Below are 72,089 nucleotides of genomic sequence, written 5' to 3' on the forward strand. Positions count from 1 at the left end.
GCCAAGCATCTGCTAAAACATCTGTCGGACGCACAAATACATCCTATCGGCCGTCTGATAACCGTTGAGTATCTTCGGACGCGCAAAGAACCTATCCTCGGACGTCCGAAACTGATAAGTCAGCACTTCTAAAATCTCTAACTCCGATCGGACGAGCAATACCTGAGCATCGGACGTCCGACAATCGTTGCAACACTTCGGACGACAAGCATTAGAAGCACCGGATGTCCGAAAGAATTAATGAAGGATTCCAAGTTTTACATCATATGGTCGGACGCATATTCTGATGCTGCCAGACGTCCTAAAGATTTCAAGAAAATTTCTTGAACTCACTACCTGTGTTCGGACGCATAAAACCAGCCTACCGGACGTCCGACACTACTAACGGCTAGTTGACTTTTCAGCTGCCTTGTGTCCGTTAGTGGAATTAATTGAAGATGTTTTTGGTCTATTATAAATAGGATAAAAGTCAACCACCAAAATCATTGATACACATTAAGTCTACATCAGATCTTGAGTGTGTCAAGCATAAGGATACTCCAAAAAGAAGATTTGTACTCTTAGTTGTGTGATCTTATTTTAGTTTTTCAAGTGTGATTCAATTTCTTCAATAGTGTAGGTTTGTGAGGGTTATTCGAATGATTGTAAAACTTCCTTGCTTGATCAAGTGTATCTTGAGGCAAGGAGGAAGTGATCCTTCCCGTGTACACAAGAGATTGGTTGTATGTTGAATCAACTTGAAGGAGCCTACAATATAAAGGGATATTCAAACTCTAGTCGAGTTTGAGATTCGGTTTGCTATTCCATCTTCTTATTCACTGTTTTGCAACATTAACTGTTTATCTCTTTTACTCTAAATTACTTCCGCTTTAACATAAATTGTTCCTTGGTCTGGTTCTTTAGAAAAAGAGGGCTAGTTCAAAAAAAAAAAGGTGATTTATATTTTGGCTAGCTTTTAAACCACCTAATTCATCCCCCTCTTAGATTGTTTTCGATCCTTACAAAACCACTGGATGGATACCTATTTCATTTTTTTGTCTAATGTCAATATGCATATATATAGCATTTAAATATAAAATTGACAATCAATTTACTTGCACAAAATAATATGCAGACTTAACTAAATTAGGTTAGAATGCTCTCACACATAGATTAGAAGACAAATTATACCTAGTGGTTAATTATGTCAAATTTAGATAACTAACATAATCAACGTATAAAACTCGTAGCAAATAAGCATAAAAGATTTTCTACCATATATTGTGTGACGACTGGAAAATATGAAAAATTCGCTCATATTTTCTTAAAATTTCCTCTTATTTTGATTAAATTATTTTATAATATCTTTACTACTCAATTACTCCCTCAATAGTTGCAATAAATCATAGAATTAAGAGTTTTACCATTAGTTTATAGTTCGCATAAGTTAGGGTTTTCGCGTATTTTGGCAGTGTGATTAATTGGTGAGGTGTGTGTACTAAATTTGGTGGTTAAGAGTGAGTTTTAGATAAGAGAAAGTGTGTGATTAGAAGTGCTAATAATAAGTTAGTAAATCATAAGTGAAAACACTAGTACGTGCGAGTTAAGAAAAATCAACTTGAACCGACGTGCACCGTTTGCTACCGATTGAATACATCATTTGAACACTACTTATTACCTTAATTTTCTTGTTTTTAATTGATCTAATTAGCCCTTAATTAACCCTTAAGTCAGCCACCATTATTGACTAAGGAAAAGGAAGAAAACAAAACAAAACAAAGAAAAGATCTTAAAGTGACAAGTGTTGGAAATCCATGGAAGGTTGACCAAGACATTTTCCTTTCTTCTTATCTTTCCTTTTGGCCAAAATCCTCTTCATTTTGCTTCCTTCTTGGCCAAACTAGAGAGAGAGAAAAGAGAGGAGAAACTTCAAACTCCATCTTGGGTTTTACTTGATTTGGAGAAAAATCAACAAGAACCACAAATCTAATCCAAACAAAGGTGCAACAAGGTGACAAGGAAGCTTGAGGTGGAGTGATTTTGCATAGACAGCTCTTGTTTTTGTATTTTCCTTGGAGGTTTGAAGGTATGAAGTTGAGGAACTTCCTTCTCTTTCTATTCTTGCAATTTATTAGGAAAATGAATTGAAATTGGAAGTTTTATGGAAGATAACCTAGATTTGTGAAGATTGGTGAAATTTCCAGTTTAGGGTTTCATTTTCCAGCCATAAGATGATAAATTTCAGTTTGATTGATATTTTCCATATTTGATATAAGTCATTTCATCTTTGATTTGGCATGTATATGATTAGTAGAAGCTAGTGTAGTGTGAAGGTGGAATTTCTAGCTTTTAATCGCAATTAGTGATGGTTATATGCAAATTTTAGCTTAAGAAGTGTAATTTCAGTTCTGCCCTGTTTTGGAACCGATCTAACCTGTATATTCGTACGTGATAAAGGGCGAATCAGTTCTTGCTCGAAACACAAAAATTGTAGGGAATGGAGTTAGCTATCTACCTACAAAATTTCAGCTCAATCGAAGCACTGTATCTTATGAAATGACTAAAATACCCCTGACTGCCAAATGCCCTATTTCGCGGGTAGCTTTCTGTTTTCTTTAAAATTTCACATTTTGACCTTGAGAATGCACGAACTGGATGTCAATGTCTTCATAGGAAATGTAGGTCTCTGTTTTATCTTTGAAACGCCATAAAGTTTACCCCAATCCGATAAGCATAACTTCAGTTGTGACCAAAACGCCAAAAGACGTCAAACCTGCTATTTTGCTATTCGTCTTTAAAACTGGTTTCCGGTTTCATTGCTAGACTTGCCTTGTATTTGGATGACATTAAACCTAGTTGAAGGGCTATTGTGTTAATATTGTTTATGTGTAACTTTGGGCTAAGTTGTGACTTTGGGCTGAGTTGAGGAAAATAATGAAGCCATAAATGGCTGGAAAATAGCGAAATACAAAGGGCATGCTGCCTAAATTTCTATTACTTGCTCTTATGAATATTAGTAAGATGTAAGGTTTGATTTTAAGATTATTTGGATCCTTGAATGCACTTCAATAGTAGTATATGAGTTGTTTTTTACTAAGATTTGGTATCAACTAAGATGAAAAGTGTTAATTTTATCTCTAAAACTTTGAATTACATTTGCTTACTTCAATTTGGGATTGGTTGTTCTTTCAACTACTGATTCCCGAAATTTTCTTTTATTATGTTTGAATTTGAGAAATGACTCAAGATGTTTCGTGATTTGGAAGTTCAAATGTTATTATTCTCTCTAAAACTGTATTTTCATATTTGCACTAGTAATTTCTAGATTTTTGAAGATTCATTGAGATTTTGATTAGTTGAACCATAATACCTTATTTTGAGTAATCTAGGTTTCTTTGGTAATCCGGAGTACAACTCGGAAGGAAACTTTTGACATATCTCTTGCTCATATTGGTGATTGTTCCATGTGTGTTTATACAACAAGTGACTATGTAACTGTTTGTGAATGTTTGCTTGAATGTTAAATGCTTTCCAAGGATTGTTAAATGGATTTTCGATAGGCGAGTGTGTACTTTATCGCACTCGATCCAAGCCAAAGTGAACTTCCAATTATTGAATGCTATTTGTGCATGACTGTAAGCCTTTTGGCTGAATTGGACCCTTGTCGTTCGTTACCAGTCGACTCGAGTCAGAAGCGGATTCAGTTCAGCGGCTGGTGACCCTGGGACAGTGTTTTGGTATACTCGAGTATGACCACGAAGGTTGGTGGAGAACTGGCCAGTGAATTGGCTAGTGACGGGAAATGAAATCAATGAATGAATGTCAAGAACACTGGAGGAGTTTTCACTTGCAAATGTTTTTTTAATAATTGAAGGAATAAAGAAAATGGTTGGCGAGTGAATGAATGAATGGCTCCAAGTGAGCATGTATCCTTTAATGAGTGTGTTCTTATTGCTTTTATATTGTAAATATTTTTCTGATTGGTTGTTCTTAAATGACTAATGTTCTTGATTATGTGTATGGGAACCTTACTGGGTTTTTAGTTCATTCCTTTAGTTTTTGTTTTCCTTACGGGAGTACAAGCGAGGCGTGAGACTGGTACAGGCTAGCGTAGTCTAGTTTTTGAAAATTTTGTAATTGTACTCATGCTAGTGCTCAACTAGGGTTGAATGTATTTGGAATTCAACACTTTTGTCATATTTGGGATAGTATGAATGTTTGAGATAGAAATAAATATAAGTATACGTCCCAAGTTTGGGAACTGTTATTTCACTTAGTTTCAAGGTTATACCTTATTTTATTTGAAGAGAATAAATGAGTCCTGGTAAGAGTTGGGCAAACGGTCCGCCAAACCCTGGGGTACGCCCTAGGGAGAGGTGGGATCGTCACATATTGCTCTTGGTGTAGCTCCCCCTTTCTTTTGCAAGCAATGAATATAATTGAGAAAAATTTTGAGGGTTACTATAATCATTTATATGCCCAAATACAACATTTTGAAAAACAAATTTACACATAGGACATATATGAATAGAACTAAAATAATTATGCATTCCAATTTTATGTGTTCTATTCTCACAAAAGTGCAAAATAGAATATAAGACAGTCAAGCATTCAAATGTCACCTATTTTTGTCGTTCAAACTTTGAGGCAAATATCATAGTTTAGCTTTTGAAAACATACCTCATCATAGACATAGTTTTGTAACTATTTGAAAAAATTGTTACTTCTATAGCCTTCCTTTTTTCAAACTTTTAAATTCCTTGCTCTTTTCACTCCAAGTGACATTTTGCATCATCTTTCTAACTTGATTTGGATCAATTTTTTATTGGGTACCTACACAAAAGGACTCACTTTTGGTACCCCCTTTCTCTTAGGTCCATGAGGTTAGTTTCTGCCCTTCACTACTCAAATAGTTTTCATTCCTAATTTCATATTTCTTTTCATGGAAAAATCATTCTTCATATGATAAGATTGACAATAATAATTACATATAATATCATGGTTTCTAACATGAGTAGATTTTATAAGATAAAGACCATTCTTTCTAAAAAGAGTAAAATGTTTATTAACACTTGAACATCTTCCATTTTTTTTAAAAAATATTTTGCTTCTTAGTTTGAAGAAAAATATTTAGGTCATTCATTCTTTATTTCAACAAAACTTGTTCCTCCTTAATCTTTTTATAAAGCTTTATTTTCTCATCCAACTTTCATTTCAAATCATCATTTTCTTTTCTCGATCTCATATATTTTTGAAAAAATTTGGAGTTTTCATTCAACAAATATTTATTTTAATTTTCAATTCCTTATTTTTAGCATAAGACTCTTTCAAACTTTCATACAATTTTATAACAAATGCCTCAACATCATCATCAATGTTATCATCATTTTCATCATGAGAGGAATAACTAGAAAGTACCTCATCATCTCCAATGACCATAAGTGCCATTTGAGACCTTTCATATTCTTCTTCAATTTCACCATTTTAATTGCAATCATTCCATGTGATTTAAAAGCTGTTGATATTTTATCTTTTATGTCCTCTTGGTTTGGTAGAATTTGATAAATGATTATTGTTTGGTCCATCTCTTCTAAATGCTTTCTTATTATTGAAGAGTTTTTTCAATGATCTTGGTTATAAGAGCTACATTACTTTCATCAAATTTCACATTTTTATCATCAAATGAGAATAGATTCTTTTCCTCTTGAGAGACCTTAAGTGCAATATCTCTCTTGGCTCTAGCTTCCTCTTTATCTTGCACTTTTGATTCTAGTTTCAACTCATATGAGATTAAAGAATGGATAAGAGATTCAATATAAATAAAATTCAAAATTTTTAGCTTCTTCAATGGCCATGGCCTTAGTTTTCCATTCTTTACCCAAAGAGTATTCTTTACCAAACAATTCAAGATTTTTAATAATATCACTAAATCTATAATACATCTTATCAACATTCTCATGAGGTTTCATTTTGAAAAATTCATATTTAGCAATAAGTAAAGATTATTTTTATTCTCTAATATCTTGGCTAGCATAACGTATTTTACATAATTTATTCCAAATTTTCTTAGCTGGCGTACAACCTTTAATCCTACTAGATTCATAAACATTTAAATCATTATATAACATATTCATGACCTTTGCATTCAAAGAAAGATATTTTATCATTTTCATCTAATTCTTACCTAATTTTTAATCTACTCAAATTTGTTGTAGCATCAATTATTCTAACATAAGGACCATCAATAATAACATATTAAAATTCAATGTTAATAGATTACAAGAAAACTTTCATTATTAGTTTTCAACTACTAAAATGTGAACCACTAAACATAGGAGGTCTAACAATATATTGGTCCTCTAAAAATAAAATATTAACTTAATTTCTAGAAGATCAAATTTTGATACAAGTTGTAAGATTCAAAACACCCTAAGAGGGGAGTGAATTAGGTTGAGGTTGTTTACAAATCAAACAAATAATAGCAAATATTCACGTAATTTTCTAACCAAAATAACTTAAGTAAATAAGCACTCAAACAAACACAATAAGAGATGTTAGCAAATTAATCAAACCATACAAGCAACAAAAAGAGAACAGTAAGGTAAAAGTATTGCAAACCAAGCATATTCCCAAACTTCTTCCATATTTGGAATTGAATTCACTAGTAAGTTCTTCAATAGTTGGTGAAGTTAACTAACTTATATAAGTGAAATCTCACTCTTTGTTCTCCCTAAAACTCCTTAGTTGAGTCAAAGAGTTTTACAACTCACTCAAGTTAACCCTCAACTAACTATAATTGAAAGCTCACTCAACTAATTAAGAACTACTTATAAGTGAACCTCACCTTATTCAAGATTTTACTACTCCTCAATGAGAAACCTCACAAATCCAAGAACTTTTCCCACCTTTATACAATATTCAAAATATTTTTCAACCCAAAAATCAGAGTTCCTTTCTCAATTGTGTCAGACAGCCAATATGAAAGATGAGTGTTCGATCAATGTGTCTAATATTTTGCTCTATTTTTCAAACATCCTACAGTTTTATTCTTTGTCCAAGAGGTTACATCTAGTAAGTACTCGCTGATTATCAGACATTTGATACTGTGCCATGTGTCTAATCCTTCCATTCGACAGTCATTATTGTCTGCAGGCATTTCTTGATTTATTTACCTTCTCTTTTCATTTGACAAGATGCCTGTCATAAATTATTTCTTATGTAAAAACATTAGTCCAAATCAGTTTGTTAATCATCAAATCCAAGAATTGATCAATCTAAATCTTTCAAATAGTGAAGAGTAGAAAACTTCTAATGGAAAACAAGATGAAGTAAAAGTAGAAGCTGCTAAGGAACATGTTGAAGAGGGGCCACTACCACTTGAAGACTAGAATGAGGTTGAATTGACTTATTAGATAGAAGATTAGGTGATGATACAGATACTTCATGACCAGGGATTTTGATCTCAAAATTGAGTTCAAGAAACCTCATTTTAAACTCAGGGTTAGTGACAAGTTTAGAAATTTGTGAACATACAAGTTAGATCTAGTTGAATGGAACATTAAGGAAGAGTACACGTTTGGTTATATAAAAAATGACACAATAATAAGGTCAATGTGAAATGCAAAAAGGGCTGCTCATATAGGTTTCATGCTAGTACTATTTAGAAGACAAACATCTTTCAAATCAAGAAAGTAAGGGTTCTTACTCATGTGGTAGAGATTACAGCAACAAACATGTAAATTCAAGGTATTTAAGAAATTTCAACACAAATAAGAGATGATCTAGACTATGATTTTGAAGGACTGGTCAAGATAACAACGAGAGAGGTCATGGAGGACATAACCCAAAGATACGCTTATAGATTGAAGAGAAATGCAAATGAAGACATCTAGGGGACTAACATTGTACAATATTACGAGTTTATGCAGAGATTATTGAAAGTTATGTCATACTCCATGTAGAAAGAGTTGAGAAGAAGGCATTCATCATATTCTAGAGGATATTCTAGAGTTTGAGTGTCATGAAGCATGGCTTTCTTGTGGGTTATAGGCCAGCTGTAGGGCTACATGGATGTTTCCTCTGAAACTTTTGGTGGTTAGCTATCAACAACAATGGAGAACAGTCGCAATTACAATATGTTCCCTATTGCCCTGGCAGTGGTTGAGTCAAGGAGATTCGACAGTTGTCAATTATTATTGCTAGAGCTAAAAATAGTGATTGGTAATTATTGTGAATCTCCTTGGACCTTTATTTTTGACAGATAGTAGGGGTTGGTTGTTGTACTTGATAATGTTTTTCCAAATTCTGCACATTGGTATTATTTGAGACATCTATATTAGAATTTTAAATTGAGATTCAAAGGGGTGGAGTTGAGAGATCATTTATGGACAGCAACATTTGCAGGTAATATACATGACTACAAGAGAGCCATGGCTTCATTGGAGAATTTTGATCCTAAATAGAAAATGTATTGAATGCAATAGCATGGCTAATAAAGGTACATGCTCACTTAGGGTCAAGGGCTTAATTTACTGACTCATGCAAGAGTGACTTCTAGTGAATAATTTAAATAAGTCTTTTAACAACTACGTACTTCCAACAAGGTCATTGGTTATTATCATCATGTTTGAGTAAATATGAACGAAACTAATGAAGAGAATTCATATTAAGAAATCTAGAATGGAATGCTTTGGAGGTGGTATTTACCCAAAGAATAAGATTCTTGGTAGGGATGTATTACTGAATATTCTAACTCAAGAGAATATGAGGTAGGCTGTGGGATTGATAGGGTCTTTTTAATTGACTTGGAAAAGAGATCTTGTACATGTAGACAATTCTAATTGATAAGCATTCCATACTCTAGTGGAGTTGCAGTTATTCAATCAAAATCTTACCTTCTAAACAATTTGTTGATAGGTGCTATGGCAAAGCCACTTATTTGGGTGTGTATAATTACCACATTGCTCTAATGACATAAATGCGCTATTAGGATGATTATTCATAAGTTGAACAAATACTCCCACCATTTTTGAGAAAGATGGCTTGGAAGCCTAAGAAAATGAGAAGACAATTTGATGAAACCTAAGCTTAGCCACATCTATAAAAAAAGGGTTGACTGTTGGCGTGCATAGGTATACATATATAATTTGCTCATCCATAATCAAGTTTTATATTTATAAATCCTAAATACCCCACATGCGATTTATTGCAAGTATACGAATCATGAGCGAATATAAGGTATTAAGGGTCGATCCTGCAAGGAAGATTGTAATTATCGGTGTTTTTCGAACTCCTTTATTATCTAGACTACCATAAATATAAAAGTAATGAAAATTAGCACTAGAAAGCTCCTAGAGATATGGAATTCCTTCTTACTCTTGCAAATGAGATATGGCGTAATTTCCTAATGTATGTGAAACCTACTCTCGTAGTGAACCAACTATACTTGTAACTAAACCATACATACTCTCGTGGTTATGAAATTAACTACAAGCTCATTTCTTCTATGAAATTACATGAACAACTCACTAAAGCCACATAGGTGCACCTCTACTCTCGTGAGTGTACTCCCTAAGTTTATCACTTCCTTGAACTAGTGTTAAATTCCAATTCTCATTGCAAACTTAACACCTTTAGATAATTACAACTGATGGCCAGTTAATCATGATTAAAAAAGCAAAAGTGACAAATAACTTAATCAAAATAATATCATCAAATAACCAAGTAAACATCACAAACAAGATATAGAAAGTTCATCCATACTCTAGGCATAAACTTTAACAGAACATGAAAATAAGATCCAAATTTGTATTATAGTTAAACATGAATTCAAATACAAAAGAGAAAGTGATAAGAGAGATGTCACCCTCGTCACATGAGTTTCAAACTCTCCATTTTTGCTCCTCAATCTTCATTCAAATCTAAATACAAATACAAGAACAAAAAACTACACTACCTATACTATACTACTCTAACTAATGAACTAAGGAAATTCTAATGAAAGTTACATTTTTGGTCAGTTTTTCTAGCCTTCCAAAGTTGCTAAAATGTTCTCCAAAAGCCTCTATTTATAGAGGAATTCAAGGTCAAGAAGAGTTGTTAAAGTTGTCATTTTTTAACTCTTGAACTTCTATGAGTTGTCTCTCCAACTTTCTACCCTTTTCGTGGTTAGATACAACCCAAATTGCTAGCTGGAATTGAGTTAAAAAAGTTGTGTGAAAGCAAGGCAAGTTGATGAGCAAGTTGCAGAAATCAGGTGAAAAACACGACTTCAGGAATACACGACTTCTTCTCGTGTATTGAATAGTCATGTATTGAGTTTTGCACATTTCAACTGCTATTTTGTTAATGATGGAAGCCGAACTAACTCTTGTGCAAAACATGAAAGTTGTAGCCCTTTGAGTTAGCTTTTCAATGCCTTAAGAACCATCCAATTTAGAGCTTTTTAGACTGAGATATGATCAAAATACCATCAAATGGTCAGAGCTCTATTTCAGCTTTCAACCATAAAGTTGCACTTTTGTATTTCGACATTTTGACAAGGCAAACAACTGAACTGGATTTCTATGTCTTCATACCAAATGTAGATCTATCTCTTATCTTCAAAATGGTTCAAGAACCACCTCAATCTGATCATTATAGCTTAAGATATAACCGAAATACCACAAGGTATCAAAGCTGTGAAACTTGTTTCCTTTTATCCTTGATTGCATTTCCTCTTTTGCACTTCATATTCTCTTTTTATCATTTCAAACCATCATCAATCATCCAAATATCTTCTCAAATTACTCCATTTGATGATTGAATCATTAAACCTATAAAAACATGAAGTTTTCACCATTAAAATCCATAGAAATGCAATTTTTACCACATAAACCATAAAATGCATATTTTCACTAGAAACTTAGTTAATTAGCTATAAAAGTAGTTAAAACACACCAAAACTAACTAAAAACACGTAAAATATATACTTATCAACTGTTCATTGCAAGAGGTATGTAAGGTTAGGACACAATTTCTGGACTTGCAAGCTCCCAATTCATCCAAATAGCAAATTCTATGGACTATATACTGATTCTACAATGAGTTTTGTTATTAAGTATTACATTAACGTTCTGATTTTGTGCACATGTGTAGGCCCTAGAAAGATCTACTATACCTACAACTATTGCTGAACATGAATCTGCTGCTACTGAGTGTGGAGTTCAAACTAGTTCGATGTGAGAACTAAGTTTCAATTTTCATACTTTTAGCTACAACTACTGCCATATCTATAATTGCAACTAGTTCTGTTGATAAGACTACAAGTGCTGCTCGTGTAATTGGTTATCTAGGCAAAAAAAGTAAGACTAGACATAGTGGATCATCATGTTAGCCACTACTTGAGAAGAGTTGTGGTACAAACATAGTTGTGCCTCCATTTCTCAAGTGCATAGGGTGACTTTTTGTATTAATCCACGACCAAAAATTTCAAGAACCTAATAATAGTTTGTCTAATTTTTGGTAGTGTAGCCTTTTGGAAGTGAAATTTATCAAAGTAGTAATTATTGTGCTACATCAGTTGGAAATTTATAGTTTGAGTCTAATAGGATAGCAAGAATACCAAAGTCTATCCCAACTAGGGGTGCAAGAGAATCAAGTTGCTCGACTTAAACTCGCAAGCAGCTTGATCAACTACTCAACTCGAGTTTGAGCTGAGTTCGAATGGCTTATTTATATATTCGAGTCAAGCTCGAGTAGGAAAATAGAGAGCGTGATTGCTCGACAAGCTCAATCGATCATTGGTTTCTAACATATATAATAAGCATTAGATTTGTTGAGAATTACATGAAAACCTCGTTCATAATGAGCTAATAACTATGGGTAATAAGTTTATTTAGTCCCCAAAAAATTAATAACACAACAAAAACACGCTCTTCTCTCCAATATTTTGGCCGATGCTACTACCTCTCATCTCATTAGAAACCCTCTTTTCTCCCTCTACAATTTTCAGATCATCTTCTCACAGAAGCTGCTGTTGATTCAATCATATTTTCAAGTCATTTTGTGGATTTAGACGATTGGGCTTAATAATTAGGGGAATCAAAGATTGCAGGTTTGATTACATGAATTAGATACTTCAACCATTGATTTTCTAGAATGAAACTTTGTAATTTTTGTGAAATTTTGCTGTTTTGATAGTTGCTTTGGCCAAATAATTGCAATCTTGAAAACCTATTGCTTTGGCCAACTGATGGTAACCTTGATTTAGCTTCAGTAGCTTTAGTGGTTGAATCGAAGTTTAGATAGCTTCCATTTTATTGTTCTAGGGATTGAAAATTATTGGTATTTGGTGTTTGTTTGAGCTTGGAAATCTCTTGTATTTGTTGATTGTTTGATCAGAAATTTGGTAATGGTAATCGAGCTTGAACCTCTATTTTATTTTTTGTTGGAATTTGGACTGCAAGCTACTAGAAAATGGTTGTGGCATGGAGTGCTCGATTGAACTCGAGATTGAGCTCAACTATACCTTGAGTTGAGCTCGAGTTAAAGAAAATGCATACTCGACAAGCTCATGCTTGAGCTCGAGTATGCCTATTGAGGACAGAGTTTGAGCTCGAGTATGGTGATACTCGAGCTGGAATTGACTCGATTACCCCTAATCTCAACTGTGTCAACCGTATTGGTTAAGGTATGACCTAACAATACCAAGAGAACTAGAAAAGTGTGAATTTGGACTATATCATGCTACTACATAGACAATTATGTATAGTCTTTCATTAAAATGTCCTATTGACTGTGTTTTGTTAGAAGTGTTCTATTGACTATTATTACATTGGAAGTGTTTTATTGATCGTTATTCGATTGTCTTTTTTGGACCCATGATTGATTTGATGCTCTTATTTTGGTTGCTATAAATGCTATTCCTAAATGTATTATTTAGTTTGCTTGTTTTTAGTCTTGAATTTTAGGTTGCATGGTACTATTATTTTACTACTATAAATGTTGTTTCCAAAATTCTTTATCATTCATTAACAAGGTAGCTAATTTTTGGATAAAATAGCATAATGAAAGTGTGATGCATCTATGGTAAACTACTTGCATTTGCATTCACCATAGGCCAAAATATACAATATGTTCAACAGCTAAGTCAGGTTACATTCTACTACCAACTAACTAATAAAAAAAAACAATTTCCTACCCATAATAATAGAAGCCCGCTTCACATCATAGCTAAAATTGACAACAAAACCATTACAATTAAAATACAAATAGCCATAAACATCTGCTAAATTCATATTTGCTTCCAAAACTTGCATTTGTGCCATATAAGAAGCATTTTCATTTTTTATCTCTCTAGAATTGGACTCTCTATGGAAATATCTCTGCTCACTATTTGCCAACTTGTGGGATTGCTTCTACTATTTTGCTATATCCTCTCCCTTTTCTATTAATCAGATGACACTATGAAAATAATCCATATTGATTGCTTTCACAAAAAATTAACAATACTATAGAGGTCTTGTCAAATCAACTATTTTCAACACAACCCATTGCCACATTCATACGTTCAATATTGGTACCTTAAAACTTTATTACCTCTATTGCCGGTGCTGGAGGATGCCATCTCTTTATAGGCATTTGATAAATATCTAACAAAATGTAATAGACAATGAAAATTGATAAAATGGAAGAAAGACTTTGTTATTGTCTACCTCTTGTTGATGGCAATTGATCACAAGCTCAGGTGAAAACTTTTGTAGAACTGGGAAAAAATTAGAATTTAGTTTCTCTTATACCAATAATAGTAGGAGGTGAGGGTAATTCAGGAAAAAAAAGTAGTCTTGTAGGTATATTCCCTCTCTAATTCTTATGACATTTTTTGTGCACGTGTCATATTTTTTGTGCACATATTAGTCACTCGATGTCATGGTAGTTTGTTTTTTGTCAATTTTCCACATTCTATAAAACCACATAGAGATTATGTGGTTGTATTGAAACGATAAAAGGGTTATTTGGTCCAAAGTGACACCATAGGGGGGCTATATGTAATTTACCCTTGATAAACCTAGAAACTAAGTTTGAAACTTAATTGTTGAACAATCAATAGTAAAAGGATCAAGTAGCTGAAATTCATGGCAGCCTATGCATCATCCTTGCCTACTTGCTTTCTCAGGCTTCCCAAATTTTGATGGGTAAAATACACTATACCCCCTGTGATTTACGAAAAGAACATAGAACCCCCTTATCATTAAAAAACTCTCAAATAAATTCCTTGTGCTTTGGACTGATCTGAACTTTGGATAGAAATCATCCGAATTGACGGAAGGATGAAAAATTCCTATACTATCCCTAATTGCAAATTGTACCATTAGTTTATTCAAGGCTCAATTGAAATTTTAAAAACTTTCTTATTTTATTCTAGTAAAAAAGTAAATTGAGGGGACAAATTGAATTTTTAAAAAAAGGACATCGTCTTCTCCAACCTACTCCACTCTTTCCTATTTTTGTCCATTTCTTTTTGTTTTTCTTTTCTCCTTCATTTTCCTTCTCTTTTCTTTCTTTCTTCAATCCAGCCAATACCAACCACTGCCACTTACATCATTGCCTTCAACGTGGTCCCCATTTTCATCGCCAAGGTAACGAAGAAAAAAACTTAAATTGAATTATTCTTTTGTGATGGATTGGGGATTAGATTAGTTTGCAGATCTACACAAAATTGTTCATCAAATAGTCTTGAGATTTTCTTGTTTCTGCTTATCAAATGCTCATCAAGTACTTTTATATATCTGTACTATTACCTTTGTACTCTCTCTCTCTCTCTCTTTGGTGCTTCGTTCCATTCCAGTAAATCATCATCAAGGATAATTTTCTTGAATGGGGCTGGTTTGTTTGCTAGCTATATGTTTTAATGGAGTTCAGTGGTATAAATAATTGATGGTGTTGAACCTAAATTGGGTCTAAATTTTGAGCTATGCTTGACTATTATGGAGAATGAGAAAAAAGAGAAGAACGAGGAGAGGAAAGGAGTATTGGTGGTGGTGAGAGGGGATGGAGACTGGTGGTGTGGTGTAAGCCATGGAAGCAAAAGGAAGGAACAATAAATTTTTGTAAAAATCTCGTCACTTTCATGGCCAATTTTGTTACTCTCTGATTCTTTTTTGCTAGATCCAATATTAAAATTGTGATCTCTGGAAAAAATGAAGTTTGGTATGTGAATTTCACTAGATTCTGCTAATGACAGTGCTTATCAATGGGGATGGTGTCCAGTGATGGAGGTGGTGGCAATGGCAGGTGGTGTTAGTGGTTCTGGTTTGCTACACCAGGTGAAGAAGAAGGAAAATAAACATAAAAAAAGAAAAAAGAAAAAGGGAAACAAATGGCTTCTGGGTTGATAACTTGCTGTGTGGGAGTTGGGAGAAGAAGAAAAAAATTGAAAAAAAATGGAAAAAGGAAAACATAGTAAAAAGATTAAAACGAAAGAAAAGTTAAAAAAAAAAAGAGGAAAGAAACTAAGAAGAGAAGTACAATTACCAAAAATACCTTCCTACACTACCATTTACACTCATTTGCCAAGCGCTTGTAATCCATGCTCTATCAATTTGGATGATTTTCATCCAAAGTCCACATTAGCCCAAAGTACAAGGAGTTTATTGGGTGTTTTTGAATAATGTGGGGGTTCCATGTCCTTTTCGTAAACCACAAGGGGGTTTAGTGTATTTGCATGCGAGACTAGGGATGGCAATGGAGGCGGGTGACCGCGGGGGGCTAATGGGGAGGGGGTTTCCCCCCCCCCTCGCTTAGAAACGGGGCGAGGGGCGGGGGAGTGTACCCCCGCCCCGCCACCCGCTTTAAAAAAATAAATATATAAAATATATTTGTATATAATTATATATATAATATATATAATTTAATTAGTTACAAACTTATGATAATGATATTATTAGTTATATGTATTATATGATGTCTATTAGTATATATAATATAATTGATATTATTAATTATACTAATAATTATATATATGTACTAATACAAATTATTAATTGATTATACTAAATTTACTAATACATTTATACTAAATCCGTAATTACACTTAATACAATAATATTTTTTTTTAAAAAGCACAAGCACAATAATGAATTAGTGATTGTATTTGTTCTAAAAGTGAAAACTTGACTACTTTAGTTATATTTATTTCATCATGTTGGATTGTATTCAAATAATTTTTGTTTGATTGTTTTTATAAGTTTCAATTATAAAATTACAATGAATAATAATTTGATGATGTGTTGATATTTTAGTACTTGATTATTTGCTAAAATTTAACCATAATAAAATTATATAACAAATTTTTATTAGTCCTGCGGGAGCACCCACGGGGGAAGCGGGGGGAGCGGGGGACGGGGGTTGGGGCAGGGGCGGGGGAAGTTTGTAGGCAACAGGGCGGGGGATGGGGAAGGGGTCCCCCGCTCCAACCCCACCCGTTGCCATCCCTATGCGAGACTTGTTACTAGTAGTAGAAAAAAATACCCATTACAAGGTTTCTTCTTCAATACAGAAACGATGTGGCTTCTACTAATGGCAAAAGCATTGATTGGATAAGGAAAATGAGATGTGAATATGATGGGCTGGAATGGTTTTAGCAAATAAAGGGATAATTCAGAAACCTCCTTTGAGGTATGTAACAATTGCAGCCACCTCCTATAAGGTTTGAAAAATTATAGAAACCGCCCTTAGAAAATATGTTTTGGTGACAAATGATTATGCAAGCATAAAATTCTAATGAATATTGTATATTGCCCCTATTCAATTTACAAAATAAATTAAATGATAAAAGAAATCAAATATTGGCATTACTTGTTAAGTAAAAAGTTTTTAAGTAGTTCTTTATAGCAAAATTTAGGCCATAATTCAAGACATCATTTTTTAATGTTTGGAGTTCCTTTTTTTTTTTTCCTTTGCTAAGTAAGTTGTAAAGAAATTATTTTTAACAAATGCATCCCTACTAGTATTAGGTTATCACTTAAATCACCTAGGAATTGAATATAATGTATTAAATGAGATGAGGTTGGAGCTACTGGGTAAAGAAATATTTGCAAAATGCAGATTTCTTTTTCCTTTATATCCACTTTCTATTTAGGATTTGTAGAGTTGTCAAAACTGTTATAGTCTTTCATAATACCAAGGAGGATAAGTGTAATTTTTCAAGCCTCAAGGGCAATAGCTACAATTGTTAGAAACCCCAAGGGAGGTTTATGAAATTATCCTGCAAATAAATTATTACCAATTAACAGCTTGCACTATTGAAAAAGTTTTGTGGATCCCAAAACATAAAAGACAAATAGATCGAATACAAATGAAGATGGAAACCATTGCAAAAGCCTTTTATATTTGTTTGAGAAAATCAAAATAACAATTTATTACAAATTCTATATATTCATAACATTCAACTCCAATAAATTATCATCATTTCTTTTTAGGATTTATATTATAAAGGTTTTATTTCACATATGAATTATCAAACAAATAAATTACAAAGAATTCTTTTTTAATAACATATTAAACAAATAAAGTACAATTATCAAATTTTGCCTTTGTTATAATTTAATTTAATCTATGAATATATAACCAACAATATAGCTTTCTTATTAGCAAAGGAGTTGTATAAACCTACTGACCGTTTTATTGAGATCAATAATATTGTGGTTAATATTGAGTATTGAGGACTAGTACCCACAATTCTTCTTTAAAACTTACAAAAGTATTATAGTGATTAATATTTAGTTATAAATTTAAACAGTAATGCATCCATGTGTTGGAAAAATATGGTTTTACTTGAAAACATACACGCTTAAGCTTGTTTATTTAGAAATGGTAGATGAGCACATTAATTTCTTGAGAATGGTCTATGCCATCGAAATCTAATTAATATTATGTAAACTATTACTTCTAATTTATGGAAAATTTCCCCTTTAATAAACATCTTTCTACTATCTATATATTTTTTTAACTACGCAGGTAAGATATCTTTAAAGTTTTTAATCCATTAACTTTTATATGTAATTGTACTTTCTATATATATTATGATCTCTACATAATAAAAATGTATAAGCCAATGACCAAATCCAAATTGGCACAACCTTATATGCATAATATATGTTTGACAATAAAATTATATGCATAATATAGAGGTTATTTTATGTTATATAAAATAAAATGACTTAAATTAACACATCCTCAAAGGATGGGTTAATCTGAACTAAAAATGAATTGAAATGACACATGTTCTTTTATTTATACTAGTAAAAAAATAAATTTCAATTATCACTTTGCACCAATTTTTATTGGCTTTATTCATGTGTAAACATGTTATCATCAATATAACTTTTTTATTCGCAAAAGAATTGCACAAACCTGTGGGCGGTTGATAGGAACACAATTATCATAATTAATCCTATCATGATCCATATTAAGCCAACGACTATATCCAAATGACTTCTATATAATAAATATTTTATAAGCCAATGATCATATCCAAATACCACATATTGTCTTTTCATTTTCCATCTATATTTTGGTCTCTGCATGATGTCTTAACACATATTTTTAATACAACGAGTGTACTTTTAGCGTATTCTACATGCCCCAAGATTTATCGGTGCCTGAATATGTCAAGTGTATGGACTAATGGCAATAGAGCTTGGACCTTGAGATTGGGGCATGCAACTACTTTGATGGCAGTCAAAATGAGAAGTTCTTTATACAATAAATGAAAGACGAATTCAAAATGGAATATGAAAATTTTTTGTTTCTAAGTTACATTTATTTTTAATTCTGAACATGCATTTAGTTTTGATTATATGATTTAAAGACTTGAATTTTTAGCCAAGCAATGCATAGAGAAAAAGACAATCTATAATTTTGAAGGCGTTCAATTATAGGATAAAACTAAAGTTTCTAAATATTTAGCCAGCCTATTCTCTAATTTGTAAAAGTTAATGTTGGTCATTGTCGAACCTCAAATATACATAGCTTCGACTTAAGTATTTCAATATTGTTACATTCATACTTCTAATTATTTTAAGCGTACCACAATTTTTTAATTAAAGGACTCAATTAAGTGCTAAATTGTTTTATGTGCAAAATTTTCAAATCATTGATCCAAATAATGGTATTGTTTTCAAAGTAGATGGATAAATATGTTTATTTTTGTCCTACAACCATTAATAAAGCAATTTAGTGCCCTTCTAGTTAATTTCACATTTTTTTGGTCAACCTTACTCCTCTGGATTTTTTTTAAAAAAAATTTGTATTAATTTTAAGAAAATGAAAATCTATTTATACCAAATTATATAAATCTATGTAATTATTAAGCCTTAATTGAGGTAATTATGAACATTTTAGAGTCCAAGGATGAAACAATGAAATATATATATATATATATATATATCAATTGCTGACCAAGTCAACGGGCTAATTCCTTAGAATATTATCCAAAAAAAAAAAAAATCTGGCAAATGCGGTGCTGGCAAAATCTGTCTCTAAAACTATGCCTGTACTGTTGAAATAGCACGATGACAAGTGAGACTGCTTTAATTTTTTCGGCTGACCGTGCTAAGTCAGCACGACAACCCTTTGTATTTTTGCCAAAAGTTACAGACCTTTCTTTTGCAAATGGACGAGGATTTGATGGTGTTGGTCTCCGCTGGTAGGTCCAATGTACACAAAAGTCACGTAACTTTAGTCATGGACTCGAGGCGTACTTTTTCTGGATGAATTCTCTGAAATTTTCTATACTTTATTATTTCCAAAAGAAAACCAGTCCCAATGCCATGCTAATTCTTTAAGTCAAAGAAAAAAGAATGTAGACAAGATTCATGCTGTAATTTATCTAATCTAATTTGTCATAGTTAATGTTTATTTTTAAATAAGAAAAAGAAGAAATAGATGTTCTTGAAACATGCTTGAATATTCGGTGAATTTCATCTTGATTTCTACATTCTTGAAATTTGTGTATCCTTGTTATCAGTTTTTTTTTCTCATTTTCTTGGTCTAATTCTTCACTAGGGAGGTTTTGACTCCAATTTTAAGTAAAACCAAGATTTTCAATGTGTAAAATTTTCATTATCAAGATTAAAATGTAATTTTCCCTTATTTCTCATGTCCTTTTTTTTTTCTATCAATTGCCAATTTCATTATTTAAAAATCTTACCCTTCGTATTGAATAATTAAAGCCCATTAATTGGTAAACATGTTCAACAGATTAAAGGTCAATAAAAGTCAAGTATGACTGAAAACAATTATGCTTCTCCGTTTGGATCGTGGTTTTTCACAGAAAATTTTTTATGTTTTCCATGAATATATTTTCCAATCATCTTTTTAATTTTATCTCACATATATCAAATCGCTATAGTATATTTTTCTACAAAAACTTTCAAAAATAGCAATATAAACGGGAGTACTTAATATTGGAATATTTTCAAGTTGTATTTAGTTAAAAGTTGAATTGACTCAATAAAAAAGTGCTCAAATTCATCAAGCAATTCAAGTCGGCTATCAATTATGAAAAGTATTATTAGATTGAAATAATTAATGTAGTAACTTTTGTGATGTAATGAATATGAAATAAAAAAGTGATTGGCAATATAAAAGAATTGATTGATAAATATGTTTATGATACAAGTGAATAATTATTTGAAAAAATTTGACTATCCAAACAGTTTATTTGGATATATTATTTTTTCAAATAATATTTTGCTTATATCATGAACATATTTCTTATCCATTTTTTATATTTTCAATCACTTTTTTTCTTACATATAATATATCATAAAAAATATTATAATAATTATTTTAAATAATACATGTCCAAACAAACTAGCGGTCAAAGTCTTTTTCTTGATCTTTTCTGTCTTTGAAACAGATGGGATGGCGGCTGTTTTGCATTTGGGTTTTACGGCACCATTAATTCTATTCTTTCTTGCCAGCGGGGAGTCCGGGGACAACACCATCAAATCCTCATCAGTTTGCAAATGAAAGGTTTCTAACTTAAGATAGCCGGCAGTCTCAGAAATTTTCTTTTGAAAAGAAGAGCCGCGTGTTGACTTAGCATAGAAGCCCTTGAACTTTTTTTTTTTTTTTTTTTGAAAAAAAGTGGCTGCCCCAGGAATTTAAAAAATAAAAAATTATTGCTTATTGTACTGTATCATCATGGCGGGCATAGTTTTAAAAATAAATTTTATCAGCGCCACGTCTGTCAGAATTTTTTATTTTTGGGTAATATTCTAGGGAATTAGCCAGTCAACGGAGGGCATCCAGCCATTAACGGTTGTTTCTTCAAACGAGTCAGCGGGCGGCTCGGGTTTTAACTTCTGCTGTGTGGTAGATTACATTGCTGCTCTGTCTTAAGAGTCAAGAAAGAGAGAGAACACAATATTCACAAGTCCCGGAGGAATCGGCAAAATGACGAAAAAGCCCCTAATCGCGCTAGTATTCACACTGCTCCTACTACTGTCATCGGCTTCTCCATCACCGCCACCGGCCAGTGTTTGCATAATCGGCAGCGGCATCGGCGGATCGTCGGTAGCTCACTTCCTCCGGCACTACTCCAATTCGAACCCCTACGATGCTCAGATTGGTCAAATCAGAATCTTCGAGCGACACGGGGTGGTTGGTGGCCGCATGGCCACTGTCTCCGTCGCCGGCGAGACCTTTGAGGCCGGAGCCTCCATTCTCCATCCCAAAAACTACCACGCCTTGGAGTTCACTAGATTGCTTAATCTCACCGTAAGAAAACCATCCACTTCCATGTCTTGTTTCTCTTTGGGAATTTGGGATGGCCATAAATTCATATTCAAGACTTTTACCTCGGATTCCGAAAGTGTGATCGTCCAAAGCTTTGTTTCACTTGCCAATTCGATTAAGATGTTCCTTCGCTATGGCCGCTCTCTCTTTCGCATGACTAATTTCGTCGAGGTACATTAATTTCTTCCATTCTTTAATTATAATTCGTTGAGAGTACAAATATTACAGCATGAGGTGCAATTATCTGTCGAATTATGAGTCAAGCAATTAAGCGGAATGTACAACTTCTTTCCAGGTGTGTTCATAGATTTCTGATGTATTATAGTGCAGTTGAGACTGTAGTCGAGAGTATAAAGATTACAGCACGTGGTGCAAATATTTTTCTAACTGAGAGTATAAGCACTTAAGCATAATGTACAACTTTCTCTTCTTATGATGTTTACATGGGACTGTTGATAGATTTTGAAGTATTACAGTGCTTTTGAGACTTATTTGAGAGTAAAAATGTTACAGTGTGTGGTGCAATTGTTTTTCAAACTAAAAGTACAACTGTACATGCATTTTAGCAGAATGTACAACTTATTGTTCGTATGATGTTTACAGAGGATGCTTGGTAAATTTTTGAAGTATTATAAACCATTTGACAGTCGGCCAGTGTTTGAGAGTGTGGAGGAGATGCTGAAGTGGGCGGGCCTCTATGATTTAACAACTCAGACTCTTGAGGAGGAATTGGTTGATGCTGGGTTGTCTCCTCTACTCATTCAAGAGCTTGTCACGGTTCGAAAGTTCCCTATCCTTCCATTTTCCCTTTGCTTTTGTGGTTCTTTTAATCCATTGATTTTCCAAGTGCTAATGCATGTTGATTGTAATGTGAGAATAGTTAAAATGAAACCAAAGCCGAGTGGTCTTGTTAATGCAATCCACTATGGGAAAATTCATTTCTGAAACTGGGAGCAACACTAGATTGATTTTTTTAATTGCTTATTATTTTAACTACTCTATTGTTATCATGAGAAAAGTGAATCCTGTTTTCAAGTGCTTGTCTCCTGAAAATTGTTACCAATTTAAGGAAGCAAAAGTGAAAGAGAAGCTTAGGCTATGGAATTTTTGTTAATTGTTTTCTCCTTGATATCTGTTCATCTCATGGATTTGATTGTTGTTAGAATGTCTGGAAGTCGTGGTGAGACATTAGTAAAAGAATGTCTGGAAGTCATGATGAGACAAAAGTAAAAGATTCACATAAAAGTGTATGCTTATAGTCATTTTATGTTGGAAAATTTCTCTGTGGACCAAGGTGCACAAGCGCACCCCATAAACCTTGTGGTTTTAAGAGAAACCACATGATAATGTGACATCTTGTGATATCGGTGAGCATGATTTTGCTGATATCACCCTATTTCACTTCTACTCTGGAGCACTTGGTCAACGGCCCATTGCAGTCTGTTCTTCAAGTAAACATTTGCCACATCCTCAACTATTTGGCACAGAATAAAAGAAATGAGGGAGCACTTAATCAAATTTAAAACAGACAAATCCTATTTTTATTCATTTATTCTCTAGATCCTTGAGTTATGTAATTGCATGTTTTCTAAACTGGCACTGCTAGTTCTGATATTTTTAAGGCATTATGTAAAAACATCTACTATTTGCAATTGTAGTCCGATACTCTCCTAAAGAATTGAACAATGAAATACAAAATCTGAGAATCTCAAATTACTCTTGTCCTGTGACTAGGAGTAACATGAACAGGATCCATCAAAATTAGCAGAAAATGGCTAAATCTTGTGCTGAGTGAGTGAGGATTGTTTCACTTTGTATATTCACTTTTAGAATATGCAGCCATGAATGATACAACATTGCTGCTCTGAAGATGTTTCATAGACCACTACGAACTTGTAAGTTTGAATTACAGAAATGTTTAAAAAATTTAAAACTTCATAAACTTCTCCTTTGACAGCATATCTAAGCACTAACTTCTTGTATTTTACTCAACACTTGAACCCCAGTGGAGTGATGCAAAAGCATACAACTTGTTGTGATAGTCAGCATTGAAACAGATGTGCATTCTTGTGTGCGTTAGTGGTGTACATGGCCCAAGGAGTCCTAGTTTTTGATGCCATAGCTTCTGATGCTGAGAGCTGAAACTTGCTGAGGATTATAAAGTGTGAGACATAAAGGGAGCAGTTTGGTATAAGAAGCTTCTAGAAAATGCTTGAATAGGTGGTGTAATTTATGATGTGCTTGGGGTTGTAGCAAGTTATCAGCGAAAAACCTGAGCCTTTCTTTGGGCCCTTTAGGTAGCTTTCGGACATGTAAAAGCTACTTGTTAACCTTAGAGACTTAATCTAGTAGTGTTTTTCTTGGTTTTTTCAATTTGATTACATTATTTTTCCTTCTGGGTTCTATTGACATGTTGGAATAATATTCATGAGGCTTTGGAGTTTATATTAAGCCAAAAAACGTGCAATTTGACTTCATTTGATGTAGGTAGGCTTTAGCCTTCAGAACTTATGGTGGTTTTAGGCTTTTTGCTTAGCATTTTGGTGATTTTGACTGCAAAAGTTGAATCTGCATGAAAGGATGGAATTTATGGTGTCTTGTTGAGGAAAGCTGTCAATTGTTGTCAAGCTGTATCCAGAATTTGGCTGCTGTGTCTGCAACAATAACAGAAATATGTTAGGATGAAGAATAAAAATTGGAAAGGAAAGCAAACTGAAACAGATAGAGGGAAAATGAAATGAAGTAATAAAAAGATATGCCCAGCTACTGCATTTGTTCTTTTCCTTGCCTATGATTTCTTTGGGAGACATCTTGTTGCATACCTTATCTGAACTTTTTTTGTTAACTTGGGTTGGATGTCAAAGAACATGAAAAAATCATTTTCAATCAATGGTATTCCAGGGGATATCTTTTAAGTGTTGCATCTGTGTTCAACTCCTTTACTTTTTTTCTTTAATTTGTGATTTTGAATACGTTCCTTTCCTTTTTTCTTTAATTTGTGATTTTTAATGCGTTCTGTTCCTATTTCAGTACAATACCTATTGACATTCACTTGGCAAGTTAAAAACATGAAGTTGCAGTATCATCTAACCCTCAGACCAATAGGCAAGTTTGGTGTTCTACCAGCTTAGTAATCTGAAGCTCTGTATCTTATAGCTTTTTAACAGGACTGATTGAAGGAACAGTTTCTCTTTAACTATAAAAAGGATCATACACCCTGTTCATTTTTTTCTTGAGATTTTTTTATTCCATTTGAATTAAGTCCTACCTTAAGAGAGTGAGCAATCTATAAGCATTATAGTTTTCAATGCTACATGGAAATGTGAACTTTTGTCCTGATGCTGCACATAGGAGCTTTGAGGGGGGTGAATCCAAGTAGAGGCTTTGTTATTTGGGACTTTGAAAGTTGGTCTTTGGGTTAAGCTTGTTTTGCTTCCTTAACGATAAAAATCAAGGATTAACTCCAAGCGAAGCTAATTCTTTTTATTTATTTATAAAATTTCGGTAGTTGACATATGAGCTTTCTAATTTCTTTATGGATCCAGAGATGCAGCATTTTATGTACATCTTTTTCCATAGTTCTATTTGCACATATGTTCCAGTAGCAGTTGCCTTTCTTCATTTCCAAGAGTAGTTGGAGGAGTGTAGAAAGAATCTAAATTTGCATATTTTATCCCTTTATTGTATTTATGGATAAACAAATGCAGTCATTTGATTACAGTGTACCAGAATTTGGTTTTGGAAGCTATGAATTCATGTTTTTGTGAGGTAGTGCTTGTGAAAGATATCCATTCTTTTGGTCATAAGTTTGGTAGGTACTGATGAGAGAAGGTTGTTTTTTTATTAGTTTCCTCTTGGCCTGAAGAAACATTCAAGTGTCCATTGTGTCCTGAAGAAAGATTGTGTCCATCTTGTCCCTGAAATGAATAGATGGTATTTCCAATCTTAGAACATGCATTTGTTCACTGAAGTTGAAATTATTAGATCCACAATTTAGGTTATTTATGAGACTATGATAATACAGAAGTGGAGTTTGTTACATGATTGCACTTTTGGCGTGTAAACATTCTAGACCATGGATTGTTTTTAGAAACAGGAAATAGGGTGTAATTTGAAGTACTTACATTGCAATTATGATTTTGAATTCCTTAGAATATGTTAATTTTCTATTCAAATACGACAGAGCCAATTGGAAGTTCACAGAAAATTATGTTGGATAAGTTTGGAACTGAGCAGAATCTTTAGGCAACTTAAATTTGGAAATCTCATGGGCATGAGGTCAAATTTACATTTGAATTACAATATTGTGAGGGTATATAATAGATAAACATATTAGAACACTTAAGTTCATCAAAAGTGAGAACGGTCATGTTGAAGCTTAATGGTCATGCAGGACATCCCCTTCTGAAGTCTTCCTAACTGGAAAGTGCAAAATGAAGAAAGATGAAATAATTCATTGATTGTGGATAAATAAATGTAAATCCTTTGCTGTATTAATGTAAATCCTTTCCTAAATCTGTCTATTTATGTAATATTCTAGAAATACCATTTTATAGGGTGTTTCTAAAGTTACTTGCTTGTGTTTTTATAGTAATTCTCCCATGATGCATAACTGAATAATTCATTCCCTTTATGTCCTTGGAAAAAAAGGTTGGGCATTTAGAAAGCTTTTTTTTTGCATTTTTTTGTGCAAATTTTCTAGAGGCATAAATTATATAATTTATATTTTCTATTTGATATTTTTGGAAACAAATCACAGACACAATTGCATGAACTTTATGGGAATTAGATTAGGATATTGCTGACTAGTCCTTGACATGTACGTGTTTCTCCTTTTCAAAATTATTTACGCTTCTAAATCAAGGATTTATTACTTTTTAGAATTTATTATTTGATTTTCAGAGTCAGAGCCTAGATAGAGACACTCGACCTTTTTGCTTACAAACTTATGCAACTCTGGATATCAAAGATCACTTTCATTGCAAGAATTCTCATACAATATCAAATTTTGACATATGACATTTAAGAAGCAGATAATAATGTCACTGACATGGGAATCATCATTTCCATATCGTAATGTTTCTATGCGTATGGCTTCCTTCGTTTCTGCATGTACCTAGAGGGGATGAACAAGCACCTCTCTGCATGGTTTTATTGAAGAATAGCCGTAATTGCATGTAACGGTATGTTCTCTGTCTATTGTTTTCCATTTTCCCATATTCATGATTAATAAATATAAGTTTTTGACCAGGATAACTAAAGACCCTTAGTCTGGAGATATGACTGTATAAAGATGCATATTCTTTTGCTAATTTGCACATTTATATCCTTATCTCATATGGGGCTAGTGTTTTATGTCTGTGGGTCTTTTCATAGTCTATAAGTCTAGTGCAGACTGAAGTATCATTCATAGTGAGGTTAAGTAGTTGATTTCTGTATTTTTGGTTCTTAGGGAGCTGCATTGCAATGAATTTTCCGTGCTAGAAGAAATGATATGATGTTACCAAATTAAGGATCTTACATTATGTTTTGCTTCTGCAGGTGATCACAAGAATCAACTATGGGCAAAGTGTCCGCATCAGTGGACTAGCTGGTGCAGTATCTCTGGCAGGGTCTGGGGGTGGCTTGTGGTCAATTGAAGGAGGGAATTGGCAAATGGCGGCCGGACTGATCAATCAGTCTCATGTTGTTTTGCACCCTCACACAGAAATAGAATCTTTATCTTATGTTTCAGGTCTGTATGAGCTGAATTCCACAGAAGGAGAGAGCTATACATGCGAGGTAGCAGTCATTGCTACACCCTTGGATGAGCTGAATATTCGTTTTACACCAGGCATTTCAATTCCTGAGAGACAATTGCAGCACACCTTCACAACATTTGTTAGGGGTTGCTTAAATCCTGTGAGTATTATGTTCTAGTTGATAGTGTTTTGGACTGATTACAATTGAATTGTTATTTTCATCATAATAACTGTTGTGAAAAGACATCCATATTAAAAGTTAGGTTTTGAACAGATTATTTGTAGAGCTAAAATGGACCACACCTAATATTGGGGCAAGTTATATTTGTTCAAGTTGAGTTTGTAGTAATAAAATTACCTATTTGCTTAAAATGTATTTTTCTTATTTGGATTTCTTTAAATTGCGCCTGATTTGGGGGTTTATTTGGCAAGAAATATTTTGGTTTCGACATGGTATCAGACATCCCAGAATTGGTTGGCACCACAGAGACCCCAGGTGTGCCATTCTCAAGCATCTCTGTTCTGAACAAGCATGGGGAGAAAGATATGACTTACAAGATTTTCTCCCGACAACTTATGCCTGAAGAATTATTGAATCACATATTTAGGTATGGTTAAATTTGGTACCTTCTAGGATGTCATGAATATCTGGAAGTACAATGCACTTATCTTGAGCTGTAGTTGTCTAAGAAAATTTCACTACATTCCGACTGTTTGTTGGCAAGACTTTGTAGTCATCTTTACCATCTTGAAAATTCAAGTCACTGATGCTTTATTGGCATTTCTTGACTGTAAGTATAGATTGAAGTTGTAATTAGGATGATGAATATGTTGCTTCCTGAGAAAGAAAAACTTTAATAGGTGGTGATTTATAATTTAAGTTTTGACTCTAGCTTGTTTTCTTCTCTCAACTATGGATTGATTGTGCATTCAAAATTTTTGATCATGTTATCATATGTTTTCATTAGTATTCAGCCACCTGTTGCATTTGTAATATTGTTTCTTGCATTGCTATAACTAATCTGTGCTCACTGAAAATTGATTCCTATGTTTGCAATGGATGAGGATGCATTATTCTTTTTCTTCAACTCAATGAGGATTCACATAAAGGCTCATGCAGCAACTGCTAACCCAAGATATCCAAGTTCTCCACACAATCATCCCAAGAGATCTCAAAAACATACATTTGTGCTATCTCTATACTAATTTATTTAAATATTTTGTCAATATGTTTCTTTTGCACCGTTTTTACCATACATGCAAGTGTTTTTATGTTGTTCTTTTCTTCTTCTTGTCTTTTTTTTGTTATGTATTTACTATTCAATGTAATCTTCCTTGTATCTAATGTTTTCTTATCCTGCTTTTCATAGTGTGAGAAATGAGACCATCAAAATAAACTGGGCTGCATATCCTCATTATCACGCTCCTGAGGTGTTTGCACCATTGATATTGGATTCCAAAAATCTCTACTATGTAAACGCATTCGAGAATGCTGCTAGCACCATGGAAACGAGTGCTGTTTCAGCAGAGAATATAGCTCGTCTTATCCTCTCAAGACTCTCCAGTCAAAACTGTTCAGGTACATCGGGCCTGAAAAACTTTTGCTCTGAATACCAAATGCATTCAGACCTGTAAGGGTAAGCATTGCAGCTATACGGTGTTGCAGAGATGTATACACTTAAGTAGATTATAGCTCGAAAAGATGCAATTAAATGCATTTTAAACCTTTATGACTTAATTAGAGCAGCTGCTGTATGTTTGGCAGAGATATATATGTATGTGTGTATGTATACCTTGTAAGATATCTAATCAATCTTGATGTCTAAGAATAAGTTCAGTGTAATGCCTGATCAGTTGAGGGTAACCCATGTGTTTCATTTTCGTTTTCGTTCTTGATTAATTCTCATTTTGGAAGTCAAATAGCAGACTTGATGTTTAATACTATGTATTGTTGTTTATAGGTGATGTGGTACTCTTCTTACGTGTTTTTATAAAATCTTATGTTGAGGAGATAAAAATTCTCATCTAAAGGGTCACAAAATAACAAATTTGTAGACAATAGCTCTTGGGAAATTTAGCTTTGAGGCCTTTAAATTCACTCAAGTAATTACCACTTTTAGATCTATAATGTATTTATATGCTCTTGTGAAATGAATTTTTTTTTATACTTCGTTAGAAGTACTATTATTCTGGTTGTGGTGGATAAAGTTCTTTTGTCTTTCTCTTCACTACCAAAGCCACCGATCTTCTTCTCTAATAACATGTTCTCTAACATTTGCAAAAGATCAAAATCATGAGAGTCTATTTGGTCACTTGGAGAAATGCTTAGACAAAAAATCTTTTTTTTTTCCTTGACTTTTAGACATCTTTGTCTTTCCCTTCATTGCCAAAGTCCTGAGTTCTTTAATAATATGTTTTGTAGCAATGGCAAAATATCAAAATCATGAGGGTCTACTTGATCATATGGAAATGCAGACGTGATTACTATTGTAATATTGTGAAGACTATTGGTATGGAATGTTATCAATTGATTCAATCTTCCATAGGCAACGCTTTTTCATGATTGTTGCTTTGATTAAAAGCATGCTATGGCAATTCCTAGATGCAAGTTTGAGCACAAAAATTGAATGTTTGGATTGGTGATATTTTCTGGTAAAGTTGAAGATTAAGGAAAAAAAAAGAGAAATAGTATATTGTACAAACAAAGTTGATTTGCTGTAGTTTGATATTAGTATTATATTTTTGCATGACCTGACAGGAAGGGGCAGCCCCTCTTTGGCCATAACTTAAGAAGTTATTGATAGGGGATTATTAAACTTCTCAATTTTTTTTCCAATTAATAATCAAGATGGTGGTGATTACTAAGAGGGGTTTATGATTGTTGGACAAGTTTGAATCCTATCAGTTGTTTTTTTATTCTTTTATTCTTTTTTTTTTTATTTGTCATCAGTTGACTTTCAGTCTACTTTTAACGTTAAAATACAGCTTCAATCTGCATAGGAAAATTCCTATTAATTTGCTTAGTCTCATTTATACATACTTCTGCTTGAATTAAAACACTGAATATAATTAATAAAAAACAACATAAAAAGTGCATATTTGTCTATACTCCATCCCTTCTCTCTTTCTCTCTCCCTCTTTGAACTTTATCAATGTGCATTTACTCTTTGACTCTCTCCCCACACTCTTCCCAATGTTATCATTATCATTGGGGTTAATCACATTTTATCCCCTTAAAGAATACTTCATTTCTCAGTTTATCCCCTAACGTTTAATTTTGCTCATTTAACCCTCTTTAGAACAAAATTGCCCTTGCATTATTTTGACTTTTCATTTACCTTGTTATTCTTTCTTTTGTTTCTTTTTTTCTTTCTTCTTTATTTAATTCTTCCTCTTTCCTACAAAAATCTTCACCTTAATGATTGAAATTAAAAAAGAGGAATTGTAGAGATCTATCTTCTCCTTAAATGATTTAAAAAAAAATATTCAAATCACTTTCCTAAAATACAATTTTTTTAACCTTTCAATTCTTTTAATTTTGGGTTTTTCTCTTTCCTTTCTAGTTTCTCATTTTATTCCCAAGAAAATATCTTAATATGAAATTGTGACTTGATTAATAATCATCAATTGAAATTTGTGACATGTAGCATCATACAAAAAATCAAAATTAGTTTTTGATGTCTTTTAAACTTTCACCCATAAATATACAATTACAAACTCAAAATAAAATTTTCGTTGAAATGAAATTTCTATTGGGAAGGATGAAAGAGAGAAGAAAGAGAACAAGAAATAAAAGAAAGGAAAATAATTTCATCTTATAATATTTTCTTGAGAATAAAATGAGAAATTAGAAAGAAAAGAGGAAAACCCAAAATTAAAAAAATTGAAAGGCTAAAAAATTGTATTTTAGGAAAGTGATTTAAATATATTTTTAATCATTTAAGGAGAAGATAGATCTCTGCAATTTCTCTTTTTTAATTTCAATCATTAAGGTGAAGATTTTTGCGGGAAAGAGGAAGAATTAAATAAAGAAGAAAGAGAAAAAGAAATAAAAGAAAGGAAAACAAGGTAAATGAAAAGTCAAAATAATGTAAGGGCAATTATGTCCTAAAGGGGGTTAAGTAAGTAAAATTAAAGATTAGGGGATAAACTGAGAAATAGAGTATTATTTAAGGGGAAAAAATGTGATTAACCCTTATCATTGTCGTTTAAAGGATTCACCTATATAGGTTCAATAAGTTGCTTCTAATAAATTAAGATTTTAGTTCCGTCATAAAGTATATATTTATTGTGTTTTGCCTAGGCATTTGCAAAGTATTTCACAAAACTCCCATACATATAATCTCAACATAACCTAAGAAAGGAAACAAATTAACATAGAAACTCTCAAAGAGAGAGAGAGAGAGAGAGAGAGAGAGAGATATGTTTCTAAAATGAGAATTACATTTAGCATTTCAAGTCTTCAATGTACATCTCATCTGGTGGATTAGTAACCACAAACCACACCAGTTAACAAATTGAATGCTACTTAAAATGCGGAGGAAAGGGGGATAAACAACAATAACAGGGGAGAGAAAATGAAGGCTAAGGATGCCTATAAATAAGATAAAGTATAGAAAAAATTGCGTGGATATACCTGCAAGATAAAATCAACAAATTTCAGTATATTTACGGGCTAAACATTTCATGTTTCTGCACATAAAACACTGTTCTTGTATCTACATTAGACCTAAAAGGAAAATCAAATTTCCAAGTCGAAGATATATTACCTCTTCTTATAAGTCATCATTTCATAATTGACTGAATGAGATACAATTTATACACATATTGTAGAAAATTATAGTGATATAATCTCAAGACTTATTTATATTTTTTAATCTTGGATTTCATTCAAGTACCTAGGCTAAAAAGAAGAATCTCAAGCTTTAGGATCTCTTTATCAAACATATATACAGGAAGAGCCACCATAAAGTACTTGATTATGAACAGTAGGTGTATCAGCTGTTGATGGGCTGTCTGAAAACAAACAATAAACTCAGATAGCAGAGGATGAAAAGGTTGAGACAGATGAACAAAAAGTTGGTAAGATTATCTGAGATGTCAAGGGGAGAACTTTAGGCTAAAGCAAAATGCAATAACATATGAAAATTATCTATCAAACTATTGCAACCTAAACTATCAACAATACAGTGGAGGATCTATAATCTGTAAAACAAAAGAGCAAAGAAAAAAAAAAACGAAGAGCTAAAAGAGAGGTCTTTTTAGAAAGGGAAGAATAATGACAATAAAATTCATTCATAAGCGGAAGAAAATGCCAGAGAAATTTCCATATTCTAAATAGAATGATTTCTTAGGAAATCTGTGGGTACACACAAAAGGAAAGGAAATAAAACAGCAAAAAATCACAAATATGAGAACACATGCACTAATGTGAACCAAATCTTCTATGTCATTAGCAACAAAGGTGGAATATAATACTTAATATTTTGAAGGAAATATTGAAGTTATCATGGGAAGAAAAAGTTAGAGCCCTACCATCATCACCTGTACATTAAACAAAATTACGTCACAATAGATCAGAGAAAAGTAGGTCAAGAACACTGGAAGTCCAACAGAAACAGAAATGGCAAATCGTCCAAAATCAGTTCAATCCAAAATTTTACAGCTACCATAGAAAAGGAGCGAACTACAAATACTAACCAAAAGCAAAACTTTCATGGTAAACTAAAGGGATAATTTCAGAAACCTCCCTTGAGGTTTTTAATAATTTCACTTAGCTCCCTCGAGATTTTAAAACTTACACATACCTCCCTTGTCGTTTACAATGACAATACTACCCTTAAATATTTTATTGAAATTCCTTTGTTTGGTATGCTTATACTTAGAATGACTTTTAAAATTATTTTTCATTATTTTTCCTTCTTATTCCTTTTTTCAAAATTTTTGCCAATAAACTGTAAAACTACCACTATTACCTCTAATTTTTATTGTAACCAAATGTCGAATTGGTGATTTTTTTATAAGTTAATTTATATGTAATCCAATATTTTTGCTGATCTTTGTTTTCTATTTTTTGATATTAAAATTAATAATAAATAAAAAATGGCCCACATCACTACTAAATTATGATAATCCCACTATTTAAAAAATTCATAAATTCTAAATGAATTATTTCAACATTTTCTTTTTTATCTTATAAATCTAAATCCATAATAAACTACTATCAAAGTATCCTATCATAGTGATAAAATTACTATAATAGTTGTTTATCAAATAGTAAATATGGGCATGAAAAATTTGGCACCTTTTACTTATAATTATACTAGATAAATATTTGTATAAGAAAATAAATTAAAACTCATTACACAAGGGTATTTTTGGGTATTTATTAAAAAAATTTGACCAAGTCTATATTACTTTAAAGTTTTGTTACTAAGTCTATCAAATTAAGGGAGGCAGGTGTAATTTTCCAAACCTTGAGGGAGCTCAGTGAAATTGTCAAAAATCTTAGGGGAGGTTTCTAAAATTATCCCTTTAAAAATTTGACCAAATCTATATTATTTTAAGGTTTTGTTACTAAATCTATCAAATTAAGGGAGGTAACTGTAATTTTTCAATCCTTGAAGGAGATTGGTGAAATTGTAAAAAATCTTAGGGGAGGTTTCTGAAATTATCCCTAAACTAAATCCAAACCAAAACCTGAAAATTTTGACAACAACGCGAGTCATAACCAAATTTTAAAGCACTAAGAGCAAAAACATAATTTGCTTATGTAATTGGTCTTAGAGATATATACTGTAACAAAACTGGAAGCAACTGCATACACAAAACTTGAAAATAAAACCACATCACAATCCCGTGGATTTAAAAATGCCAAAAAATAAAAGCCCTTTTTTTTTTTTTTTTTCTAAAAGTGTAAACATTTGAAACCAAAAACAAAAACAAACGACAGAGAAACGAGATGAAGAGGCTTACACAGGTCAACATGAAGCTTCATCATTTTCCAATTCGAAATCTAGGAATAATTTGGACAAACTATTGCTAGCCAATGGAATTTTCAATCGTTGCTTCAATACCAATTGTTTGCGTTCTTTGGACCACAAACCAGAATCCAAAACTTGAATTTTATGGCACTCATGCATGTTGTTTTTAAGCACAGGTTTCTTAATTCAACCTTGTAATACAGGGATTTAGCAGAACGGTCATGTATTTAAAAAGAATCCTAATTTTCATCAGACCTCGACCAAGAAGCAAAAATAAATAAATAAATAAATAAAACAAAGGAACATGGAAGTGTCCCTGCTGTGAGGAATAAATAACAGCAGGACTCAAACGAGTACTGTTGGTTCTAAACCAAATTAATCATATAAGTAATAGTAATTTCTCTAGTAAAATTTAACAAAGAAATTAACAAAATCTCATACCTCAATATTGCATTAATAAATGCAAATAATTTGTACCATCAAAGGTTATTTTGGCATGGGTTGATGCGCGAACTAGATCTTAAAATTATTGGATGAACAGCTTCTGATCTTCAATCCGACTACCTTGAATTGACAGCTACTAAAAAGTTCGGTAGGACTGAGGCGCGTAGAACGCTCTCTTTAAGACGATACGCGCCCTTACGGTATTTTTTAAACCGATGCAGAAGGTCTAGCACACCGCTTTCAGGATACAACAACCCAACTCTATAGTTGTTGCTTCCCTTTGATCTGCACAACCAAGAGAAGCAGAAGCTTCCCAATATCTTACTTTGCCCAAAGAAAATAGAATGAGGGAAAAAGAAATGAGTGTGAGGAAAATAGAATTTAGAATGATCTTTTGTTGAGAAAAGTGTGTCTCAAAATTCTCCAAAGAATTTCACTATTTATAGGCTACAAAACCTTAAGAAAAAGGGTTGAAAATGTGTAACGGTTTTTCCATATTAAATTGTAGTCAATTGGTAGAATTTGTAACCTAAAAAAATTAATTCACATTTGAATGGGTTATAAAGACTCAATTAATTCCTCATTTGAACTAGAGGTGTCAAAATGGGTGACTTGGGCGGGTTTGGGTTGGGTAAAATGGGTAATGGGTATAAGTGAGTCTACTCATTTATACCCATTTAATTAAATGGGTATAAATAGGTAAGTCAAAAAATGAATTGGATAACCCAATTACCCATTTATAACCCATTTATTTTAACTTTTTGTAAACTCATTTAAATTTATTTTTGCAAACTAAGTTATCAATTTATACCACTCTTTGTACCCATCATTAGTTTTAAATATTGTCGCGCCCCACTTTTTGATAAATAAATAAATGGTTTAAAAAATGTATTTTTTGATTCAATTTGTGATTGGAAAATGAATTGTGATTTAAAAGAAAAATGGGTCTAAATGGGGGTTTGAGAATGCGACGATTTGACCCAAAATTATAGTTTAAAAAGGGTTTTTAAAACTAAATACGGAGTCGCCACTTGGTAATGAGTTAAGGTGTACCAAGTCACCTAAAAAAATGTATTTTTAAAGAAAAATAGGAAAAAGTAGTGAGAAACCCTTTTTAAACGACTCCTAATCTACGTAAACCAATGAAAAAGGTTCGGGAGTCACATTTGACAAAGGGGAAGGCAAGGATAAAATCCAAGGCACCCCTTTGACCTAGCCAAGGCTAGTTGCATGATTTAATCAAAGATTTTCTTGTTTTAACCAAAGAATTTATTACATTTGGATGCACTACATGAATGCAAAAAAAGAAAAAAATGCAAACCTAAATTCTAAAATGTCTCTTGTAAGGTTTTTGGTCCCAACCACATGAATTGTGGCGGCCAATAAAGGAAAACCTTATAGAGGTCGATTAATGCAAATGATGGCTGAAGTGCAAGTGTGCAAGTGTATAAAAAGGTGAACGTGTGAAATTGTATAAAAAATCCAAATGTTTGTGTGCAAGTGTATGAAAAGGTGCATGTGTGAAATTGTATGAAAAATCCAAGTGTTTGTGTGAAAATAGAATATAAGGTAAAGTGGAATTCCATTTGTGAGGTGAAAATGAGCGCGTGATAGGAAAAATGTAGTGAGAAAGTATGGTTTTGAGAAATGTGAAAAAATGTGGTTAAAAGAGTATGTAGATGATAAAAATGAAAGTATGACCCTAGAGGAATGCAACAAGTCGGGTACGGGGGTTGACTCCTAACTTTTCGACTTCTATTTTCCCTTTGATTAGAAGGCAAAACTAGCGTGCTAAGGCTATCGAGTAACCACACTCGCTCGTTTTCCTTATCGGAAGGGGACTCTTCAGGCAAATGTACCCTAACTAGCATGAGATGCAAGTCCTAAAGTGAAGGGGAAGGGGTTTGAGGAACATACCAAATGATAAACTAAGGAAAAATGCGTGATATGTGGTGATCATGCACTTTATGAAAAAGGAAAAAAAAAAAAAAAAAAAAACCTATTGGGTCTAGCATTGGACTAGCCCCTCCTATGAATTCCGACTAGCGTTGGACTAGTGGAAACGATAAAAGAAGCCACAACTAGCGTTGGACTAGTGTGGTGACGTACATTCATCCATTTCATTCATCCACACTATAAAAAGCGAGTAGACATGCGAATCACTTATAAACACGTAGCACATAACACTTAACATGCTTGACTAGATGCAAGAACCTAATAAAGCGATTAAACACGTAACACGTAGGCATGCAACTAAGCTAATGAACCTATTACATTCACTAACTAAAACAAAAGGGGAAGGGGAAAATGGACCAAATTGCTCGCCACAGCCTTATCTATTACAAGCCAAGAGGTGTACACATACCCCATTAAGAATAACTTGAATAAAAAGCAAAAGTAAATGAAATAAATGAAAGTAATGAAAATAAAACTAGGAAAGTGAAATAGACATGCAAATTTCACTTAGCACATTAGTCCACATAGGAGAGACAAAAGGGATAAAAGAAATTATACCTCCCTTGAAATGAAGCTCTAATGGAGTGAAATCAACTTATCTACCCTCCAAAATAATAAAGGAGTCAAGGTGCCAATTTATTTGACAAATAATCACAAAGGATAAAAATAAACATGAATTTGAATCAATTAAATCATGTCAACAACCCACATTTAAGAAGTCAAAAGAAGAAAGGACTTGATTGCAAAAATTAACAAAGTCTTGGGGTCAAAATTAAAGAAAAATAAAGTTCAAGGACCTAATTGCAATTACATTAAGGACCGAATTGAAAGAAGTTGAAAAGGTCCTGGGCCAAAATACAGTTAAAGAGAAATTCAGGGACTGATGTGCAAAATAGTTTTCTGGTTTCTTAATGGATCAAGCCACTGGGCTATTTTATTTATTTGTTTGGGCCAAAGATCATTCGGCCCAATCGGAAGTCCAAGGAAAACAATCTGGCTAGCCCATCATTTTCACTAATCTAGCTCAAACAAAATTAAGGGCCTCAAGTTTCCAAGCCCAAATCATAAACCCAGAAGAAGCAAACCAAAAAAATCCATTAGCCCAACCCAGCTAAGTATTATTACCCAAAAACCTACACCATAACTAAACCCAACAAAAATTAGTAAATTAACTAAAATCATTAGGCCACAATTATGATCTAAATCCCCGAATTAATTTATCCCAAAAAGTCACATAAAATAGGCAAACATAGGATTAAGCTTAAAAGGGCGAAATTAGTTCAGCTTTTCCAATTTTTGGGGTCATATCAAAACAGGGGGGGAACTTGAGGGGTTCATATGCAACAGAAATAAGGATCTAATTGAAGGACTTATGGAGGTTTTGGGGCGACAGGGAAATTAGGTAACAATTAAGGGGGTTTTCAGAATTATTTTCAGACGAGCTACGAAGCTTCAAGCTACAGAACTTCATCTTCTTCGTTGGGTTTTTGCCATTTTTCAGACGCCATTTTCATAGCTTATTCAAGCAACACTCACAATTCCAAACCAAATCCAGCAAATTCGTTTCCAAACCCCCCCCTAAAACTTCAACGTCTACACAACCCCACTGTAGGAAGCCAGTCATTGCAGATCAAACGAAAAACCAAATGGACGAACATGCCATGGCAGAGAAATGAAGTCAGCTTTCTAGTAGCATTTTCGGTTGGGCATTCCGTCGAACACCAAACGGACATTACAAATTTTCACCAATTTCTCGCCCAATTATCATAAATCAGCACCCAAAATTTCGTCGAAATGCAAAGTAAAACATCATTCCAATCAACCCATAGAGCATTTACAATCAAAAAGAAAACGGACAATCAATCAAGAAAACTGCATAAATCAATTCACAGAAACATGCTTGGGGTTGGGGATTTTTCCAGAATTTGCACTCGAAGAAATCAAGCTGAAAGTTAAGGGAAGAAAATGGCTTACAATGTTCTTGGTGGAGCTTCGCAGGCGGTAATGGCAAGTTGGGGTGGTCGACGGAGGGAGCGAATGAATCGGAGAATTGGAAATCTTCGCTGCTGTTGCTGCTCAGGTCATCCACGGAAGAAGAGCAGGTGGAGAAGGGGTTTATGCCTCCTGGTGGCTGCGCTGGAGTCGGGAAGTGCGTCAGGTAGCTAGACGGCGCACGAGGTGGAAGTGCTGCGCAGAGCTCGGAGGTGGCGAAAGGAATAGCCCTGGCGGAGGGAGAAAGAGAAGCGGTTAACGAAGGGACGGATGGCAGAGGTGGCGATGGGGGTTGGAATCGGGGACCGCCGTTGGCTGGGTGTTGTTGGTCATCTTCTCCCCTTTCCCTTTTCAGATTTTTTCCTTTTTGTTCATCCGCCGCTCCTCTGTTTCTTTTTTCTTGTTCTTTCTCTGCTCTGTCGAAACCTTTTCCTCCAATTTTCAGATTTTGGCCTCTGTTCTGTTCTATCTCTCTCAGTTTCTCTCATTTTGCCTCTCGACAGTTTCCCCAAATTTCCAGATTCAATCCCCCCCTTTGTCCTTGTTCTATTTCATTTTTTTTTTACTCCAAGAGCCTGCTCTGTTTTTTCCTTTTCGCCGCCTCCCTGTTTTTCTCTTGCCCTTAGCCGACCTCTTTCTTTTTCATCCGTTGCAATTTTTCTTTTTCTTCTCTAGTCCCCCGTACCTCTCTCTCTCCATCCCCCCTCCTAAGCTAAACAAGTGTCCCCCTAAATGTTGTGTTGTCAAAATAAGCAAAGGAACACTTGTCCCCAAATTCCTTAACCACTTGTCCAATGATTGTTTTGTACACTTGTTCAACATACACATTTCCACCTATTTTGCCACTTTCATTTTTCTTCAAAAAATCGATTCAAAATAAATTAACAATTTTCAAACCAAATTTAAGAGAATTAAGGCCACTTTTAATATATTACAAAAAATGAAAATGATGAATCTAACCCAATTAAAAATTTAAAATAAAAATAAATAATAAATAAATAAATAATAAATGATAAAGAAAAATGAAATTACAAATAATCAAAATTTGGTGTCTACAAATATTTATTTATAATGTTCAATAAACTTAATTACCAATTTTTTTTCATTTATACTCTATGTCACAAAATTACCTATTATTTAATAATTGAATAATAAGAATATAAAATTTTGAACTAAGTACTATAAAAATTAATATAAAAACTTAATCCAAAAATTTTGAACCCCTAACATTTTTTCACATATAAATTTAAATTTTCATTTTATAAAGATAAGAAAATAAGCTAAAATTTATCATAAATTGGTAATGCTAAAAAATGAGCAAGTTAATAAACTAAGAGAAAATAAAATAATAAGATAAAACCAACAAATAATAATAATAATAATAATAATAATAATGAAACAAAAGTAGTTAACATCATGATAAAATGAAAATTTTGAAAAAAAAAAAGTGGGGAAAAAGAAGAGACTTGGGGGAAAGAGAATTCTAAATGGGTTAATTGGGTTTGATAGGTTACCCAATAATACCAATTTAATAAATGGGTATTATTGAGTAACCCATTTATACCCATATACAAAAATTTAACATACCCATATCCATCTATTCATGGACGGGTATGGATAAATTTAGTTAAGTGGGTTGATTTGCCACCTCTAATTTGAACAAATAATTCATTTGTAAATCTAATTCAAATAATTGCATAATAACTCTATTTAAAATGCATTGTAACTCCCACAATTATAATTCCCATAACTCCCAAATAAATTATTATAACTCCTTGTAAAGATTTGGTCAAGGAAAAAATTAGGATTTTATTGAAATGCACCAACAAGTACTAGATGCGTAAAAAGATAATAAGGGACAAAATCAATGAAAAAATAGCGGACAAAAGAGCAAAAGGAGGAAAGGTTGACAAACATAGTGCAGGACATTGAGACTAAGCAACTGAAAGCAGGTCCTAAAGAAAGCATGAAAAAGTGAAGAGATGACAAAGGAAAAAATTATCAATTAATAAATAGCCAGGAAACCAGGACAATTAACTATTCGTAAATCTTAGCCGCTTCATATCTTATTTTACTAGATAACCAAACAGGACAATTAACTATTCCTAAATCTTAGCCACTTCCTATCTTATCTTACTATAAGATAAACAAAGGTCCAAAGTTACTGTAGCAACTCCCCTTGCTGACACGTGACACTATGAGTAAATTTTGAGTTTTTTCTTTTGCTTTCTCTATGGATTTGACATTGCTTTATAAGGTTGACTAGGAGATTAAGATTCTCTACCTACGGTTATAAGGTTGAAATATTTTTAATAGACTTTTCAAACTCTAGATTTTAGAGAGATATAATTCAATTGGAGTATCATTTACATAATCATTTCAACTTATATTTGTCAAATTAAATTTAGTTTTTTGAATTACAACATTATTATTATTTGAATTTATATTTATATTTATTTTAATATGAATTATCATTTAAAGTTATATTTGACAAATTAAGTTGCATGTGTTAAAACTTGTCGAATTGCATGGATTTTTCAAATTGTTATATTCTTTGACATTTTATTATTTTGTTAATGTAAGGAAAAAGATTATTTAAAACTAATTTCATCTTATTATAAAGAAAAAGATTATTATCGCTGCTGAATATAGTGCGCAATTTCCTGTTTCAAATTTATTTTAATTTGTTCATATTAAAATATTTGGTAGCATTTGACTTTATGTTCATATATTTTTGTTATCAATTCTATTTTAATTCATTTATACCTTAATATGTATTTTTTATTACAATTAATTTTTTCCTTTCTTAATCAAACAAATGCATTAACGTCTAAATGACAAAAATTTGTGTATCTTTGTTATATTTCATTAAAATGCTCTTTGTTGTTGTTTTGTAACCATTAGATTTGCAATTTTTTTTCTTATTTTCTATGCTGTCAGATTACTAAATTAAATAAAGCTTATTTATTATAAGTTCTAATTTGGAGAGAAAACGTTTTTCCAAACATATTGCATTATTAGATTATTCAACAAGATAGCTTACAGATTGCTTGTTTCTCCTATTTTTCCTCTACTTTGCTTGTAATAAGTCATAAGTCAAATAATGCAATCATTCTTCAACTACTTAATTTTTTCTCAATTAGCTAACTAGATTAGATACATTCATTTTTCTTCAAAGTGAGGTTGTCCTTCACAAGAAAGTCAACCTTTTGATCAATTATCAATTGTACTTCATCTATTTATAACCATTAGATTGAAAGACAAGTAGTAGCTTAGTTTAACTTTCTTAGATGAAACTATTATCAACAAACTAACCTTGAATAGTATAATACACACCCTTACATACACTTTTTTTTTAAAAAAAAAACTCTTTTATTTATTTATTTGAAGCAAAGTACAACTGATGAAAGACGTAGAGCAATGCTTCTTAGACGGCTATGGTTTTTACTAATCTAATATAGGGTAGTTGGAGCCTATTTAGTCTTGCCAAACCGAGAATATCTCTGGGAAATTGGGGTGCCAAAAACGTCAAAACACATTGTAATGAACTTGCTAGGTTGGCTAGCGCATTAGCCACAGCATTGGCTGATAAGGCAACCCTAGGGGAAGACCCTCCTAGAACCTCCCAACCTTGTAATTATCAGAGTTGGATCTTTTCTCCCAATGAGAATTGAACTCGATTGTTCTCATGAACTCAAGACCTTTGACACACGAAGGTAATCAACAACCTTAAGCAAATAAAGATGGATGAAGAGACACCACGATTAGGGAACAAACTAATCGATAAAGTCAGATTTGAATCCTAAGCAATGAACTCAAGAATTCAAGAGTAAGTTCGATTAAGAACTTGAAGGAAAATTCCTCACGATTTCTGGTTGTAAAAATATTCTATCCTTTACTCATACAAGAGGTGCCTTTTTATAGGCTAAAACTAGGGCAAAACCCGGCCCACATAAACCTGGAAGAAATTCGGTCCGCATAAAGAGCTTAAAGAGCCAGCTCTTTAAGGCTTTCCGATAAGGCCCAATAAGTAATAAAATACTCAAAACCTAACACTACTAAACTAGACAGTTTTAAAACAATTACTAACTAAGCTAACAAGTATGAGATCATTCTTTCACTTTAAACGTACAAGTGAACAAGGTAACTTCATGGTCCATCAAATCTTCAAACTTAGTTTGCTCCTTGCTTGTATGGTGAATGATCAAGGCTTGTAAAGCTTCCTTCACCCTCTTGGATCTTGATCTTGTCATCAGACTGCCAATGTGGACCAAAGGATCCTTGACCCAAGGTTGAAGTTGTTTATTGCACACCCGTATCCGCATCATTCCCTCTTTCCTCGAAAAGATTCGTCCTCGAATCTTCGAAGTCTCCTCTTGAAAGTGATTTGTCCACAAATCGATGGTGCGCTTAAAGGACAGCCATGTTGGAAATAGATGAATGACTATGAGCCATGTTGCATGTCGTTTGGTCAGCTTCAAGAAGCTCTCAAACAAGGACATGCGCCAAGGTAGGAAAGAGCTTGTGTAAGGCGTGTGAAAATCCCAAGTGGCAATCCAAAACTCTCTAATTAGCCTTTGGTCATGAATCTTCACATTGACACCTTGATTGTGCAAAGGTGTAAAATCCAGCACTAGTTGATATTGATTTGAATCATCTTGCATGGATAAATTGAAAGCAACTTGTTGCACGGATGAGGCACTAAACAACTCGTGGAGGACAGCTTTGGGATCTTGCGTGACACACAATTTCTCATCTTCCAACATATAAGGTAGCAAACAATTGAAGTCCACTTCATGAGGATTACTCGAACTAGCACAAGTTGAAGTTGACAAATTGAACACTTGGCCACCAGCTTTTGGCTGTGTGAATAAGCATGAAAGATCACCACCTTTAGTTGGAATAAGCACAAAATCAGGTTGTAAGTCTTGAATCAAAACTGAAAAATTTTGGACAGCTTTACAACCTACAAAAACAAAATAACCTTCAACCTGAAACAAATTAGAAATTGGATAAAGAAGTAATGGTACATCATCAACTAAATGGTAAGAAGGTAGAGAACAAGGTTTAAGTGTGAATACTCCCTTCGCCACTTCATTATTCCTTCCACCAATTGATTCAACTTGAGAAGACATTGCTAGCCTTTTACACTTTCTTTCAAAATCTGAATAAGAAATACAAGTGTTAGGATGGAAATTATACTCAAAAGAAGGTAAAGATGATGAATGAGCCATAGGTAGTAAATGAGAGTCAAAGTTTGGAATTCTCCCTTCATGGTTGGTTTGAATTGATTCCCCTTTGGTATGGACAGATTTGAATTGAAATTGTTCCATGGGGTGATCCCAAATAGATTTAATTCCTAAAAGACAAACTCCATGGAAACTAGTGAATTGCACAAGTGACTTTGGAATGGAGCATGGCATGACTAACTTCACTTGACGTTGCTTAATCTGCACAAATGAAGAAACACTAAATAAAGCAAAGGTAAGTTCGTTAGGAAAACAATAAGCCCTCACATATTTGCTCAAAATCAGCTCACTTTCTCTTTTTTCTTCCTTTTTACCACTCATCTCATCAAATTTTTCCATCTCTTTAGCTAGCTTAACGCTCTCGATTGTTTTCTCATTATCAACCTCCTCAACAAATGGTTCAATAGGATGAGATACTCCTTTGTTGGGAATAGGGTCAGCTACCTCCTTCTTAGAAAACTCACTTTGATAGCATCCATTTGACTCCATTTGTTTTTGGTGTAGAAGACGTTGATATGTCTCCCAAAATGACTCTGCATGAGGTGGTTCAACTCTAGGTTTAGTCCTAAAAAATGTTGAATGAACCTTCTTGTCATCTCTTGTATAAACCGGCTTTAAAGAGATAGATTGCATGGAACCCCTCCTCTTGAGAGATTTGTTCTCTCGTTGGAGCCGATTGTACAAGTCCGTAGTATAATGGGAGGGTACAAATCGTTTTCTCATCACTTGCTTCATTTCAGCCCAAGTGTCAATTGATGGTTCCCTATTTCTCCTCCTTATGGCACATACTTGCTCCCACCAAATGGATGCATAATCTTCAAATTCAATAGCCGCAAGTTTCACCTTTTTCTCTTCAGAGTAGTTGTGGACCTCAAACACTTGCTCAACTCGCCTAACCCAATCCAAGTAAGCTTCAGGATCAATTTTCCCATGAAAGGTAGGCATCTTGGTCTTGATGGACCCAAGATTGTCATCGATTCTCCTAGGTCGGTCTCGACCTTCCCTTGCTCCTCTTTGGCTTTTCCTTGATCGAATCGAGGTGTTAGAATGATATCCCTCATCATCCGCATCATGATCAGCACTCTGAACACTCGAAGCCCTATTGTATGTATCTCCAGTACCTCGCATCTCAATGGCAGCCAGCCTGTCGGATATTTGTGTCATCACAACTTCCTGTCTCTCCGCTTGTTTTTGAAGAGCTTGGAGCACCAGTTTGAGTGACATGTCAGTCTCAGACGGCTCAGGCATGTTCCCCTCTTGAGACATGTTGTCAAACCTGCAAAACAAATGTATCCTAGTCTACCTTGCAAAGCACTCGTGTATCACTCAAGAAAACACACTCACTCTCAATTTTCCTTTTCGAAGTTCTTAAAACAACTCAACTCTCAAAATTTCCAGAATTAATTACCCTATAAGTAATAAGACACAAAGCAGAATTTTTTTACGAATCCTAGAAAACAAAAACTCTACCTGAAGCTAGAACTGGTTTTTTTTTTTTTTTGAGCTGTTGCTTTGCTGAGTTTCTGGTCAGTATTTGGATGGTAAATGGTGTTTGTGGCGGTTTAGGTTTGGTTTTGGAAACTGATTTGGGGTGTTTGGGGTTGGTTAGGTCGTTTGGGATCTTTGGAATTCAATCAAGATTGGAACTCAAGAGTTGGAAAACCAATCAAGATTAGGAAACTCAAGTTTTGGGAAACCAATCAAGATTTGGAGACTATTCAAGAATTGGAAACTCAAGATTTGAGATACCTGATTTCCTTTGTGTGAGAGCCGATTCCTTCTCTTCTTTGTTTTTTTTTTTTTTTTTTTTTTTTTTTTTTGCTTCGGCTCTTCAAGGAACACAAATTCAGGTGACACCAACAAGTTCAAGAAAAACGGATGAAAGGTTATGCAAATTTCAGGAAGACCCTAGTTCTTGATTTATTGTTCAAGAACCTTCAAAACAAGACTTGGTGGTCCAAGAACTTCAAGAATTTGTTCAAGAAGCTCAAGAACTTCCCCAAATTACGTTGTGGTGTTTAGGGTTTGCAAGAACAACAACCAATACTCAAGGAATAGGCAAAACAGAATTTCAGCAATACTCAAAAGAAAAAATTCCAGCAATACTCTAGCAACTTGGACACTAAAAACAATATAAGGTACGTGACTCTTTTTTCTTTTTTTTTTTTTGTCTTTAAACCCTAACAATCCAAACAAAAGTATAACAGACTCAAGAACAAAAGTTGGACAGAAAACACAAAAAGACAATACCCAAACAGTTTTTTTTTTCGGATGAACAGTAACGTGAACAGTACGCTACAGTACGATGAACAGTATTTCGGAACAGTAACGATGAACAGTAATCGCTACAATTTTTTTTTTGACAAAAGACACAAACTAATAAGATATGAACAACTTCAATTGAAAGAGAATTAACCTGATGCTCTGATTACCAACTGATGAGCAACCCTAGGGGAAGACCCTCCTAGAACCTCCCAACCTTGTAATTATCAGAGTTGGATCTTTTCTCCCAACAGAAAATTGAACTCGATTGTTCTCATGAACTCAAGACCTCTGACACACAAAGGCAATCAGCAACCTTAAGCAAATAATGATGGATGAAGAGACACCACGATTAGGAAACAAACTAATCGATAAAGTCAGATTTGAATCCTAAGCAATGAACTCAAGAATTCAAGAGTAAGTTCGATTAAGAACTTGAAGGAAAATTCCTCACGATTTCTGGTTGTAAAATATTCTATCCTTTACTCATACAAGAGGTGCCTTTTTATAGGCTAAAACTAGGGCAAAACCCGGCCCACATAAACCTGAAAGAAATTCGGTCCGCATAAAGAGCTTAAAGAGCCAGCTCTTTAAGGCTTTCCGATAAGGCCCAATAAGTAATAAAATACTCAAAACCTAACACTACTAAACTAGACAGTTTTAAAACAATTACTAACTAAGCTAACAAGTATGAGATCATTCTTTCACTTTAAACGTACAAGTGAACAAGGTAACTTCATGGTCCATCAAATCTTCAAACTTAGTTTGCTCCTTGCTTGTATGGTGAATGATCAAGGCTTGTAAAGCTTCCTTCACCCTCTTGGATCTTGATCTTGTCATCAGACTGCCAATGTGGACCAAAGGATCCTTGACCCAAGGTTGAAGTTGTTTATTGCACACCCGTATCCGCATCAATTGGCTTCTCGAAAAATGTGTTGAAAGGAAAACTGCTTGCCGCGAGCTATCTCCAGGGCGCGAAATACTGTCTGCCACAACCTCCAAGGAACTTGACACTCTCCATTCAACATTTGCACCAAGATTTTTTAATCCATTTCAATTTCTATGCAGTGCTAGCCTCGCTTCGAGCAAAGCTTGATACCTTCAAGGAGAGCCATAGCCTTTGCCTCTATATTAGTTCTAATCCCAAAAGCCGTTGGGAATCCAACTAGAACATTTCCAAAAGAATCTCCAATTACTCCACCCCGTCCCGAATAACCGGGGTTACCTAAAGAAGATCCATTCGTATTTAGCTTAATGAAACCGGTGGCCGGAAGACTCTAGCAGAGAGCAACTGGGACCTTGGAAATCGCTTGAAGCAAACGAGGCAGTAGTCCTGAATGTACCAGTGATAAGTCCTCTTTAGCAACTTGAGTAAAAGGAAAGGCATGCGAGATGGACCAGAGCGATACTTGGACATTCCGATAAACTTGCACTGGGCTAATGTGAGCCCCCTCATAGATCCAGAGATTTCTGGCTTTCCATATTTCCCAACAAATAATGGCTGGTAAGATTATGTATAGTTGCCCCATTGCCAAGTTTGATGCATAAGACCACCAATGCTGCAGCCTCAGCAGAATACCCGTTAAGGGTTGCACCGGGAGGTGAAGAGACCGAGTAAAAAAGTCCCAAACTATCATAGGAAAGGAACAAGCCGATAGCACATGATTCCGGGATTCCTCATTTGGCAAAATTGACATTTTGAAGGAAGTTGATACCCAAAGGAGTTCAAAGTTTCTGGGAACTGCAAAAACTCATTCAACAATTTCCACATGAAGATGGAGATTTGATAGGAATACGATGGTCCCAAATTAATTTTCTGGACCCTAAACATGAGCGCTTAGGCTATATTAGTTGTACCACTGAGGAGATCGAGAATTGTCCAGATGGTGTAAGAGTCCAGACCCACTTCCCTCCCTGGTCATCCAGATCTTTAGAGAATTGATCAACCACGATTTGAACTGAGAGCATACTCCTCCAAACCCTCGAGAAATTGCAATTTCCACGGGCAGCAGCATCGTAGCTAGAGCGCATGAATCTAGTCCACAGCGAGCAAGTGTTGCGATACTGCCACCACAGCTTGCAGTTGAATGCATTTTGCATGTTAGTGAAGCTACGCAGGCCAAGCCCATCCTCATTAGTAGGAAAGCACAGATCTCTCCAACGCCGCCAGTGATGCTTAGGGCCCATCTCCGAAGCTCCCCAAAAGAAATTGGCCATGACTTTTTCCAGTTGTTTGAGCACAATCTTGGGAGGATCCATCATCGCCAAAATGTGCAGGGGGATAGAGGAGAGCACATGCCGGATTAAAATTAAACGGCCCCCTTGCGACAGAAGCTTCTTCTTCCACCCAGCAGTTTTTACTACAAAATTTTCAATCAAGAATTGAAAATACTCTCTCTTCTGACGCCCTTTGTCTAGATTGTACCCTAAATACATGAAAGGGAAGGCACCATGTCTGAAACCTGTAGTATGTTGTATAAATGAGTGTGAACAACACCACACCACTTAGAGGGAATAAAGAAACTTTTTTTGCCTATTTATTTGCTGCCCTTGATCCATTCTAATAAGTGCCCAAGAAAGCCATCAGGTTGCACACCGAGCGCCTATCCCCCCTTGAAAAGATAACTATGTCATCGGCAAAGGATAGATGAGTGACCTGCAAGCAGCCCCGTGGCAGAGCATAAGGAGAAACGCTGCCTTCCTACACTATCTTATTCAAACCCCTGCTCAAAGCCTCAGATGCAAGGATAAATAAAATAGGGGACAAAGGGTCTCCTTGCCTGAGCCCTCATGATGCCTGGAAGAAACCCTTTGCTTTACTGTTAACCAAAACAGAAAATCAACTTTGGGAAAGATTGTTAAGAATGAGCGTAATAAATCTGGAGTAGAACCCAAATTGTCTCAGCAACGACACTAGAAATCCCCACAAAACTCTATCAAATGCTTTCATCATATCGAGCTTAAATATGCAATTTTGCCCTCGCACTTTCCTATTGATTGATACCACTAACTCTTGGACAAGCAGGACATTTTCTGTAATGTCTCTCCCAGGAATAAAAGTAGATTGCTCTGGCGAAACAAAAATCGGGAGAATAGGTCGCAATCTATTGGCAAGCACCTTTATAAAAATTTTGTTGACGAACGTACATAAACTAATTGGGTAGAAGTTTGTGAAAGTTGAGGGATTTGCCCTCTTGGGAAGGACAATAAGAGTGCTGGAAATCCCCTTTGGAATCGGGGTACTAGCTATAAAGTCCCTAACTGCCGATAAGACATCATCCGCAATAATGTCCCAACAGTGAGTGAAGAAAACCCCAAAAAATCCATCCAAGCCAGGAGCACTAGTACTATCGAGTTCAAATGCGACGCCCCCACTTCTCTCAAGGGCGAACCCAAGGGTATCTGCGGGACGCTTGTCCAACTCTCGCCAGGACTCAAGACAATTCAAATCGAACTTAACGATACATACCCAATACTACAAGTCAAAATGAAGGAAAGTCGCTTCCTTAACTAAATATTCAAATCTTACATCATGTTCACAAAAGATACATCAAGTCCCAAAATACAACCATTAAAAGTCGACTAAACATTTACAACCCAGATTCCAATCAAAAGTATAATCTAGTCAGCTTTTTCAAAATCTTCCAATCCAACCTGTTAAGGAAAACAAACTAATGGGATGAGCCAATACTCAGTGAGGCCAAGAAACACACATGCAAACACATAATCCAAGTAGCCACAAATTATATAGTAAGTAAAGCGATAAAGTTCGAATAATTCACATTTCGAATAGGAAAAATAAACAGAAACAATTCAAGGATACTGTAGCTCTCAAGAGCTAAATTCCATGTAGTCGAGTCGAAGTCTTGATCACATCTCACGTTGACACTCCGTCAACCACATAAGTATCAAATCCGTAGATACAACACTTTTTTTCGAATCCCATCACCGTTACACCCCCTTACCGGACCCGCTCATCAAATTTTTGATAATACTCGAGTATATCATGGCAATACTGCATGAGTAATGCCGAGCAAGATCTCTCCAATAGATCATGCTCTACGAATATTTCATGGTTGGCTAAGTTTATCGACCAAGCCCATGCTGGTTTGATTCGCAAAGTTAACCAACGAGTTTGGGCATCCTCCGAATACGAATACAAATACGAATACAAATATAAGTCGATGAGCAACACTTAAACCGACGATTTCAAAAAGGAATCACAAATACGAATCACATCCACATTACTATGTACAAGTCGGATATGCATTCACATAGCAAAATACAAATACAATTTCATTTGAAAGAGAACGAGTGCGATAAAGTACACACTCGTCACAAAATTTCAAATTTACATAACGGATAAGAAACAATTAACTACTTAGCAACAAATTCATGCACTTGATACTCACCAATCGAAACAAGGGAGTAAGTGCGTAAACGAGTCTTTAGGTGTTCCCCTTGAGATCCTCTTGAAGGTCTTCTTGAGCACCTGAGCAAATAGTAATTGTCTATTACACACTATCGCTCAAAACCCCTAATTATCGAGGAAGATTGCACACTTGTACAATCTAAGAAAATTTCACGAAAATGAGCCTTAATTACTCGTAAATCGAGGCTAAAAAATGGGGTGTTAAAACACAAGCGAAATCTGATTTTCATCTTTGAAATCAAGTGTAAAACGGTTTAGCAATATCGAAGGAAAATAGAGAGTTCGCGACCCTCAATTTCCTTTAAGTTCGAAAATTTCAGATTTGTCACCCATACTTTGAAAAATCGTATCTCATTCTCTACAAGGCCAAAATTAGAAAACTTAGTGCCATTGGAAACTAATTCCAAAGTGCTAAAAGTTCCTAGAAGACACTTTTCCATGATTCTAATTGGAAAATATTCGAAATTTTGCCTAAAATTGCTGTTTTAGAAAGTCAAGACAGATTTGGGTTGATTTTCGACAAAGTTTAAAAATTCGGCAAAATTCATACAATTCGAGCTAGCCTCTGAAATTTGGAACTCTATTAGAGTTGTAATCCAGGTTTAAAATAAAACAAGCATAATGAGAATTGAAGTTTCGAGCACCAAGATATGGTAGTTCAAAGTTACCCAAATTTCCTTGTTAAACAAGGATTTTCCAAAATCAAGTCACGAACTTTGGAAGTTTAGTTGAGCAATGAAACAGCCTCGGAATAACACCAAAATTAGCAGTATAATACTACCATATAAGGGTTGTTCCTCTACCAAATTTCATGGAGAAATAAGAACAGAAAGTGGTTAACAAAACCGTTGAAATCACAATTCTAAGGCTAAGCTGCCTTTGAACTTCCGTTTTGCTGTTTCCAAACATTTGGTCAAGGAACATCTCAAACATGGTTCATTCCAGTAGGAAATGTCCAAAATATGTTCAAGGTACATTCGATAGATGATTTACAATAAGAAACTTTGGATAACAAGTCCCAAACCGTAGTTAGTTTCAAATCTGTCCAAGACACTATTTTCGTTCACAAAGTCAATTTTGAATTTCAATCATAAATCACTCAATTTAACTCAGAATTGAACGTGGTTGGTGGCGTTAGAAAATAGACTCATAAGGATATATTGTTTCAGAAGAAACCATTTTCAAATTCTGTCCATAACCAACTCATTCATGAGCATCAAATTGCAACTCATGTGCTGCCTTCGAGGAAGCAACGAAAAAGGACAGTGCATTTCAAACGAATGGTTTGGCTTGCTCAAGTGGAACCAGAACGTGCATTTTATACCAATAGAAATCTGGGAATATCTAGTTTCCATGGCGCAAATGGCACTCGATTCTGACATCGGAGTAAAAAGATATAGCCGAAACAAATACACTACCTGGGTGAATACGGGATAAATTTCCAGATTTCTAAGCTTTCGTAAATCCAACATTTGGGTGACCAAATCAAGTTATTTTTCAATGAGACTTTTTACACAACTAATATAACATGTAAACAACATAAACAAGCTATTAAAACCTCAAAATTTTGCACAAAAGTGGTCGAACAAGGCAGGGGTAAAACCGTCACTTTTGCTCCAAGCACCTCCTTTGATTCTCTACCAACAATACAACATTAATCCACTAATTTAAGCACTAAACCACCCTTAATTTCATCATCAATCATCAAATTAGTCTTTCCATCAAAAGTGGGAGTTCATAGAGGCCACACAACAAGAATCCACCATAAACAAGACTACCCACATGCATACAATAGCTTAGATGTGCAATACTACACCCATAAATCAAGTTTTCAAGGTTTAATCGTTACTTACTTTTGTTGATGACTTAAACAGAAACTTCGGTCCTCTTAGAGCTCACAAAAATCGTGGATTTGAAGCTCCTTTGGTAGCTTAAAATGATCACCAAGTACTTAGCAAAGTGTGGTTAAATTTTGAGGTGATTTGGTGAAGGATTAAAGCAAGATTTGATGAAGAAAATGGAAGAATTTCTTGGTTCCTTTTTGTTCTTGATGGCCGGCTGTTTTGGTGTGAAAATGAGAATTCCAGTCATGCACTTGAGGTAAGAAAAGAAGGGTTTTGATCTGGTGTGATGCGTCCATGAGAAGCTTAAGAATGTGTGGCCAAAAATGTCCCAAAAGTCAACTAAGGATAGTTAACCGTCACATTTGCTCCAAGCACCTCCTTTGATTCTCTACCAACAATACAACATTAATCCACTAATTTAAGCACTAAACCACCATTAATTTCATCATCAATCATCAAATCAGTCTTTCCATCAAAAGTGGGAGTTCATAGAGACCACACAACAAGAATCCACCATAAACAAGACTACCCACATGCATACAATAGCTTAGATGTGCAATACTACTCCCATAAATCAAGTTTTCAAGGTTTAATCGTTACTTACTTTGTTGATGACTTAAACAAAAACTTCGGTCCTCTTAGAGCTCACAAAAACCGTGGATTTGAAGCTCCTTTGGTAGCTTAAGATGGTCACCAAGTACTTAGCAAAGTGTGGTTAAATTTTGAGGTGATTTGGTGAAGGATTGAAGCAAGATTTGATGAAGAAAATGGAAGAGTTTCTTGGTTCCTTTTTGTTCTTGATGACCGGCTGTTTTGGTGTGAAAATGAGAATTCCAGCCATGCACTTGAGGTAAGAAAAGAAGTGTTTTGATCTGGTGTGATGTGTCCATGAGAAGCTTAAGAATGTGTGGCCAAAAATGCCCCAAAAGTCAACTAAGGATAGTGCGCGAATGCGCGTGTTTCGTGCTCGTTTTCTCTCGGGTTTGTTTCATTTGTGAACTAAACCTCGAATGCACTTCCATTCATATTATTATTATTCACTCTTAATATCTAAAATAAAGGTTTTAAGTCCCTCAATTAATCGTGCGCGTGAAAACGCGTACTTTCTATTTGTGCGCGATAAAGTGAAATTTCCAAGAAATTCTTATAACGATAGTATCACTAACTAATACTTGAGCACTTAAATATAAAAATACCTATTTTAAGACTAATGTACAAGTCTCCAATTTTTCAAGCTTATTGTATTCCTGAATCGATTATTATTTTCAATCGCGTATTCACTATTCTCACTTTACGAGCTTTCAAAAATTAAATTTTGAAACAAGTCATTTTAAAAATATAAATAAATCATAGTTTCATGTAATTGAGTATAAAGAGGTTGAAATAAAATATTCGAGGCAAACGGGCAATTAAATATTGAAATAAGCTAGTAATAGGGGTTTAAAATAGGAAATTTTGCAAGTCCTCACATAAGTCGAGTTTTAATTTTTCAAATCTCCAATTAATTTTTTTTAATCTACCATTGATCATTCTTATGTCTTCAAAATTAATACACTCTCGATTCAAATATAGTCTCGAAAAACGTGTACTCGTTGTTCCGAACTAAACGAATTTTCGAAAAGTAAAATTTTCCAACAAAACGCTTTAAAAATACAAAAGAGGCGTTGTTCCATACAAATGGATTTTAAATGGTCGAAATAAATAGTTCGGAGAAAATGAGTAAATAAATATTTAAGTAAACTTGTAATATTCGATAAATAAGAAAATTTTCGAGTCCTCACATCAAACACAATGCACTTTACCTCCTCCATGGTGACCTCGCTCAATAAATTTGCATTTTGTTCTATTGAAACGAGAGCAGGGATTTGCTGGGTTAGCGTCTCAGTGCCATGAACGGGTTCTATTGTTAGCAGATTCTTGAAGAAATTCTCAGCCTCAAGGCCAATCTGCTCCTCATCTTCAACCCAAGCACCGGTAGCATCCTTTATTCGGTGAATCATAAGCTTGGCCCTTTTATCCCAAACTGAGGCATGGAAAAAACTCGTGGTGCTATCACCTTCCATTGTCGCCTTTTGACGCCAAAATTCCTCCTCACGTTTCAAGCTTAATAGAAGTTGGGTTTGAGCACGATGCAGGGAGCATCGCGCCTCCTCTGTCTGTAGTGACTCGTATTGGAGCTCCTTTTGCTGCACTTCCAGCTCTTGTTGCTTCACCTTATGGAAAATGTTCCCAAATTGTTGCATGTTCGGAGCCTACCCTTACATACACTATTAACCTTTATTGTGCTTCATTTCCTTCTCGTTCTCACATAGCAGAGAGAAAGCTTCCTTCGCTTTCTTATTTTCTCACGTTTGGTAATACAATTTTTCTTACTTTTTACTTCAACAAATCTATGCATTTATATCTTGTTGTAGTAACATATACTTTCTTTGGCATGTTTTGTGTTTTTCTTTTGTAGCATTACTTTCAATACTCAAGATTTTTTCTTTGTTTGTCACTTTACTCCAAGTTCATCATTTCACTTATTTTATTTAGCATCACTTAAACCTGTATAAACCAACTGGAATTGCCACCAAACATAATATACACATTTCCTATCTATTTTATTTTATTTTATTTATGCATTAATACTTGCATTTTATTACAACGAATTTTTTCCATTTATTAACCAGCAATGCATTAAGATTCTCTTTATAATATATTTACACATGACACACAACTCATAAACAATCTTTTAAACTTTGTTACCCATAAACATTTTAGGGTAGGCATCGGCTATGCGCCTTACTAGCATTTTAAGATTAAGATAGCCAACAAGAAATGTTAACAACATTTTCTTATTTGTCAATTGCGACCATTTGGCCATGTCAATTAGAGAAAAATACTCTTATCGTTAATCGGATTTAAAATCGCCCTTTTTATGAAGTTATAATTAAAAAAAAATATGAGCAGTTTTGTCATTTTTGCGTAAGCAAAAAGTTCATGAATTCCAATAACAAATAAGACGGTGCCATTGACATGTTTCACAATAAATTGACATACATAACTTGGAACAATTACCAATTATACTAACGTCATAATAAAATATCAAAAATTTCCTCTCTTTGTTATTGATTAATGTGAGAAAAAATTGTGTACAAAAATGTCATTTTGACTAGAAATATATTACATGTACAAGGTACGAACTCTGGGAATGTTAGTGTATTTTAATAAAATCTTAAAATTTTTTGACCAAATCTTTACAAGGAGTTATAATTTAATTGATTTGATAGTTATGGGAATTATAATGTTAGGAGTTACAATACATTTTGAATGGAGTTATTACACAATTATTTGAAAAAGGAGTTACAAATGAATTATTTAGTCAAATGAAGAATTATTGAGTCATTATAATGTGACGCCCCCACTTCTCTCAAGGGCGAACCCAAGGGTATCCGCGGGACGCTAGCCCAACTCTCACTAGAACTCGGTACAAATTTAAGTCAAAATTAAAATAACCAGTCGATACTAGAAGTCGAAGATATAGAGTAAGGTCAATTCCTTACTAAATGTCCAAGTCTTACATCAAAAACTATAAAAAATATCTTACATTCCCAAAATATACAGATCCCAAAAGTTGTCTAAACAAATACATTCAAAATTCTAATCAAATGAGCCATCAAGTAAGTTTCTCCAAATTCCTCTCATTTCAGTTCCTGTTAAGGAAAACAAATCTAACGGGGTGAGCAAATGCCCGTGAGGCCAAGAAAAGCATGCAAGCAGGTAATTCAAGTAACAATAAAGCTGGTACGAGAGGTAAAGCTATAACATTTAAGTAATTCTTGAATATTCACAAAACACATTTAGGAAGGATACGGGAGCTCTTAGGAGCTCATTTCCACTTGCTTTGCCAAATTTCAATCTAATAGTCCGTAGAACTTTACTTATTCCATTTATGAGTCTGAGTCGAATGAGAGGTATCTCCCTCCCGAATCGGTGTGGTATATACTATCACTCAGTACATCGCTCCAATCGACTTATGCTTTGCTTATAGTTCTGAGTCGAATGAGAGGTACCCCCCACCCAAATTGGTGTGGTACATACTATTGTCCAATAGTCAATGAGACATCGCTCCAATCGACTTAGAAAGGTTTATGGTTCTGAAACGACATGAGAGGTATCTCCCACTCAAATCGGTGTGGTACATACTATTCGCCCAGAGTTCACGAGTTAAACATATTCATGTACAATTACCAATCATTGTTTATGGTTCTGAGTCGACATGAGAGGTACCTCCCACCCAAATCGGTGTGATACATGCTATCGCTCAGGGAACCGATTTTAGCACTGAGATGGTATGAGAGGCACCTCCCACCCGAACCGATATGGTACATGCTTGCTGTGACAGCCCCACCTTCCCCTAAGGCGTACCAAAGGGGTTAGCGGACTGCCTGTCTAACTCTCGCTAGGACTATCGAGCAGTTAAATGAAATCGAAAACGTTCAGGAAGGTAATAGCGCGCTTAAACGATTCAAAGTCGCCAAATGGCAAAACGAAAGTCAAAACCGCAATGAATAGTGGTTGCCACATCACCACCCAACCAGAAGCCAAACGAATACAGATGTGGCCATATAACTCAGGAAAACATTTTCAATCCAAATAGGATACATGAACAGGGTAAATAGTTTTATACACATACGTTTGTAATTTACGGAATAAAAGAAGATAATTAGATCAAAATACATTTAGGGTTTTTCAACTATCGAGGAGCTTTACAAAAATATATTAAAACTATCTCGACCCGTGCTTCAAAACATCTTAGCCCCAAAAGTGGTTTCTTGTAAGGAAAACAAAGATAACGGGAAGGGGGTGAGCTTACGCTCAATGAGGTACCAAAATAATAACAAGTAAGAAACGTAGAACTTCATATTCAATTAATCATATATACGAATCAAATAAAGAAGTGAACAAACACCATAGATAGAAAGGATACGGGTGGCTCTCAGGAGCCAAATTCCCATATGCTTCACCGAAACTTGATCGAAATAATAGTTGACACTCCCTCAATGTTAAAGAAGTAACCAATACCGTAGACTCCACTTTCTCCGATTCCTTCCACCTCACATACCCCTACCCAAATGGGAACTCTTTAAAATTAATACACTCTCGATTCAAATATAGTCTCGAAAAACGTGTACTCGTTGTTCCGAACTAAACGAATTTTCGAAAAGTAAATTTTTCCAACAAAACGCTTTAAAAATATAAAAGAGGCGTTGTTCCATATAAATGGATTTTAAATGGTCGAAATAAATAGTTCGGAGAAAATGAGTAAATAAATATTTAAGTAAACTTGTAATATTCGATAAATAAGAAAATTTTCGAGTCCTCACATCAAACACAATGCACTTTACTTCCTCCATGGTGACCTCGCTCAATAAATTTGCATTTTGTTCTATTGAAACGAGAGCAGGGATTTGCTGGGTCAGCGTCTCAGTGCCATGAACGGGTTCTATTGTTAGCAGATTCTTGAAGAAATTCTCAGCCTCAAGGCCAATCTGCTCCTCATCTTCAACCCAAGCACCAGTAGCATCCTTTATTCGGTGAATCATAAGCTTGGCCCTTTTATCCCAAACTGAGGCATGGAAAAAACTCGTGGTGCTATCACCTTCCATTGTCGCCTTTTGACGCCAAAATTCCTCCTCACGTTTCAAGCTTAATAGAAGTTGGGCTTGAGCACGATGCAGGGAGCATCGCGCCTCCTCTGTCTGTAGTGACTCTTATTGGAGCTCCTTTTGCTGCACTTCCAGCTCTTGTTGCTTCACCTTATGGAAAATGTTCCCAAATTGTTGCATGTTCGGAGCCTACCCTTACATACACTATTAACCTTTATTGTGCTTCATTTCCTTCTCGTTCTCACATAGCAGAGAGAAAGCTTCCTTCGCTTTCTTATTTTCTCACGTTTGGTAATACAATTTTTCTTACTTTTTACTTCAACAAATCTATGCATTTATATCTTGTTGTAGTAACATATACTTTCTTTGGCATGTTTTGTGTTTTTCTTTTGTAGCATTACTTTCAATACTCAAGATTTTTTCTTTGTTTGTCACTTTACTCCAAGTTCATCATTTCACTTATTTTATTTAGCATCACTTAAACCTGTATAAACCAACTGGAATTGCCACCAAACATAATATACACATTTCCTATCTATTTTATTTTATTTTATTTATGCATTAATACTTGCATTTTATTACAACGAATTTTTTCCATTTATTAACCAGCAATGCATTAAGATTCTCTTTATAATATATTTACACATGACACACAACTCATAAACAATTTTTTAAACTTTGTTACCCATAAACATTTTAGGGTAGGCATCGGCTATGCGCCTTACTAGCATTTTAAGATTAAGATAGCCAACAAGAAATGTTAATGTAGACACCAAATTTTTGGTGTAATTTCATTTTTAGTTTTTTTATTTGTCGTGTTCATTTTTAGTTTTTAGTTTCCAGTTTTATTTTTATTTTTAAGTTTTATCATAGAATTTGTTGAAAAAGAAAAAAAGAAAAAAAAAGAAAAGCATTCAAAAAAATATGATTTAGTCGTTTGTAATTTAAATTCAATGCTTTCTTGAAAGAAAAAATGAAAAATATGAAAAATGAAAAATGGAACAAAAAGATGGAAAAATGGCCATTTTTGTTGTTTTTAGTTGTTGAGTTTTAAAATTATTTTCATTATTATTATTATTATTATTACCTGGTTTTTGGCAATTTGTTATTATTATTATTATTTATGTTTTATCATTTCTGTATTTATTAAGTTATTAAGTTCGAAAAAAAAAAAAAAGTGAAACGCGGCATGCAAGCTGCGTATTGCCGCAGCTTGCAAACAAAGGGCTGGGCAGCCCCTTTGGCTGCAAATATGGGGAGATTGTTTTAGGGTTGTGGCTCCTGTATAAATAGAAAGAGGGCAGGCAGCCGCAAAGGGAGAGAGGAGCGACGGGAGAGATAGAGGGAGAGAGCAAAAAGAGAGTTTTTTTGGAAAGAGTTGACGGGCAAGAAACCAAACGAGAGAGAGGGAGGCCGTAGGATGAAGGGTTTGGGGGGATGTGAGTTGCATTGGGGAGTAGCCGCAAGAGAGGAGGATTTGGAGGGCTGAGGTTTTGGAGTTAACGGGCTAAGAAGGAAAAAACTGAAAAAGCGACAAGAGAGAGTCGGAGGTTTGGGGAGAGGATTGAAGTCGATGGCTGTAGAGGAAAGAAAAGAGAGCTAGAAGGGACGGGCTGAGGGTTTGAGGAAAGGAAAGAAAAACCAAGTGAGGAAGAAACAAGAAGAGTGAAGGGAAATCTGGGGAAAGAAACGAAGGAAGACAGAATTTTCTGCACAAACCATTTAGAAAAGGCTGGATTTCCGTTACCTTGCGATGCAATTTTCTCCATCGGAGAGATCTCTTCTGGGGTACCTTAATCGATCTGGATAATCTCCGGTGCTTGGGGAAGAATCTTTGTGTACAAAGCTCTTGGGAAAAACCGCTGGAACGCCCTTGAATCGAAGCCTAAACCCGCTGGAGTTGCAGCTCTTGCGTCATCGGCGCCGAACGTATCTGCTTGTAGCTGCGGTGTTTGAGCTCCCATCCCCTCAAGCTTACAGCATCATCTCAACTTCCCAAAGCTCTCAAGGTGATGTAGTTTCATTTTACTCTTGCCATTCAAGTTTAAAACTTGACCAAACTCATCCGAATCTAGCCTGCGTTACTCGATTCTCTTGCTGCACTTTTCCTGCTCACTTTGTGCAATGGCTTTTAAGGTCTTATGGCACGAATTTGATAACCAAGATAGAATCTTGATGCTTGGATCCTATGCTCTCGTTATTTTGGTAGAAAGACTTGATGTTTTGCTGTGATTTGGTTGTTTGAGCTTAGATGATGTCTGACTGAGATTCATAAAAAAATAAACTGCTGCAACAAGATGATAGGTTTGGTTTATTGCTGTCCGCATACTCAATCTTGTGTTAATGATGGTTGTAGAAGAAGTAACTGTTGTAATCTTGCTGGGTTGCTAAGGAAAATCACAGCTAGCTTGATTGTTAAAAGGTTTCGGTTGTTGAAATTCTGCTGTTGCATGGAACTTCCATTTAACTTGGCATGAAAAGCTTCCTCTCGGTCTACACGTTTTGCTGTTTTTTCCTTGTCCCATAACAACCCACGAAGCTGGTTTCCTCACCTTGCTTGCATGATCACCTTGAGCTTTGTTTGTAACTTTGGCCATTTTTCTAGGTAGCTAACAAGCTGCGAATTTGCAGCAGAAAAATGCAGCCGTCTTGTTGATTTTATTGCAGAAATGTTTTCCCTATCCTCTCGTTGTTTTCGTTTCTTTCTTTGCACATTTTGCTCCAGAATTTCTGTTTAACAAATACCAGTTGACTGAGTTGATGTTGGCAAGTTATGCTAGAAGATTGGAATGATTTGGCTTGTTAGAGTCATAAATTATGAGGAAGTGCAGCTGGTTTGGCATTGCAGAAATTGTTTGTTGCAGAAATTCTTCTTCTACGTAGGTTGCATGCATGAAAACCTTTCAAATTTTACATTTGGCCCCCCAAGTCTTTCCTTGTTCCACTAGGACCCCGTTAATTAAATCATTTCATCAATTTGGTCCTTGGCAGCTTTAATTTTTGCAATTGCGTGGCTTGCTTTGCTTCAATTAACTACCATGCTTTATCAATTGCACTTAAGTAATAACTTTAGGGACTTTATGGCTAAGTGAGCTTTGTTTTGCCCATTTCTTTTAATTTTTCTTAAATAAAGTGGTGCCTTGACCTTTTTATTATTTTGGAGGGTAATTGAATAATTTCACTTCATTGGGGCGTCAATTCAAGGGAGGTACACTCTATCCCTCATTTGCACTACATTTGACCTTACGTGCTCCTACGTGTTATGTGAATATGCCTGTCTACTTCGCTTTCCTTACCTCCTTGCATGCATTTACTTATCTTTACTTTTATTTAAGTTTTTATGGGGTATGTGTACACCTCTTGGCTTGTAATAGATAGGGCTCGGAGAGCATTTGGTCCATTTCCCCTTCCCCTTGGTTGCTTTTATTTAAGTTTTTATGGGGTATGTGTACACCTCTTGGCTTGTAATAGATAGGGCTCGGAGAGCATCTGGTCCATTTCCCCTTCCCCTTGGCTGCTTGTTCTTGTTGCTACATGTTTAATTGCTTTGTTAGGGCCTTGCATCTAGTCGAGCATGCTAAATGTTATGTGCTATGTGTTTATACGTGCTTGGCATGTCTACTCGTTTTCTATAGCATGAATGAATGTGATGGATGAATGTACGTCACCACACTAGTTCAATGCTAGTTGTGGCTCATTATTTCATTAGGAATTCATAGAAAGGGCTAGTCCAACGCTAGACCCAATAGGATTTTTCCTTTGTTTCTCATTAATGCATTATTTGCCTGTTCACTACATATCATGCATTTTTTCTTAGTTTTATCATCTGGCATGCTCCTCGATTCCCCTTTCCCCTCATTTTAGGATTTTTGCACCCCATACTAGCAATAGGGTTCATTTTGCTTGAGTGTCCCCTTCCGATAAGGGAAACGAGCGAGTGTGGCTACTCGATAGCCTTAGCACGCTAGTTTTGCCTTCTAATCAAAGGGAAAATCAAGTCACGATTTAGGTCTCCCCGTACCCAATAAGCATGAATTCCCTAGGCTCATGCATTCTCAATCCACTCTATCATTACACTTTCACTTTTGTCTCATTTGCACACATGCACCTTTTTATCACTTTCACTTGTTTTTCTATCTTCACTTGCACACGAACACTTTTTTATCTCCACTTGCACACGAACCCTTTTATCTTCACTTGCACACGAACATTTTTATCTTCACTCGCACACGAGTACTTTCATCTACATTTGCACACCTTCACTTATATCTTATTACTTTTATCATTTTTCTCACTTCACACAAACTCACACTTTCACATGGCATGCATTCCACTCATTTTTCACGTCATTTAGGTGTAGGTGTGACCTCTCCAAAAGGATCATTATTGGGCTTCACAATTAATGTGATTGGCACCACTCAACCTTTGAAGAGAAATTTCCCCCAATACCCCTAGGTCTAGGTTTTTGCATTCATATAGACATATCCAATACGCGATACATACCTTGGGTAGAAAAATTAGGAAAAATTGGTTTAAGTCACGCAACTAGCCTTGGCTAGGTCGAAGGGTTCGTGTGCCGCAGCAAAAGTTGATACGGGCATCGAAAAACTCATGTTTACACGATTCTCAAAGGAAAATGAATCAAATGGTGGTGGCAATTTCTTTGTTTTTTCTCTTTCACAGGAAAAATTGCATGCACAAGATGAAAGTAACCACGCCTCGCTCTAGAATCGGTGTCGGAAAGAGTCCTCTAGTGAACAAAGGCAGATTGAAAATTGTTTGCAAGTAAATTTGATCAAAAGGTGCAACAACATCAACTATGGGTTCAATTTGCAAAATTCATCATGCTGGGGCAAATTTTTGGAAAGATTCTTCAAAAAGAAAAAAAAAAGAAGGAAAAAAAAAACAAAAAAAAAAAACAACAAAATCATCAAAAATCAATCAATCAAAAATTAGGTTTAACTTCTTGAAGAAATCAATTTCAAATCTCAACTTTAATGTTTTATTGACAAGTCTCAGCGTCCGCCACGCACCCTTTTACTTCCTTTCTTGACAACTATATTCACTGATCCAACCGCCGTTAGCATCGAGTCTATCTCACTAATGTGCGTGTTTTCATTCTACCGCCGTTAGCATCGAGTCTATCTCACTAATGTGCGTGTTTCCATTCTACCGCCGTTAGCATCGAGTCTATCTCACTAATGTGCGTGTTTTCATTCTACCGCCGTTAGCATCGAGTCTATCTCACTAATGTGCGTGTTTTCATTCTACCGCCGTTAGCATCGAGTCTATCTCACTAACGTGCGTGTTTTACTCCAACCACCGTTAGCATCGAGTCTATCTCACTAACATGTGCGTTTCTATTTCACCGCCGTTAGCATCGAGTCTATCTCACTAACGTGCGTGTTCTCATTTCTACCGCCGTTAGCATCGAGTCTATCTCACTAATGTGCGTTTCTATTTCACCGCCGTTAGCATCGAGTCTATCTCACTAACGTGCGTATTTCGTTTCTACCGCCGTTAGCATCGAGTTTATCTCACTAACATGCGTGTTTCGTTTCTACCGCCGTTAGCATCGAGTCTATCTCACTAACGTGCGCGTTTCATTTCTACCGCCGTTAGCATCGAGCCTATCTCACTAACGCGCGCGTTTTCATCCTACCGCCGTTAGCATCAAGCCTATCTCACTAATGTGCGTGTTTCCATCCCACCAACACTCTATCTCACTTCAATTCGTCCAATTTTACATTTCTGTTCGGGTCAGTCCCGTTTTCAATTCTGGTTCGGGTCAGTCCCGTATTAGAATTCCTGTTCGTTGGAATCTTTCGCAGCCGAATAACACAGGTAAGTATTTGGTGTCTACTTCTTTGTCTCAAGTTTTTTCAAAACTCAGACAAAGAGGGGCAAACTGTAGACACCAAATTTTGAATAATTTTATGTAGCATCTATTTCATGATTTTCATTTTAGATTGCTTGCGTTCGTTGTTTACTTTTAGTTTTAATTTTTTTTAGTTTTAGCTTTTAAGTTTTAAGGTTAGCGTAGAGTTTTTAGATAAAAGAAAAGGAAAACATCAAAAAATATGTTGTAGTCATTTTGTTTTTATTCAATGCTTTCTTGAAAAGAAAAATTCAAAAAAATAGGCTTTAGTTGGATTGGAAAAATGGAAAAAAAGAGAAAAAGGAAAAAAAGGAAAATTTGTTCACAAAAATATGTTTATTTCTTTAAATTCAACCTTTTTGCACTTTAGTTGTTTTTATTAAGGAGAAAAAAGGAAAAATGAAAAAAATTTGAAAAATGGACATTTTTTGTTGTTTTTATTTATTTAGTTTGTTTTTTATTTATTTGTTTTCATTCTTATTATTATTACATGGTTTTGGCAATTTGTTATTATTATTATTATTTATATTTTATCATTTCTGTATTTATTAAGTTTAAAGTAAAAAAAAAAAAAAAAAAAAAAACGCGCAGCATGAAGGCTGCGTTTTTGCCGCAGCTTGCAAGTGAACTTTGGGGAGCTCCTTGGCTGCAAATTGCAGAAGAAGGACTGAAGGTTTAGGGTTGTTTTGGCCCCCATATAAATAGAAAAACAAGAAGGAGCCGCAAGAGGGGAGAGCTCGGTTAGGGAAAAGAAAAACAGCAAAGGAAAAAGAAAGAAAGGCTGCGGGCTTTAGGGAGAGAACCAACGGAGGGAGCTTCATCGTGGGGAGAGCTAGCAAGCGGGGAGAGAAAGGAACAGAAAACAGCGGCCGAGAGAAAGAGTGGGCTTAGGTGGAATCTGGAAAAACAAAGAGAAACCAAGAAAGACTAAGAGTGGTAGGGGGCTGAGTGAAAAGCTGTGAGTTTGAGAAAGGGGAAACCGTGAGTGAAAGAGTAGAATCCCAAGTTGACGGCTAGAATCTGGGAGTGAGCTGGGAAGCTAAGTTAACGGCTGTGAAGAGAGGAAAACTAGAAGGAAAGGGCTGACGGAGGGAAAGAAGGAGCGGCGTGAGATTTCTGAAAAACCCAGAAAGCTAGGCTCGAAGGGCAACCGCAAACCACCACTTCGGCCATCTCCACCGTCTCTAGCCGTCGTTTAAGAAAAGCAAGTAGGTCGAGCTTTCTTCCACCCATCAGCAACGACCCACGGCGAGATCTGGAAAAATTCGAGCCAGGTTCTTGGAGTTTTCTGCAGCAAGATTGATGGCCAGATTCCAGCATTGGAACATGTTTTTCGTGAGTTTTCCCACGCTTCTTTGAGGACCAAAGCAGTTGAAAGGTATCCCATGTTGTTCTTTTTTTCCATCTATTCCAGAAAATGTAGTAAGCATGCCAAATTACTGCTTCATTTGCACTTGCGGCTTGCGTCTTTCTTGTTGTTTTTCATACAGAAATTTCCTCCATGTCTCCTTGTGATTATATGTAACCTTTGAACTTAGATGACTCTGTCAAACCCAAACTAAGATCTATTTTTTTTTACTGCAACGATTCTGCTCATAGCAGAACGCCCAAGTTAAAGTTGGACCTGGTTTTTGAATGACGGAAATCTGGCTCCTAGCCCCTTATTTTTCTGCTATCTAATGGTGCATGATTCGATCCAATTAGTTTAGTGATCGTATGGGTCCTTAGTATAGGTTTTGTGGTCTTGGAACGCTGGGGTCCTGAGGTTTTAGTTGACTGTCGACAATTCCTTCTCGTTGCAGAAAATGTTTTGGCATGAAGTTGTTGCAGAAAATGTTTTAGTTGCTTGAACTATTCGAATTCTGCATGTTTGTTGGCCGACCTTTTGATGCTTAAACTTACAAGTTTCATGATGCAAAGTGAGAGGTTTGTGCGGTAGTTGTATGGCCGAAAGGATGCTCGCTGAAAAATGAATTTCTGGTTGCCGAATGCTTGCTGCAATTTTGCTCTAGCATTTGTGTGATTCTCCTTCTATGTTTTGATTTGTTGGGATGTTGGAATTGTGTGTCATAGACTTGCATTTCTCCTTTCTCACTATCCTAAGTTCACACGAGTCCACATTAGTTCCTTCTCTTTTCCCATCGCACAATCACTTTTGGCACAAGAAAATTGCAGCAGCTGTTTCGACCGTAGGCCTGCATAAGAGTTTTAAGAGTTTGCATTGTTGCTTTCTATGTTTGTTTGATTGTCTGGATCGCAGTATCGTTGTGGCTTTTGCCTTAGTTCAGAGCTTGATGCCTGGTTGAAACAAATCCCGAGTCAATCTCGGTCGCCGAAGGTTCCTAGATTGCTGAAACCTTGCTGCATTTTTTTCCTTCTTCCTTCCTTTGCTGTCAATTCTTTATCCTTGATGGTTAGCTTCAATTCATGTGTTAATCTTGGAATGAAGTTGCATGTGTAGTCTATGATTGCTGGTGGAAATCTGGACATTTGATGTGCACATTTACATGACAAACTGGAAGGTAATCCACGGCAGAAATGTATTGCAGAAATAGAAAGTTTCCTCTACGTGATTGCATGGCTTTTGCATGAAAATGATTTTCAAAAATTGCACTCCAACCCCTTGGTTTCCATCTAATGCTTCCATGGCCCAATTAATTGGAAAACTTAATTAATTTTGTCCTCCTAACATGCCTTTTCCCTCTTTAACACATCTTGATTTGTTTTGGGTAGATACTTAAGGGATTGTAGAATGGATTTAAAGGGTCTAGTAATATCTTTTTCCCATATTTGTAGTTAATTTGATTTTTCTTGGATTCTTTGGCATTTTGTTACTTAGATACTAGTAAATTGCTTCTCATTTACCTTTTTGTGAAATTCCTTGTTTGATTTGGTTTTGTTTCACCTTAGAGTCTTAATTTTATTTTTATGTTTTTTTTTTCAAGTCCCTTAGTGTTTATAATAAATTGGCTCTTTAAACCTCTTTAATTTCTCAATTGGATCGTTGCTTGTCTTAATTGGTTAAGTACGAGTAGTTTACTTTCTTTGGCAGGCCTCAAGTGATTCAATTTGGCGTTTATTTCCATTTTCTTTGATTTATTTGATAATTTAAGTGGTACCTTGACATTTTTATTATTTTGGAGGGCAAGTTAGTAATTTCACTACGTTAGGGCGTCGCTTCAAGGGAGGTACACTCTATCCCTCATTTTGCACTTCATTTGACCCTATGTGCTCCTACGTGTTATGTGAATATGCATGTCTACTTCGCTTTCCTTACCTCCTTGCATGCATTTACTTGCTTTTTACTTTTATTTAAGTTTTATGGGGTATGTGTACACCTCTTGGCTTGTAATAGATAGGGCTCGGAGAGCATTTGGTCCATTTTCCCTTCCCCTTTATGCTTTCATGGGGTATGTGTACACCTCTTGGCTTGTAATAGATAGGGCTCGAAGAACATTTGGTCCATTTTCCCTTCCCCTTTATGCTTTTATGGGGTATGTGTACACCTCTTGGCTTGTAATAGATAGTGCTCGTAGAGCATCTGGTCCATTTCCCCTTCCCCTTGGTTGCTTACTTTTGTTGCTACATGTTAAATTGCTTTAGTAGGCTCTTGCATCTAGTCGAGCATACTAAGTGCTACGTGCTACGTGTTTACGAGCGTTTTGGCATGTCTACTTGCTTTCATAACCATGAATGAATAGAATGGATGAATGTACGTCACCACACTAGCCTAATGCTAGTTGTGGCTCATTATTTCATTAGGAATTCATAGAAAGGGCTAGTCCAACGCTAGACCCAATAGGATTTTTTCCTTTGTTTTCTTCATTAATGCATTATTTGCCTGTTCACTACATATCACGCATTTTCCTTAGTTTTATCATTTGGCATGATCCTCGACCCCCCCTTTTCCCTCATTTTAGGTTTTGCATCCCATACTAGCTATAGGGTTCATTTTGCTTGAGTGTCCCCTTCCGATAAGGGAAACGAGCGAGTGTGGCTACTCGATAGCCTTAGCACGCTAGTTTCGCCTTCTAATCAAAGGGAAAATCAAGTCACGATTTAGGTCTCCCCGTACCCAATATGCATGAATTCCCTAGGCTCATGCATTCTCAATCCACTCTATCATTACACTTTCACTTTTGTCTCATTTGCACACATGCACCTTTTTATCACCTTCACTTGCACACGAACACTTTTTTGTCTCATTTGCACACATGCACCTTTTTATCACTTTCACTTGCTTTTCTATCTTCACTTGCACACGAACCCTTTTATCTTCACTCGCACACGAGTACTTTCATCTACATTTGCACACCTTCACTCTTATCTTATTACTTTTATCATTTTTCTCACTTCACACAAACTCACACTTTCACCTGGCATGCATTCCACTCATTTTTCACGTCATTTAGGTTTAGGTGTGACCTCTCCAAAAGGATCATTATTGGGCTTCACAATTAATGTGATTGGCACCACTCAACCTTTGAAGAGAAATTTCCCCCAATCCCCCTAGGTCTAGGTTTTTGCATTCATATAGACATATCCAATACGCGATACATACCTTGGGTAGAAAAATTAGGAAAAATTGGTTTGAGTTGCGCAACTAGCCTTGGCTAGGTCAAAGGGGTGCCTTGGATTCTATCCTTGCCTTCCCCTTTGTCAAACGTGACCCCCGAACCTTTTTCTTTGGTTTACGTGGACTAGGAGTCGTTTTAAAAAGGGTTTTACTACTTTGTCTTTAAAAAACACTTTTTGGGTGACTTGGTACACCCCAAATCTATACCAAGTGGCGACTCCGTTTTCATATTTAAAAAAACCCTTTTTAAAATTTCATTTGGCCAAATCGTCGCTTTCCAAAGTCCCATGGCCTTTTTACTTTTCATTTTGCACACGTTCACATCACACATCACATCACATCACATTCATTCGAAAAGTGGGGTGCGACAGTTGGCGACTCCCCAGTGGAGTCGCCAACTGTCGCGCCCCACTTTTCGAATGAGTGAATGTGTGGTGTGTAGTGTGTGAACGTGTGCAAAATGAAAAATAAAGGCCATGGGACTTGATAATGCGACGGTTTGGCCATATAAAGTTCAAAAGGGTTTTTAATGAAAATGGAGTCGCCACTTGGTATAGAGTTAAGGTGTACCAAGTCACCCAAAAATGATTTTTTTGTTTTTGAAAAGTAATAAAAACCCTTTTAGAGAACTTTTGGGTCTACGTAACCAAAAGAGGGATCGGGGGTCACATTTGACGAAGGGGAAGGCAAGGATAAAAATCCAAGGCACCCCTTCGACCTAGCCAAGGCTAGTTGCGTGACTTAAACCAATTTTTCCTAATTTTTCTACCCAAGGTATGTATCGCGTATTGGATATGTCTATATGAATGCAAAAACCTAGACCTAGGGGTATTGGGGGAAATTTCTCTTCAAAGGTTGAGTGGTGCCAATCACATTAATTGTGAAGCCCAATAATGATCCTTTTGGAGAGGTCACACCTACACCTAAATGACGTGAAAAATGAGTGGAATGCATGCCATGTGAAAGTGTGAGTTTGTGTGAAGTGAGAAAAATGATAAAAGTAATAAGATATAAGTGAAGGTGTGCAAATGTAGATGAAAGTACTCGTGTGCGAGTGAAGATAAAAATGTTCGTGTGCAAGTGAAGATAAAAGGGTTCGTGTGCAAGTGGAGATAAAAAAGTGTTCGTGTGCAAGTGAAGATAGAAAAACAAGTGAAAGTGATAAAAAGGTGCATGTGTGCAAATGAGACAAAAGTGAAAGTGTAATGATAGAGTGGATTGAGAATGCATGAGCCTAGGGAATTCATGCTTATTGGGTACGGGGAGACCTAAATCGTGACTTGATTTTCCCTTTGATTAGAAGGCAAAACTAGCGTGCTAAGGCTATCGAGTAGCCACACTCGCTCGTTTCCCTTATCGGAAGGGGACACTCAAGCAAAATGAACCCTATTGCTAGTATGGGGTGCAAAAATCCTAAAATGAGGGGAAAGGGGAATCGAGGAGCATGCCAGATGATAAAACTAAGAAAAAATGCATGATATGTAGTGAACAGGCAAATAATGCATTAATGAGAAACAAAGGAAAAATCCTATTGGGTCTAGCGTTGGACTAGCCCTTTCTATGAATTCCTAATGAAATAATGAGCCACAACTAGCATTGAACTAGTGTGGTGACGTACATTCATCCATCACATTCATTCATGCTATAGAAAACGAGTAGACATGCCAAGCACGTATAAACACATAGCACATAACATTTAGCATGCTCGACTAGATGCAAGGCCCTAACAAAGCAATTAAACATGTAGCAACAAGAACAAGCAGCCAAGGGGAAGGGGAAATGGACCAGATGCTCTCCGAGCCCTATCTATTACAAGCCAAGAGGTGTACACATACCCCATAAAAACTTAAATAAAAGCAACCAAGGGGAAGGGGAAATGGACCAAATGCTCTCCGAGCCCTATCTATTACAAGCCAAGAGGTGTACACATACCCCATAAAAACTTAAATAAAAGTAAAGATAAGTAAATGCATGCAAGGAGGTAAGGAAAGCGAAGTAGACAGGCATATTCACATAACACGTAGGAGCACGTAAGGTCAAATGTAGTGCAAATGAGGGATAGAGTGTACCTCCCTTGAATTGACGCCCCAATGAAGTGAAATTATTCAATTACCCTCCAAAATAATAAAAAGGTCAAGGCACCACTTTATTTAAGAAAAATTAAAAGAAATGGGCAAAACAAAGCTCACTTAGCCATAAAGTCCCTAAAGTTATTACTTAAGTGCAATTGATAAAGCATGGTAGTTAATTGAAGCAAAGCAAGCCACGCAATTGCAAAAATTAAAGCTGCCAAGGACCAAATTGATGAAATGATTTAATTAACGGGGTCCTAGTGGAACAAGGAAAGACTTGGGGGGCCAAATGTAAAATTTGAAAGGTTTTCATGCATGCAACCTACGTAGAAGAAGAATTTCTGCAACAAACAATTTCTGCAATGCCAAACCAGCTGCACTTCCTCATAATTTATGACTCTAACAAGCCAAATCATTCCAATCTTCTAGCATAACTTGCCAACATCAACTCAGTCAACTGGTATTTGTTAAACAGAAATTCTGGAGCAAAATGTGCAAAGAAAGAAACGAAAACAACGAGAGGATAGGGAAAACATTTCTGCAATAAAATCAACAAGACGGCTGCATTTTTCTGCTGCAAATTCGCAGCTTGTTAGCTACCTAGAAAAATGGCCAAAGTTACAAACAAAGCTCAAGGTGATCATGCAAGCAAGGTGAGGAAACCAGCTTCGTGGGTTGTTATGGGACAAGGAAAAAACAGCAAAACGTGTAGACCGAGAGGAAGCTTTTCATGCCAAGTTAAATGGAAGTTCCATGCAACAGCAGAATTTCAACAACCGAAACCTTTTAACAATCAAGCTAGCTGTGATTTTCCTTAGCAACCCAGCAAGATTACAACAGTTACTTCTTCTACAACCATCATTAACACAAGATTGAGTATGCGGACAGCAATAAACCAAACCTATCATCTTGTTGCAGCAGTTTATTTTTTTATGAATCTCAGTCAGACATCATCTAAGCTCAAACAACCAAATCACAGCAAAACATCAAGTCTTTCTACCAAAATAACGAGAGCATAGGATCCAAGCATCAAGATTCTATCTTGGTTATCAAATTCGTGCCATAAGACCTTAAAAGCCATTGCACAAAGTGAGCAGGAAAAGTGCAGCAAGAGAATCGAGTAACGCAGGCTAGATTCGGATGAGTTTGGTCAAGTTTTAAACTTGAATGGCAAGAGTAAAATGAAACTACATCACCTTGAGAGCTTTGGGAAGTTGAGATGATGCTGTAAGCTTGAGGGGATGGGA

At 35.2% G+C, this 72,089-nt stretch overlaps 1 protein-coding gene and 1 long non-coding RNA gene across 2 annotated transcripts; one reads left to right on the forward strand and one right to left on the reverse strand.

Annotated features, from left to right (window-relative positions):
* The first annotated feature begins 21,286 nt into the window (after positions 1 to 21,286).
* LOC113699233 (farnesylcysteine lyase) lies at positions 21,287 to 29,367 on the forward strand. Its single transcript, XM_027219442.2, has 5 exons — positions 21,287 to 21,933; positions 22,366 to 22,539; positions 27,304 to 27,663; positions 27,936 to 28,111; positions 28,874 to 29,367. The coding sequence occupies exons 1-5, from the start codon at positions 21,421 to 21,423 to the stop codon at positions 29,136 to 29,138; spliced, it is 1,488 nt and encodes a 495-aa protein (XP_027075243.1). The 5' UTR covers positions 21,287 to 21,420; the 3' UTR covers positions 29,139 to 29,367.
* Positions 29,368 to 31,926: 2,559 nt separating this feature from the next.
* Positions 31,927 to 39,920, reverse strand: LOC140010158 (uncharacterized). Its single transcript, XR_011817422.1, has 2 exons — positions 32,402 to 39,920; positions 31,927 to 32,139 (listed from the first exon to the last, which is right to left on the reverse strand). It is a non-coding gene; the product is annotated as an uncharacterized lncRNA (long non-coding RNA).
* Positions 39,921 to 72,089: the final 32,169 nt, after the last annotated feature.

Source organism: Coffea arabica, chromosome 7c (assembly GCF_036785885.1).
Source record: "Coffea arabica cultivar ET-39 chromosome 7c, Coffea Arabica ET-39 HiFi, whole genome shotgun sequence".
NCBI lineage: Eukaryota > Viridiplantae > Streptophyta > Magnoliopsida > Gentianales > Rubiaceae > Coffea > Coffea arabica.

Excerpts from the sequence above, each read along its gene's own strand:
- LOC113699233 (XM_027219442.2), top strand. The coding sequence starts at position 21,421 with ATGACGAAAAAGCCCCTAATCGCGCTAGTATTCACACTGCTCCTACTA. Across the intron at positions 21,934-22,365 it reads GCATGACTAATTTCGTCGAG|AGGATGCTTGGTAAATTTTT; the intron begins GTACATTAATTT and ends TGATGTTTACAG. Across the intron at positions 27,664-27,935 it reads TTAGGGGTTGCTTAAATCCT|AAATATTTTGGTTTCGACAT; the intron begins GTGAGTATTATG and ends TTATTTGGCAAG.